We start from the raw sequence: 72089 nt of genomic DNA, 5'->3' as shown, positions 1-72089 counted from the left end.
TGTTAATTTCATTTATTGTAGAGAATCGTCAATGTTACATCTAGACGCCAATCCTTGTCGTTAGTGTTAGTTTTCAATGCTTGTTATCATTGCCGTCAATGTTAGTCGTCAATCCTTATCGTCATTATACATGAAGGAAATAAAAGCAGAAACAGAGACGTATTCTTGATTACTTGATTATTCCTACGGCGTCCTCTCAACACTCATACTAAAAAGCATGTTGATGCAGATTTTTTTTAAAGAGAAGTTTCTTTAAGGTAAACAATATTGTTTTACTTTAATCGCTAGCATGTTTAACGACATCGGATTTTTGGCAGATATACAACTCGGATACAATCTAATATTTGCGGGTATGTTTAAGTTTCTTTACCGTACCCGGGCTACATGTAAGTAAAGTTAAGAGTACCCGGGGTACATGTACCGGTAAGTAGTACCCGAGCCGAGAATGTCAATTGAAGGTGTTCGAGATGCATTGAACCATAAGATTAAAAAGGGTAATTAACCACGGGCTTATTAAAATTAAAACGATGACATTACATTGTACCAGCTGTTTATTGTTGTATACTGTAAGCTTGAAATATTTTAAATAATGTAAACAACTTACCTTGTATAAAGTTGGCACATTGTTGTCAGGTGTAGAAACTATTATACTTATTTCTGTTAAGTTGCACTGGCTGAACCAAAAGAATTATGTAGTCGTTTCTAAATAATCACGAAACAATCTACTAATGCATATATGCTTGCCAGTTGCTGAGTTTGTGCATTTCCATTCATTATACTATCGGCCTTGGCAAACAGCGTAGACTCAGATTAGACGCCGCATGATGTCTGCTATTTGGTACGCAGAAGATTTGCATATCCACGGGTGTTTTATGTCAAATGTTATGGTTTTCAATAGATCGTATACTTATCTACAAAACAGCGAATTAGCGTTCACTTTACATCATTTTTAATTATGTTATTTTGTTAATACTTTCTCGCGTTCTTTTCGCCATTGGTCGACGCCGTCTGCTATTTCCAACGATGAAGATTTCCATATCCACTGGCGTTTTTTTATGTCAAATGTTAGTGTTTTCCAATGGATCGTATACTTATCTACAAAACAGATAAGTAGCGTTCACTTTACATCGTTTGAGATGATGTTTTTTTGTAAATACTTTCTAAGCGTTCATTCTGACGAAGTCGACCATTTTGACGGGTGTGAAGAAATACCGAATTTCCCGTAATTACCAAAATCCTCAGAAATCCACGAGATCCCACGAAATCCCCATTAATATTGATTGTGTATTGAAAAACTGCGTATTTTAATATAGATCGTTGCGAAATACACTGAAATCACTAATGAAACATTGTTTTTATCAAAGTTTGATTTCGGGGATTTCGGTAGGGTTTCGGTATATCCACATAGCGCATTTTGTAATTCCGGTTATGTAAAACTTGCGAAACTTTTTCGTGATTTAATAAAAAAACTTGATTTTTCCCAGGTATAACGCCTACGCCAACAGGTAGATCGCATTCTGGTACATATACATGTCAAATTTCAGCAAACGTGCTGGGCCAGTTTTCAAGCGCCCCAAATCGCGACTATATGCGCCAGCTTAACGAAAGTTAGCCCCCTTTATCATTCGTTCGATTGAACGTCATCAATGATGACGTCCAATACATCACTCATTCCATATGAAATATACAGGTGTCAGCGATAAAAGTCGACTTTTTGTTCATTTATTGTACTAGAGTTGCGACACCTTAAGGGTTTCGCGGGATGGAATGAGTGGGGAGATGAAATAAAATTGAAAACCTATTTCTTTTGTGCATTTAATGATGGTAACCAAAGTTCTCGCAAAAACTTAATATACATATCACATAATAGTAACCATAATACTCGCAGACATGTTTATTTTTTCGAGGCCGTTCGATTAGCTACCTTAAAAAGTAGAACTTCAATTCACATGACTTTAATATTAAAAACGTGAAAAGAGCAAACAACTGCAGTGTGTCGGACATCCCCATCTTAAACACTATCGACTAGCATTAAGCCTTTTTCTGTGTCTACAAAATTCTGTGTATTTTATTGAAACATCATTATAGCTTTGCGTTCAAGATAGTGTTGAATTCATTTTGCAATGCAATCAGCGCTTTGATTTTATATTACGAAATGTTCTACGCAGTACATTGTGTGACGTCATTTCGGTGACGAAACACAATGGTTTTATTTACACTCTCTGGAATTTAAGGACATGTCGTTGTGTTTTTTTATCTGTAAACTATATGTTTAAAGCATCGAACGAATGCAAAACGTATTTCGGATTGAGTGTTCATCATGCATAAATGTAAACATAGATAGGAATACAATACAATTGTGTGGTTTGAACTAAGTTTCGATAAAGACATGGATTAATAAAGGTAAAAGTGCATATCGTTGCAAATTGTTTGTTATAAACTTTGGATTAAAGTAGTCAATTTATTGTTACAAACATTGGATTAACGATGTCATTTATGTAAGCGTGACGTTTATACTAAATTAAGTTTTTTTTATAACTCTTGTTAAAGCTGAAATTGAGTCATCAAATTTCGCTACAAAACGGTGTCAGTTGCAATAGATATTTTAATGTGCTACGTGAAATTATAATTATGTTTGATTATTTTGTTTATTTGTTACGCACTTTATGCTGCTAATGATGTGTTGCTCACGGCAAGCCTCGCCGTGTAAACCTTTCTTCAACTCGTCGGACAAATTCAAGTACACGTGATACTTACATTGTATTTTATTTTTTCTGTGTATTTGATGATGGTATCCAAAGATATCACAGATATTTTAATATACATGAAACTACTTCAATTAATGCTATTTTGAGAAGTCCGTCACCACTCTATCGTTCGTTATTGTTTACATCATACTTTTTTGCTCCTCTATATAAACATTTCTCAAAACCGGCTTTCCGTACTTTTATTTTGCATGCAACTGATTGCGCAATTATGACGTATGTTGTGTGACGTAATTTATTTGTCAAAACAAACAATTTTAAGTTAAATTCTCTGGATGTTTTTAACAGTTATTTATTTGTTTAAAGCATCGAACGAATGCAAAAACGTATTTCGGATTGTGTGTTTATCATACATAATTGTAATTGTTATATTATATTGGATTATTGTCGTCATTAAGGTAAGCTAGTTGTTTATACTCAATTGATTTACTGCTCACGTTTATTTATTGATTCAATAATTAAACCCTAAATTAATAATGTATTTGTCTCATGATTATCATGTATATTAAAGATATTATCGGATAAATAGAATACCTTGTTAATACCAGTGTGTACTTACATTTATCCGACACGTCTCGGAAAGCCTCGCCGTGTAAACCTTTCTTCAACTCGTCGCACACAATAACATAGATTTATGTCATGAATATCTAAACAACCACACTCGATCTTCACAAAAGACATGCATGTGTACTTCGTATTGATATTTAAACACAATTATTACGTCGTTGTTTATAGATTTAACGCATAACTGTATATTATATTGAATTAATAACGCGTAACTTAGTTTCTTAACAAGATGGAAGCTAGCCTAAGCGCTTTTCATGACGTTACGTCACAATGTTTATCTACGCGCGTTGTGTTTCGCAGAAAAAAAATTAAACACAAAATACTCGAAAACTTGATTTTTCCCAGGTATAACGCCTACGCCAACAGGTAGATCGCATTCTTGTCCATATACATGTCAAATTTCAGCAAACGTGTTCGGCCAGTTTTCAAGCGCCACAAATCGCGGCTATATGCACCAACTTAACGAAACTTAGCCCCCTTTATCATTCGTTCGAATGAACGTCATCAATGATGACGTCCAATACATCACTCATTCCATAAAGTGACAAACGTCAAGGAAAATTTTATGCTAACATTTTCCGTTGACAAATATGTCACCATAACTGCTGTAAGACCTCAGTAAACAAACACATGGTCAAATACATATACAAATTGTAATGCTACAATTAATTACAAAAAAGAGCATTGAAACAAAACTTGTTTACAAACAAATTTTGTCTTTCAGACTAGCATGAACAGTTTGTTGATATGTGCGTGCCTGATCGGCGTAGCAACTGCTGGTTCCATCTCCCGGTACGAAGAACGCGATGACAACTGGTACGGGAACCGATGGAATAGCGGATGGTATGGAGAGAACGGCAACTGGGGGAGAAACAACTGGAATAATTGGAATGGCAACAACGGGTACGGAAATAATTGGATGGGCAACTGGTATGGAAACAACTGGAATAACGAGGGAAACAGCTGGAATAACTGGTATGGAGAAAACAGGAATAACTGGTATGGAAAAAACAGGAATAACTGGTATGGAGAAAGCAGGAATAACTGGTATGGAGAAAAAAGAAATAACTGGTATGGAAATGATTGGAATAACGATGCTGGTTACTACAGGAATAACTGGAATGGAAACAACTGGAATAACTGGTACGGCAACTGGAACAATGACTGGAATGGCGGGAACGGAAACTATGGTAAGAAAGTACTTAACACAAGTTCATTCGTTTCAACATTTAATTGTTTTAAAATGGTGCGAGATAATTATCTTAACACGATACTTAATACCTGTATAATTAGCTAATTGACCAGTTTAGAGACTATGTCTTACATGTTATATGGTTTAAATGTTCTTGTTAAAAGACCATTCTCTATTTTAAACTTGTATACTCGTTTGTTCTTTATCAACTGTTAATCTATTTAGAACATTAAATGAGATCATGTAAAGACGTTTTTTAATCGAAAAACAAATGCTAAAGTAAGCCGGTTATGCAATTGATTTTTTCATAGAAAACAAGTTATTGGATCGGGAAATGCAAACAAACAAATATATTTATTATTAAGCACAGCTTTGCTGTATGTTCAATGTTTTCTTATACATGTTAGCATCTAAACACATTGCATCAACATCCAGAGGCTTTATACGTGAAACAACTCACCGATCGCATGAGTGTGCATAACTATGGCACGCCTGAACCACAAAAATGAGAAAAACTAAGTTTAAGTTACTTAAACTAGGTTTTTCTCTACTTAAATTCAATTTAAGTTACTTAATTCGAATTAACGCTGCTTAAAATGAATTTAAGTAGTTTTTGTGGTTCCCGCGGCGTTAACGCTAATTAAAACACCGAAAATGCATTAACGGTGCTTAATGGTAATTTTCTTACTTAAGTTGAATTAATTCAACTTAACAAGGATTTTCTCTATCAATTGTACTATTTTCAATTAAGTTGCGTTAAAATAGGTTTTTCTACTTAAAATATGTTTTTAGTTACACGAATTCAACTTTAGTAAGGAATTTTACTTAAGTTGTAAAGTCGAATTGTTTTGATTGGTCAGTTAATGATCCGGAAGACCTAAGCCAATCAGAAACGTCGTAACAAACGTAAACAGGAAAGGATTTTCTTCTACCGCCATTTACAATTTTGCAATGGATCGGTTACAACGCACGCATTTACCTACAGCTGACAGTGTTCTTGAAAGAGTTTCAATAACACTCAGAGATGTACAGAGAGGCAAACAGAACGGCAACCTTGACGTTTCTGCAGCTCGCACCCAGATCGCCAGTCTTCTTACAAACTTGCAGAGACTTGAGAATGACCACACCGTCCCAGATGATTTACTGAAGAGCACCATCCAGTCAGTAGTGTTAGTCAGAGATAGTCTCCCTGATTTGACTCAACATGCTCAACACAGCAGTCATTCAGTTGATCGTTATGGTGAGTAGAATGCTAAATATAACAAACTTTTTGGCCTGTCATGCATAAAGGGGGTAAGGAGGGAGTCCCATCCCGAAATCCTGTACCTATTATTTTGCTCCTTTGAGTCCTTTCCCGATTTCCTGGATTAAATTAAATTCATTCCCAAATTCCAGATAAAGGTATAAAAAAATGTTAGGCAAATTGTTTTAAATAGATCTAAACCGCAATGCATATCTTACAGGTAAATGCGATATGACCCGGAAATATATAGACGGGCGGATCGTTTTTGATGTTTATTGCATAGTTACTGACTGTCAGCAAAATTTGATGATGAAAGGGTGTTTTGAATGTTATTCCAGACTAAAACAAATTTTAGCTGACTTAAGATTCTAATCCAAATTTATAATATCTGTATTTTTTGCTCGTACCACATGGCAATCTTTTTCTTCCGACCTCGGGCATGAATTTATTAACAAACCTGACAACCAATCAAAACGCTTGTTTCATATGCTTATTTTCGGACGCGAGTTTTGACTTAACGATAATTAATAATTCAACTTAAGTAAAAATTTTATTACTTAAGTAATAATTAAATACAATTAACGATGCGAAAGCACTTAAATTAATTTTAAGCAGCGTTAAATGCAATTTAAGTAACTTAACGGTAATAAAAATCAATTTTTGTTGTTCGGGCGCACTTAACGAGTTAAACTAAGTTTTTCTCTGCTTAATTCATTTTTCTCACATAAATAGATATGGCACGCCTGAACCACAAAAATGAGAAAAACTAAGTTTAAGTTACTTAAACTAGGTTTTTCTCTACTTAAATTCAATTTAAGTTACTTAATTCGAATTAACGCTGCTTAAAATGAATTTAAGTAGTTTTTGTGGTTCCCGCGGCGTTAACGCTAATTAAAACACCGAAAATGCATTAACGGTGCTTAATGGTAATTTTCTTACTTAAGTTGAATTAATTCAACTTAACAAGGATTTTCTCTATCAATTGTACTATTTTCAATTAAGTTGCGTTAAAATAGGTTTTTCTACTTAAAATATGTTTTTAGTTACACGAATTCAACTTTAGTAAGGAATTTTACTTAAGTTGTAAAGTCGAATTGTTTTGATTGGTCAGTTAATGATCCGGAAGACCTAAGCCAATCAGAAACGTCGTAACAAACGTAAACAGGAAAGGATTTTCTTCTACCGCCATTTACAATTTTGCAATGGATCGGTTACAACGCACGCATTTACCTACAGCTGACAGTGTTCTTGAAAGAGTTTCAATAACACTCAGAGATGTACAGAGAGGCAAACAGAACGGCAACCTTGACGTTTCTGCAGCTCGCACCCAGATCGCCAGTCTTCTTACAAACTTGCAGAGACTTGAGAATGACCACACCGTCCCAGATGATTTACTGAAGAGCACCATCCAGTCAGTAGTGTTAGTCAGAGATAGTCTCCCTGATTTGACTCAACATGCTCAACACAGCAGTCATTCAGTTGATCGTTATGGTGAGTAGAATGCTAAATATAACAAACTTTTTGGCCTGTCATGCATAAAGGGGGTAAGGAGGGAGTCCCATCCCGAAATCCTGTACCTATTATTTTGCTCCTTTGAGTCCTTTCCCGATTTCCTGGATTAAATTAAATTCATTCCCAAATTCCAGATAAAGGTATAAAAAAATGTTAGGCAAATTGTTTTAAATAGATCTAAACCGCAATGCATATCTTACAGGTAAATGCGATATGACCCGGAAATATATAGACGGGCGGATCGTTTTTGATGTTTATTGCATAGTTACTGACTGTCAGCAAAATTTGATGATGAAAGGGTGTTTTGAATGTTATTCCAGACTAAAACAAATTTTAGCTGACTTAAGATTCTAATCCAAATTTATAATATCTGTATTTTTTGCTCGTACCACATGGCAATCTTTTTCTTCCGACCTCGGGCATGAATTTATTAACAAACCTGACAACCAATCAAAACGAAAAAAAAATTGGTTATAAAAAAAATTAGGGTACGAAAAACTATTTGGGTACGAAAAAAAAGGTTCAAATAAAAATTTGGGTACAAAAAAATTGGGAACAAAACGAATTTGGGTACGAAAAAAAAAATTGAGTACGAACAAATGGGTTCAAAGAAATTTGGGTTCTAACAAATTTGTGTAAAAAAAAATTGGGTACGAAAAAAAATTTGGTTATGAAAACCTATAGGGAACGAAAAAATTAGGGTACAAAAAACTATTTGGGTACGAAAAAAAAGGGTACATATATAAATTTGGGTACAAAAAAAATTGGGTACGAAACAAATTTTTGCACCGACGGACAGACGAAGCGGCGACTATATGCTCCCCCTAAAAAATTTGGGGGGGGGGGAGCATAATAAACAAGTTATGGCAATTTAAAGGTGGTACGCAAACTTAATAATACATTTATCAATTATATGCTTATTCTAAGTGAAAAAAAGGCCATAATTGTTACAAAATGCTTGATACAGTTATCTGCTCTTGTTTATACATTGGGGTCATGTTGGTTAATAAGCAAAATACATGGTGTATGAACGCAATATGTCAAGTGACATAAAAAATATTTGAGGTCATATGCAAACTTTAACATAGATTTATCAATAATATGCATATTATTCTTAGTGAAAAAGGGCCTAATTCTGTTAAAATGCTTGATACAGTAAATGAGTTGTCTGCTCTTGTTTATAGATTGGGGTTATGTCGGTAATGAAGTATGCAAAATATAAAAGCAATATGTCAATGGACATAGGAAATATATTTGAGGTGGTACGCAAACATTCCAATGCGCACGCCGACGCCGGGTTGAGTAGGATAGCTCGACTATATATATTTCATATATAACAGTCAAGCTAAAATGTAAATATACCATAAACAACAGGCTAACCTCAATCACAACTTTAATGCAATGCTTATAACAATAGAGATACAATGATATGCCAGGGATTGAAACTAACTGTTTACTATTGTGGGCAACCATCTTTAGTATTTTGGTTGCCCAGATAAAGAATAACGAGCCCAGAAATATGAACATGTGAATATTATACATTCTTTTAATAAAATAATAGATAATTAAATACATTTGCTGACAACACATGTTCAATGCATGATGTTTTATTATGAGCCTGAATTGAATCATGTCCTATTCCTAAATAATGAATGTTATTTAACTAGTATTGATCCATGGTGATCAATTGTTTTTCAATTTTTATTGCAGTGAATTGTTTTAAGCTTTAAAAAAAAAGAAGTTTACCAACTTTTGAAATTGAGTTGCCCAGGCAAAAATCTACTTGCCCCGGGTTCACGGTAAACCACTTATTTCCATCCCTGTATGCTCTTCATTTTCTGTTCTTCCATCCCATTCTCCAAATTAAATTTAAAGCCGATATTTTTTAATAACATTAGTATGAATTACTAACCATTATCACCCAAAAAACAATTTTACAAAGCTGTAATCCCGTCGTAGAGATTTAGTTTACTATTATCAGTGTTCTCTTTAAATACCGGCTGCTAGCGATCTTGCCGGTTACATTAACTCTTGATGCCGGCTACTTTTCCCAAATATATCAAGTAAATGTCACAAATGCTTTGGTTTTACTGCATAGTTGCCGGCCATATAACTGGCTACTCAAATTTTTCTGGAAAACACTGAACTATGCATGACAAACACACAAAAATTAAATACATCTTAGATTCATTGTAAAAAATAAATTGACACTTCCAGCTTGTCGTCACTAAAATCCAAAGATTCAAATAATTTTCCACGAGATACGTCAACAATTGCGTAATCAAATGAATGAAAAATAAAAGTAAAGAAAGCCGGATTTTACATAAATTTCAGGTTGAAACACAACAAGGTAAAGGTAGTCGGTGAGATATAATAATAATACAGTTAGTAAGGCTCGTACCCTGGGTACGGTAAATATACTAAAACATACCCGGGAATTTTAACACTAAATCGGTTGTTGTCGGCTATTTTGTAAAAATTAATTATGTTTACATTTATGTCAATTTTCTGTTAAATGGCATTTATACAATGTATTATCAAAACTCATTTTTACAATCATTAATGTGATTCAATTTAAAATCTTAAATTGTTTAAAGTCGCGTCATTGTATGACGTTGTCAAGTATATTTTCCGCGATGTCGCACGTTCACTTTTTACCGTCATAGATTTTTTTAAAGAAACATTTTTTGGTTTGCGAGGTCCGTTAAATGGGGAACACCATATTTGGTATTTATATTATGTTTTAACAAATAATTCATGCTGTGTAATAAATATTGTATAAGATATTTCGATATTTATTGAAAATGTTTCAAATTGTTATTTATGAAACCTTTTATTCTAATGAGTGTATGCTATCATATTATACTTCGAATAGCAGATCTGTTGTACTATAATCGTATTATTCATTCTTTATTGTTAATTTCATTTATTGTAGAGAATCGTCAATGTTACATCTAGACGCCAATCCTTGTCGTTAGTGTTAGTTTTCAATGCTTGTTATCATTGCCGTCAATGTTAGTCGTCAATCCTTATCGTCATTATACATGAAGGAAATAAAAGCAGAAACAGAGACGTATTCTTGATTACTTGATTATTCCTACGGCGTCCTCTCAACACTCATACTAAAAAGCATGTTGATGCAGATTTTTTTTAAAGAGAAGTTTCTTTAAGGTAAACAATATTGTTTTACTTTAATCGCTAGCATGTTTAACGACATCGGATTTTTGGCAGATATACAACTCGGATACAATCTAATATTTGCGGGTATGTTTAAGTTTCTTTACCGTACCCGGGCTACATGTAAGTAAAGTTAAGAGTACCAGGGGTACATGTACCGGTAAGTAGTACCCGAGCCGAGAATGTCAATTGAAGGTGTTAGAGATGCATTGAACCATAAGATTAAAAAGGGTAATTAACCACGGGCTTATTAAAATTAAAACGATGACATTACATTGTACCAGCTGTTTATTGTTGTATACTGTAAGCTTGAAATATTTTAAATAATGTAAACAACTTACCTTGTATAAAGTTGGCACATTGTTGTCAGGTGTAGAAACTATTATACTTATTTCTGTTAAGTTGCACTGGCTGAACCAAAAGAATTATGTAGTCGTTTCTAAATAATCACGAAACAATCTACTAATGCATATATGCTTGCCAGTTGCTGAGTTTGTGCATTTCCATTCATTATACTATCGGCCTTGGCAAACAGCGTAGACTCAGATTAGACGCCGCATGATGTCTGCTATTTGGTACGCAGAAGATTTGCATATCCACGGGTGTTTTATGTCAAATGTTATGGTTTTCAATAGATCGTATACTTATCTACAAAACAGCGAATTAGCGTTCACTTTACATCATTTTTAATTATGTTATTTTGTTAATACTTTCTCGCGTTCTTTTCGCCATTGGTCGACGCCGTCTGCTATTTCCAACGATGAAGATTTCCATATCCACTGGCGTTTTTTTATGTCAAATGTTAGTGTTTTCCAATGGATCGTATACTTATCTACAAAACAGATAAGTAGCGTTCACTTTACATCGTTTGAGATGATGTTTTTTTTGTAAATACTTTCTAAGCGTTCATTCTGACGAAGTCGACCATTTTGACGGGTGTGAAGAAATACCGAATTTCCCGTAATTACCAAAATCCTCAGAAATCCACGAGATCCCACGAAATCCCCATTAATATTGATTGTGTATTGAAAAACTGCGTATTTTAATATAGATCGTTGCGAAATACACTGAAATCACTAATGAAACATTGTTTTTATCAAAGTTTGATTTCGGGGATTTCGGTAGGGTTTCGGTATATCCACATAGCGCATTTTGTAATTCCGGTTATGTAAAACTTGCGAAACTTTTTCGTGATTTAATAAAAAAACTTGATTTTTCCCAGGTATAACGCCTACGCCAACAGGTAGATCGCATTCTGGTACATATACATGTCAAATTTCAGCAAACGTGCTGGGCCAGTTTTCAAGCGCCCTAAATCGCGACTATATGCGCCAGCTTAACGAAAGTTAGCCCCCTTTATCATTCGTTCGATTGAACGTCATCAATGATGACGTCCAATACATCACTCATTCCATAAAGCAAGCCAGAGCTTAGGTTTCTTAAAACGAAACATTCATTCCTCTAAAATGGAAACTAAGGCAGCGGCATATAACAGCATTGTTAGACCATCCTTGGAATATTGCTCTAGTGTGTGGGACCCTTACCATCAGAAAGATATTGATAAAATTGAAAATGTTCAGCGTCAAGCTGCCAGATTTGTAACAAATAATTACAGCAAGACACCGGGTACGGTCACAAATAGAATTAAGGATTTGAATTGGAATACCTTGCAATCAAGAAGACAACAAGCTAGACTCATTTTGTTCTATAAAATAGTATATAATCATGTTGATGTCAATCCCCTTAACTATCTCACTCCATACATTAGACACTCACGCCAAGAACAGTTGTACAATGGAACACACTTCCATCTTATGTAGTCAGCGCTGATACGATCCCTGGATTTAAATCAGTGCTGTCTACATCAGTTTTCCTTCCTTAGATCACATGATTCTGCTTTTATCCTGTTTTTAACTCTACTAATATTCTCACCACATGCACAGTTGTATATGTATATATTTAAGTCTTAAGGGCTTAAGGTGTTAGGTTTTGCACCTTTTTTTATCACTGCTGATAGGATTTTCCTAAGTGGATTGAGTAACTCGGGAAACCTATCAATCTTTTTCTTTTTAACCCCCCACGCATGGCCATAATGTATCAGTATTTAACATAGCCATTATTATAAAAGAAGAAGAAGAAGAAGATACCGTGTGTCAGAAGTCTTTATTTTTAAGCGATATCCAATAACGGCGAATGGAATAGCTTTTAAGCATGGTGACATAGTTGTATATTGTTAATTGGTACTGATGTTAAGCATATATACAAAATCAACAACATTTATTAGCACTTAAGAATGCTATTCCTTTTTTAGGAATACAAAATACACAAGTGTAATGACGTTGATGATAATAATTACATGTATAAACATTACGTAATGGTGGAAGTGAACAAAGAGTTAACAGATATGTTTCTTTAACATCCTCAGAAAATTAGACCGCGATACACGAGATTCGGATAATATGGGCGATATTTGAATAGTAACATATCGTGTATCGCTTCGTGTTTCGCGCAAAATATCGTGTGTCGCTTCGTGTTTCGTGAGTCGCCCTTTGAACGTGAGACACGAGATTTTGCGCAATACTCAAAGCGACAGACGACATTTTGCGCGATACACGAAGCGACACACGATATTTTGCGCGATACACGAAGCGACACGCGATATTTACAAGATACAAGAATCTTTATTTGACGTATGAATAACAGTAAACATTAGCCAATGAGCTATTTCCGTACAAAGAAATGTATATAGTATAACAAGTATAAATGAGCTAAAAGAAAGATCAAGCATATTATATCAGCATATAAAGTACAAAGACAAAGTTTAAGCACATAAAACACAAATTAAGTACAAGTGTACATTAAGAGCATAATATTTTACAGGTTAAAACACATGCATATAAGACAGATGCTAAGATACTGAAAGCTACATTAAAGTTATCTTGCATGGTTCAGTATTAAAACATATATTTAAACACTTAAAACAAGCATAGCAGACCTGTAAAAAAAATTAAGATTAAAGATGACAATTAAAGCAAGTATAGCACATATATACATATACACATACATCCATACATACACACACACTCATATATATACACTCATATAAATAAATAAATAAATAAATAAATATATATATATAAATAATATATGTGTGTGTGTGTGTGTATGTATGTATATATAAATAAATACATAAATAAATAAATAAATAAATATATCGTGTGTCGTTACGTGTGTCGCGCAAAATATCGTGTATCGCTTCGTGTGTCGTGTGTCGCCCTTGATGAAAGAAGGGCGAGAATATAGATGGCTCTATCCGGATTCCGTACGTGTGTGATGTAATTCATGCATTTGAATAAGCACGAAGCATTTAACTGTCTCATTTATCACTCAATATTCGTTGCAATTGCGTCACGCGGCAACGGGATGTAACTAATACGAGTGTGTTGATCATTTGTATTACTGAGTTAACTCGGCGTTAAGTGGGAAAATATAATCACTTGATAATTAACCAAGCGCTGAAGGCACTGAAGATGTTCGCTATTGCATAATTTAACACGCAATTCATTTTTCAAAATCAATCGCAAGTTTGAAATGAACACACGCCATTCAACTTTATAAAGTGTGTGTCATAGCGCATGGGTCGATTTTTGTGTGCACTTTTTATCATCCTTATTATTTTATAGAAATAACTTAGTCAAAATAAGAACAACATGCTTTTTGGACGTTCTGAAAGCATAGAAAGTATGATGAAAATGGTAATGAGAACTTAATATAAAGAAAATTTGCAGTCACCATCATATTAAAGGAATCTTTTTTCAAATATCAAATAACTATCTCACCAAGAATATAACTTCATAATGAAAGTTCCGTGTACAAAACTTTTGATTTTTGACACCATATACAAATTCAAAATATACAATAATCTTCGTATCTTGTATACGGAGGAATACAAATATATAAACATTATATAAATATTACATGGCTGACAGGGTGACAGTAAATTTGTCAACTTAAGGAAATACTGTCAACCGAGGCGAAGCCAAGGTTGACAGTTTTTTCCGAAAGTTTACAAATTTACTGTCACCCTGTCAGACATGTAATATTTATTTTATTATACCGAATAAACTATTCAAACATGAACAATTTATATGAACCATGAACAATTTTAAATATTTGTTTAAAATTCTTAACAATGAAAAAAAAAGGGTTAATGGTTTACAAACAAAATATAAACGATTGTAATAAAGGTTATACAAATTGGGTCACGAACATGAAGAACATATTAAATAATTATGGACTTGCTTATGTATTTGAAAATCTAAACGTCAGTCAGTCAGTCAGTCAGTCAGTCAGTCAGTCAGTCAGTCAGTCAGTCAGTCAGTCAGGTCAGTCAGTCAGTCAGTCAGTCAGTCAGTCAGTCAGTCAGTCAGTCAGTCAGTCAGTCAGTCAGTCAGTCAGTCAGTCAGTCAGTCAGTCAGTCAGTCAGTCAGTCAGTCAGTCAGTCAGTCAGTCAGTCAGTCAGTCAGGCAGGCAGGCAGTCAGGCAGTCAGACAGGCAGGCAGGCAGGCAGGCAGTCAGGCAGGCAGGCAGGCAGGCAGGCAGGCAGGCAGGCAGGCAGGCAGGCAGGCAGGCAGTCAGGCCCTTCTGTCTGTCTGTCTGTCTGTTTGTCTGCCTGTATGTCTGTCTATTTGTCTGTCTGTCTGTCTGTCTGTCTGTCTGTCTGTCTGTCTGTCTGTCTGTCTGTCTGTCTGTCTGTCTGTCTGTCTGTCTGTCTGTCTGTCTGTCTGTCTGTCTGTCTGTCTGTCTGTCTGTCTGTCTGTCTGTCTGTCTGTCTGTCTGTCTGTCTGTCTGTCTGTCTGTCTGTCTGTCTGTCTGTCTGTCTGTCCGTCCGTCCGTCCGTCCGTCCGTCCGTCCGTCCGTCCGTCCGTCCGTCCGTCCGTCCGTCCGTCCGCCCGCCCGCCCGTCCGCCCGTCTGCCCGTCACACTTTGCTTTTAAGTTTCGAAAAATGCTCATAACTTCTATGTCGCTTCAGATGTAACATTCATATTTGGTATGCATGTGTATATTGATCAAGCATTTCCATACGCACACACATTTTTACCCCTTTGCCATTGACCTTTAACTTAGGGTCCGCGTTTAGGTTTGGAATAATGCGTTTAGGTTTCGAAAAATGCTCATAACTTCTATCAAAGCGTTTATCGAGCGCATATGTCATCCTATGGAGACAGCTCTTGTTTTCAATTTATTATGATACTTTTATGTTGAAGCTAGCGCATAATTCGCGCATAAATAAATAGTAACGCAAGCATTGGTTTTGCTTCGATAATGAGAATGTTTAGTTATAAATGTATTAATTAAATAATTAATCGTGCGATAAAAGGGACCCAATATAGGACAAAAGAATCTGATCAAACTCCTTGCAATGTTACCTCCCCTTTTAGCTTATTTCGTATCGTATATTTCATATATGTGAATTTGGAGATACCCGAGTCAGTTCAAAAGTCTATTTATAAACGTTTTTATATCTCGCTGATCTTTGATCGAGCGTAACAGCACGTTTTTTTCCGGCATAGCTGTCTAAGCCAGCTTTTCACCTTACCTGACCTTTGTAAGTGTCCAATAAAATTCAATAAAATTTCCCGCCGCTAGATACGAATGAATACGCTTCATTTATTCCATTGGCTGATTCGAGCATAATCCCCCAGACCATTGGAAACATGACCACGTCTTTGTAGTATAGCGTGTAACAATGTTTTACTGAGTGTTCAGCATGAAACAATTTTATCTCTAATGAAAAGGCTTGATGGATAGAACAGTTTTACACGGAACCTTTGACATCAATAGAGTTCTGTGTGCCCCTTTATAATCATAGGATTGTCAGCGCCAGAGCGTTTGTACTTAAAGGCTATGTTCTCATATTTAGTAATTACTACCATATTGCTGCATATGTACTAGTATATTTTTGTTCATAAAAGTATCGTTTGTCCCTATCCTGATATTCGTTTTGGCCTAACCATTTTAATTATTTTCGAAATTGAAAATTATACATGTAAAAGTATAAAGTTTTAAACAAGCCGTCGTTCCAGCAGTGGAATCGTGACCTCACTTTAATAAATTGCATTCCAACCCGCAAGGTATCAGGGTCAGTTCTCGGCCAGTAAACGGATCGTTATATAATATAGGCACTAACGCGTTAACTAAGTGAACTGGAATTGTGAGGACCAGAAATGTGTTAAATAAAGATATTCGGCGATTTAACTATGGTAGGTCAATCATAGATTCGTAATGTGTTTTCAACAATACCATGATAAATATTATGTTTGATTAATTAAACAAGCATTATTCCACCATTTTGACCAATTTGTTAAGCATGAGCGCGATGATTCCCGATACTGTTTATAATCGAATCAAATAGCAATGCCCGACACACCACACCACTAAAACAGGTTTGTTCGAAGAACGCGCGTATAAATATTTAAAATATGTACGGATACTTCGCGTGTGGTCAGTTGACTTATGTGTTTAAAGTTCACTTCCAATTCTTCGTTTGTTTTTCTGTTTTGTATATATAGAGATATGATAAGCAATATGTTATAATGTAAAATAAGCCGCAAAAACTCCGCGTAACATCCCGTTCTCCGTGTGGTGCAGCTAAGAACTGCATGGAAAAATACATTCGCTATATTTGATCTCATTCATTAAACTCTTTTACCAACTCCAACCACAATCAACGCCGTATATCTCTTTTAAAGATATTTCTTGTTATTTCTGTGAACAAGAACGATGTGAGGTTGCACAAAAGCACTAGACGTAACACAAAAACTTAACACAATCTTGATCATCAATAAAATTATAATTTTCATTAAAGATTCAAAATTCAATTAAATAAGTAATAGAAGGGAATGTGTATATGTATTCCCTTGTATTACTAATATTTGAGAACGTCAACAAGTTGGGCTACTCAATGGTCTGATTGAAACAAGACACAAATAATTGCAATGTGCACGAAGATATGAAACAAAAACAAAGATCAAGTTAATAACTGTCTTGTAAAGAGCCTTAAGCTTCCTTGTTTACATGTAAAATCTATAAATATACGCATTCACATTACTGCTGCCGCCACATTACTGTGGTGGTTTTATGGGGTTTGCCCATCGTAATATCACTGCAGAATGACGTGTTGTGGAAAAATGAACATTTGCTCATAGGTTATGAACCTTTTCAAGTAAAATGAATTTATCGTGTTTATTGACTATATCTTTTCTGTCGTGTACGTCAGTAGCAATGGCGGACTGGATAAGCAATACCGAGAAGGAGAATGTGAAACGGCAGCTGAAGATTGACGAAGGTGACATTAACAAAATCTACAAGGACAGCTTGGGTTTCCCTACCTTTGGGATAGGGCACCGGATCAAGGACACGGACCCGGAACACGACAAGCCACTGGGAACTGTAATTAGTGACGAGCGAATTTATGCCGCATTTGACGCAGATCTTAAGGTTAGAAATGATAATATTCATAAACAGTTACACAGGAAACATATTTTAGAATGTTATGTTACTTACAAATATACGTCGTATAGTATTTTACGTTTACATACATGTATTTTTGTTTGCACACATCCAGGACGCCATTGCCTTGACAAAGGCCATCTACCCGTGCGTTGAAGGCTGGCCTAGCGAGGTGAAGGAGATCATGGTCAACATGGTCTTCAATTTGGGCGGGAAACTCCGGCAGTTTGTGAAGCTGGGTGAAGCGTTGAACGCTCGAGACTGGCAGAAGGCGGCAGACGAGATGGCCAACAGCAAGTGGTACGGGCAGGTGGGCAAGCGAGCGGAGAGGCTAGTGGCCAGAATGACGAACGTTAAGAACTAGGAATAATCGCGCTCGCGGCATTCGAATCTCCATTAAACAGTTTCATGTCTATCGCGTCTTTGCTTTTTATTGGACTTTACAAATGAACGATATGGGCGACATACGAGAGAAGCAACCTCATTGAAATCAAGTCCTTATGTTCGCTCATTGTAATTATTTGGAAGTGTTGCGAACAAACGGCTTTTAAATGAGATCAACGAGGCAAATTTACATTCTTTAGGCGTCGTTTTGATGGGGATATTGCCATAACAAGAGAGCGAGAAGTGTTTTTCAAGATGTTTGATGCTGTTTTGAGAAATAAATATCGCTATTACCATACTTGATTTAATATGACAAAGCGCATACTCTCACAAAGAACGGCAATATTCGCTCCAAATATATTTCTTGGCATGGATGGGAATAGTTTGGTTTTAAATTGCTGAATCCCTTTACGTTGAAGTCCCTATTACTTCGAATATCATGGTGAACTTGTATTGGAAATGCTCCCTTTGTATCAAAATGTAGCTTCTTTAGACTACTAAAACGAGAATTCACCTCATTCATCATTCAACTTTTCATACAACTGACATGGGTCACATTGTTGTCAACCATATGATAACCCCGAAACGAGACAGAGAATGGTGGGATTTCCCAACGATATCTGTCCGTCAGTCATTCTGTAGATACACGTTCCCATGTGAAACATTCAAATCTGTAGTAATTATTACTTGTGATATGAGGTTGTGTATACAATACTATACATGTATTGTCTAGGTGATAACAAATAGGTTATTGGCCGGTTAAAAAGCCTTAAATGTGAGGTTACCATACAATTTTGAGCAAACAACAACAACAACAACAACAGCACTTGTAAACATAGCAAAAACTCGTATAGTATACTGATTTAGCTTCGGACGTAAACCGTCAAAGAACCCAAGAGATGTATACAACTCCTATTGACATATAAACGTAAAGGTATCGGTAAAAATGGGAACGAATACCTGCTGCCTTTAACAGTGAGGTAAACATAAAATGTGCAGCAACACAACAAAAGTAACATAGACAAGCCATATCCTTAAACAATATTTTCGGCCTTTATCTTGATTAAAAAAGGTAGAAAATTTACGTTTCTATTATTTATTTAAATCAATGGTTGTAGTGTTGTGTTCTTATTTTCACATAAGGGTCGTATATCTACCGCATGAAATGTTTTTTTTATTAAAGGGATCTTTTCACGCTTTGGTAAATTGACAAAATTGAAAAAAGTTGTTTCAGATCCGTAAGTTTTCGTTTTAGTTATGATATTTGTGAGGAAACAGTAATACTGAACATTAACCATGCTCTAATATAGCCATTATATGCATCTTTTGACGATTTTAAAACCTAAAAATTATAAAGCGTTGCAACGCGAAACGATTGAATAATTTGGAGAGTTCTGTTTTTGTCGTTAAATTTTGTGAAACTACGAAGATTGCTTATATAAGGTATAAAATACGTCACGAATGTGTACTCGGCGGAATAGCTCAGTAGGCAAAGCGTTTTTACTTCAGGACTCTGGCAGGACTCCAGGGGTCACTGGTTCGAAACCTGCTCCGGGCAATGTTCTTTTCCCTTTTTTATTTTTTTTCTTGATTTTTTACTGGAGCTTTTATGATCCAATGTTTACATTTATCAATATATAGCATTTAATGAATAAGTTAAAAGAAATGCCAACATCTGTGAAAAGGCCCCTTTAAAGGGGCCTTTTCACGTTTTGGTAAATTGACAAAATTAAAAAAAGTTGTTTCGGATTCGCAAATTTTCGCTTAAGTTATGATATTTTAGAGGAAATAGTAATACTTAACATTAACCATTCTCTAAAATATCCATTACATTAATCTTTTGACGATGTGAATCCCTGACAATTATAAAGGCAACGCGAAACGATTGAATAATTTGGAAAGTTACTTTATCAAGCATTTAATGACAAGCTTCAATAATTGCCATAATTTGTGGAAAAGGCTCTATAAGTGCACGTATATTACACCACATAATAGTGTCACCCGAAACGACTCGAGTTATACTGTTCAAGAGGCCTTAGGTTAACGGAGTTACGCTGTATGGACAGGCAATTGTATAATTTCTATCATACCATTTGGTAATTAGTTTAGCAACTAGATCACCTGGCTCAAAGATTTAACAGTTGATTTAAAGATGAAGAAGAACAGCGGATTAGGCTACGGTATCTCGATATTCTCGATTATTTATTAAAAATGATGAAAAAAACTCCCTTTTAGGTCTTGAACTCAATAAAGAAGTGAAATATTAAATATATTATATTTATTATATTATATATTCACACATATCGCCAGTTACGGGGTCTCTGATTTAGAAATAGGTCATGGGTTTCGCACTTTAAATACATGTATCTCCATACCCTTTTTTATCCGATATTAACACGAATTAAGGTATATAGGTACCTAATATAGTATTGTATTTAAATACGCCATTTATTTAACGTCTCATACAATGAAATATATAGCAACATTAGTTGCGAGGTATACAAAATTTCAATTTCAGACGTGATTGTGGTTTTCGATATAATACCCTATTGTGACATTTGACTGCATAATCTCCCCTTCACCCCCCCTCATAGTAATTAAAGGTGCCTAGAACGCGGGGTTGTATACAGACCCCGTTTTTAATATTGACCCCTTAAGTATGGTCTGAAAACTACCGAGACCGTGTAACTGGAACTATGTATTAGTATATATATATTAATTTTTTTCCAGGACGTTGGAACATTTTAAGATTGAATATAATACATAAAGTGAATCTTGGCATCGCGTGGTTTATTTGTCATTCCTGTACCATACAATAGTTTGAAATAACTAGGGATTTGCAATAAAGTATACAATACCAAAAATAATAACAAACAAAAAGTGTGAACGGAACAGGGTTTCATTCATTAATTTATTCATTTATCTATCTTTCTATTTATTAATTTATTAATTCGTTCATCCGTCCATCCGTCCATCCGTCCGTGAGTCCGTTTGTTCGTTGGTTTTTGCGTTAGTGCGTTTTGCCGTTCGTGCGTTTGTTCATTGGTTTGTTGGTTCTTTGGTTTGTTGTTTTGTTCGTTCGTTTGTTTGTTCGTTCGTCTTTTTGTTTGGTTTTTGGTTGGCTCGTTCGTTCATTCGTTCGTTCATTCGTTCGTTCACTCCTTCCTTCCTTCCCCTTCCTTCCTTCCTTCCTTCCGGGCCTTCCTTGGAAGGAAGGAAGAAGGAAGGAAGGAAGAAGGAAGGAAGGAAGGAAGGAGGAGGAAGGAAGGAAGGAAGGAGGAAGGAAGGAAGGAAGGAAGAGGAAGGAAGGAAGGAAGGAAGGAAGGAGGAAGGAAGGAAGGAGGACGGGAAGGAAGGAAGGAAGGAAGGAAGGAAGGAGGAAGGAAGGAAGGAAGGAAGGAAGGAGGAAGGGAAGGAGGAAGGAAGGAAGGAAGGAAGGAAGAGGAAGGGCCGGAAGTCCAAGGAAGTCAGGTCCTTCCTTCCTTCCGGAAGGTAGGAAGGAGGAAGGAAGGAACTTCCTCCCATTCATTCATTCATCTCCTTCCTTCCTGTCATTTACCTTCCTTCCTTCCTTCCTTCTTCCTTCCTTCCTTCCTTCCTTCCTTCCTTCCTTCAATTATTCATTCATGTATGTATCTATTTATGTTCTTTTTTAATGCTTTTTATTTGTTCATTCATTTATCTGTTCATCCGTCCGTTTGATCGTTTGTTCGTTTGTTTGCGTGCTTGCGTTTGTCCATCGGTTCGTTCGTTTGTTCATGGGTTCGCTCGTTCGCTCCTCCGCCCAATTGCCCACCCACCCAGCCCACCCAAAACCCACCAACCCAATCCACCCACCCAAACAACCACCCACCCACCCATCCATCAATCCATCCATCCATCCATCCATCCATCCATCCAGCCAGCCATCCAGCCATCCGTCTATCCGTCCGTCCGTCCGTCAGTCCGTAGGTCTGTCTGTCTTGTTTTATTTCATTTTATTCTTTCACGTCAAATATTCGTCGACCATTTCCAATATTCCCAAAAACGTTTCACAATAGATTATAGGATTATAGGATATTGTCACAACAATGTATTATGCATACATAATTATGATCTAATAAGACAGTGACATAATCTAGTCGCAATTATGTGATTCAGTGAATGAACTATGGGTCACTTTTCTATCGCTATTCTTTGACTTTATGTATTGTAGGGTTACAATAGTTCTGTGTATACAAGTTAGAACAGTGTACGTGCAGTAGTCGTACATGTTCTCGTATTAGAAATGTTAAATGCGAAACGGTTAAACAGAAGGCCTCTCACTGTTTTATTTAGGATTATTAAATGGGGTTTTCCAATATAGTCATTTTGATTGAACTTATACCAACCTGTTATTTTATTCCGCAATTAATGGAAACAAATCCGTGATATTACAAAACGAATTAGAAAAAAACCATACATTTTGCTAAGCGTGTATTTTATATGCATGCCCTTGCGAGACATTTTCTCAGATCAAAATGAAACACGTGATACGATACAGCTCATATGAACCCTTCAGCAACTATAATCATAGTCAAGTATAAATATGAACGGAAAGGAATGTGTTCAATTCATTCAAATTAATACATAAATCTACATTATTGTATTTAGAAATTAACTAAAAAAAGTATTCCGACGAAAAAACACACAAAATACCATTGAGGTACACCAGAGCTCATCGCTTGCATTGGTCGATTTTTAAAAATACTGCGAAATGTGTTGAAAAACATATTAAACATAATCACCCTGTAAAATTATCCGTTAAATTAGAAAACATCCGGGCCGGAGCTTCACCTCGGAAGTAGCATTGGCTCATTTATTAATGCATCTCAAAAAAGTGGTGGCGCGCGTGATTAACGGCCGTGCAAAAGTAACAAGGTTATTGTATCCTCACTACTGTCATTAATATGCAACGATTAGAAATTGAAACGCAAAATAACAATGGTAATTGGTCTTCCAAAATTCGCCAAATTTTACACCAAACAAGATTTAAAGATTTATGGTTATTTCATAAATCAGTTATAATTGAAGGCTTTATTCCTTTGTAAAGGACTAGACTTAGAGGTCAGTTAGTATCTGAGTGGATACTACATGTTGAGTCATCAGCATCATTACTACTTTATCAAGAACTTTAACCTGTATTTGGTAGGTCTGTGTATTTAGATGCCATTGGTATTTCATAACATATATTTGTATATATATGGTTTATATGCTAAATTCATTGTTTATATAAACATACAACACTCTCACCCATAATGAATTATTATCATAATTACTTTTTCACGCATATATGAATGGTTTATAATATTGATTACGATGAGCTGTTATTTGCGTAAGTGAATACAATATTTGTTCTGTTCTATTCTGTTCTGTAATGATCGAACGACGATATTTACTATGATTTTATTGTAATTGCAAATGTCACATATTTTATTAAGTCTATTCAACAACCCCAGACAAGATCGTCATGACTCGTAAGTAAGTCTTATTGCGTGAACACAAAATTAAAATTGTTATAACGGTAGCAGGCTGATTCGACTGATTTTCTTAGGTCTTAAACATGGGTCGGTTTAAAAATAATATCACTGTTTTCACACTAATTAGCACGGTTTAAGTACCAGTTGTTAATGTGGACGCATTTTGGTTGACAAAAAAAAAATGGATAACTAGATTGCTCATGGCGTTATTTTGACGATTGATACTGAGCACGCACATGGCTGTTGTACACGGACAACTTCTTGAACAACCTGATATTGAGCACGCACATGTCAAGGAATACCGTTTTCTCCGACCAATAAGTCTAAAACAACCTCGCATTGGCATGTTCTGGTAGTGTGAAAACAGTGATATTATTTTTAGGCCGTGTTCAATTTCAATTGACGGTTCAGGAAATCGCGAAATATCCCATGAGTTATCTCCACACTCAGACCAACCAGAGGAAAACGGCTGATACTTGCAGAAACCGCTTCCGGCTGGCCCTATGATAAGCGTCGTCCGATAAAAACAAGTAAGTAATAAGGGAGATGTACCTGTTTGAAAACTCGATTTCTCGATCTAATCGAGACATCGGCGGCTTTTTTTCTCAATTCTGACCACGCGATTCCCCGCATTGACAGAGCAGAAAAAAAATTTAATCAGTTTTTGTGCAAAAATAAGTATAAGTGTCAGTCCTTTTTAAGTAATAACTATAATGCATTTTTTAAAAACTTATTCATACGAGAAATACATGTTCTTGCTCATTAAGGAAACATTCGTACAATGATTGTGTATTGTTGTTATATTTATTATAAAATAAATATTTACGTCATATCGGGACACAAGAAGTATAGGTTTAACTCGTTTTAAAACAATACACTCAGGAAAAACAGCACATTAAAAAAGAAACGAGTTGATTTTATGTATTTTTACCTATTGTCTGATTTGTAAATAAAAGATTTTCACTCTGGATAGCGTTACGGATTTTCAACAATCGACTCTTTATTTATTCTTTAAAGCATGGTACAACAATCTTTAGGCAGAATTGGTGGTATAGTTCATGTTTTCTAAGTGGACTTTAGAGTTCTTTAAAAGTGTGACTCTCGGTAAGCAACGTATAACCATGTTCTGAAATGGTGTAAGGGGAAAACTTTTTCAAGTTTTAAAAGCTATGTATTTAACTATACGCGGATGCTTATAAGTAAATGATACTTAACCCATTTATGCCTAGTGGACTCTCCCATCCTTCTAAATTGGATCAATTAATTTCCAAAATTAGGGGTGTCTAGTATATTTATTTCTATATTTAGAATATTTCTTACATAAATTCCTTTAAGCAAACAGCGCAGACCCTGATGAAACACCCCATCATGCGGCGTCTCATCTGGGTCTACGCTGTTAGCCAAGGCCTTTTTTCTAGACGCTAGGCATAAATTAATGGGTTAACGTTACACAAAGCTGTAATTCAAATCGGTACGAAGCAAGGGGATTTAAGCATCATAATTATCTGTAAACTGTACATGGGCGAGTTCTCTTCCTTCCTCAGAAATATATTACTGAAGTTTTTTTTATATCTCTAACGATAGAGTATATTTTATTGTTGTATGCTGTATTTCGTGTTTGTAACCTTAATTTAAGAATAACCTCTTGGCTCGCCGTTATATAAAACATGTGATCCACGGGGCGGCCAAGTCATGAGTGTTACAAAAGCTGATGGTCGCATTACATACCAATTTCTTAACCTTTGTGCCTTGCGGTTTCAGGAGAACATTGTACAACTTAGTGTGCCTTATACGTTTATATCAAGTATAGTGACCTATGTGGCGTGGTAAGATTTTCGTCAAGATCATTTTAATAAAAAAAAAGGTATAGGAGTATTAAACAATATTACACGCCAACACTATTACCTGCTGCCATTGTAGTTTCAAATAAGTTATTTTGATAACTGTGTAATTAACAATATAGTATGACAGCATATACTAATTAAGTTAAAAATGGGGCAACACTTGTAAACGATTCTTATGAACTGCTTAAAATTACAGGTATTGTAAACGATGCTTTTGCTTAAGTATTCCTTTACAAAATGTCCGTTAACGCACGACTGTGAATGATTGTTCCTTAGAGATTCTATTTTTTATTTTTCTCTTTGAATAGTCTGGTTATCTTGAGAGCAATCTGAATACAACGAAGGATAAAAGTTTATCACATTGAGTCGTGTTTTGAGAATACTGGACATAAAAAATGCATGTGCGTAAAGTGTCTGCCCAGATTAGCCTGTGCAGTCCACACAGGCTAATCAGGGACGACACTTTCCGCTTTTATGTTATTATTAGTTTCAAGGAAGTCCATCCTGACCGAAAATCAAGTTTAGGCGAAAAGTGTCGTCCCTGATTAGCCTGTGTGGACTGCACAGGCTAATCTGGGACGACACTTTACGCACATGCATTAAGCCCAGTTTTCTCAGAACACGACTCCATTGATCTTGAATGTAATCAATGTGCAACTACGCGGCCCGATATTGAAATGTTTGTCTTGCTCTATGTCTAAAATTGTTAAAACACAAACTTTAAAAGTCGTAAAACCTACTGTTCTTGTAGACTGTTTAATTCTTCAACATTTTAATTGTAATTCTTTTACATTTGAAAATTCACTGACCAAGTATTTTGTTTTAATTTCGCAGTTGTAGGATTTAAATGGTAGATTTTATTTTCTTGTATGTGTTTTCATACACTTATATTTTTCTGGAGTTGATATAAATTTACATGTCTGGTGGTTTTATTGTGCGATGAAATAATTACTATTTAAAATTATGTATTTGGAATGCTACCCCAAGAAAAAATATTACCAGATAATTTGTATAGTGGTAGTAGAAATGGAATATCCATCAAAGTCATGCATTACTAAAACAATAAATTACATCATCGATTTTATAATATCTTAGATAATCGAAACCGAAACCGGTTAAATGGTAAATATGAAAGAGATAGAGATTCATGTTACCACTCAAGTGTCATTATGTTATGGTCGTATTTACATTCCTAACTTCGTTCTTTGGTATGCATTTTTCAATCGGTGCTCAATGTGTGTATTTCAACTGGTATTTAAAGCGTAGACCCGTGTATTTAATGGGGATTGGTACGAATTGCATTATTGTTCATTGGGTTTGGGTTTCAGTGAAGGCGCATACGTCCCAACATTTTAACAAGAAAACAAGAAAATCATTATCATACTTTTATTTGTCATAGCTCTCGACCAAGCCAATGTTAACTTTAACCATTAAACACGCATCTTATTGGGTATGTAGGAGTACACATGGCGGCGGGTTCCCGTTCCGATTTCCCTTTTTGCGTGTTTTTACCACCCATTATGCCATTCAGAAAAGAATATGTCCTATCGTTATCTGCTGTATTGCAGTTAATAACAGACCCGCTTTCTGAGAAAACTGGGCTTAATGCATGTGCGTAAAGTGTTGTCCCAGATTAGCCTGTAAAGTCAGCACAGGCTAATCAGGGACGACACTTTCCGCTTTTATGACATTTTTCGTTTAAATGAAGTCTCTTCTTAGCAAAAATCTAATTTACAAGCCTTTTTATAACTGGGTTTACAAGCATGAAAAGTCAAAAACTCATAATCAAGATACTATAGGAATGCTTTTGTTCAAGTTATTGCGAAATTTAGGATTATTATTTTGCAAAGTCAGCTTAAAGTCCTATGCTATTTGTGTAAAACATTGATGTTGCATGTATTCATCGCTATTTGACATCCATCATGATTATCATTTAAAATGTAAACATTAATTAAGAATAAATACAAATTGATTGAGTGAGTATTCCAGTAATGCATGAAGATATTTGTAGTCATTTATAGGGACCGTCAACCGCGATTGATGAAAAAAGTTCTAAAATACCGCATTTTTTAACAATTATTTGTTGATATTGATTAAAATATCACGACTGGTATATAACATAACTTGAAATAAAAGTTCATATTTTCAGTTTATTCGGTAATAACATTTCGCGATGTGAAATAAAAAATACATCGCGAAAATAGGTGATATAACGATATACATACTATAAATAACGCAAGTAGATTGATCACTACGCATGTACAATTTGAATTCCTGGGTTAACCACGTGACGATGAAGATCAATCTACTTCCGTTATTTATTGTTAATTGGTAGTTACCTGGTACCTGTACCCAGTAAAATTTATTACCGAATATACTGAAAATATGAAATCTTAGCAACTGTTTTCAAGTAATGTAATATACCAGCCGTGATATTTTAATCAATATGAACTTATAATTGTACAAAAATACGGTATTTTAGAACCTTCTTTTTGGTCAATCGCGGTTGACAGTCCTTCAACTCTTTAAATAATTATAAAGTATGTATTATGTGATTTTTATTTAAGGTATCAAATTTGGATATTACACATTTTGTTGAATATTTCAAACGGTTCATTTCGTTTACTAGATGTATCTTGTACGATATTCTGTCTATACGATTAGTAGAATCAGCACTCTTCAATGACATTTTCATTAACAGTTATGGTATGTTTATCATTGCAACAGTATTTTAAAACAGTGTTGATTTTGGAATCGACACGTTCTCGTTTATTGATGATTTAAAACATCCAATGAAACATCCAATTTTTATGTAAATCTTTTTGTATATGCAAGATTCTATTTTAATTTTAATTTTTTCACATTAATGAAAACAATCGATAAAACAACACATTTTGCATTGTTGACAAGATTTTTTCACAATTGATGACTTTCAAACGCCATATAGTGCGTTTGATTTCTCATTAAATTGAACTTTATGGGTAGCTATATTTGGATGTAATAGCAAACCAAAATGCTTTGATTAAATTCAGGTAAACCTTGATAGACACAATGCTCATACAAATAGCCAATGGTATGCATACAACATTGTTTTTAATGCACATAAAATGTATTTATGTATTTTTTGTTCTTTTGCTTAAAACAAAAAATGCGTATAAATGCATTTGAAAATATATTTAATCAGACTCAAAATGCAATTGAGCGTATTTAAGTTTCATAAAAATGTTTTTACCCAACAGAAATAAAATCGAGTGTGTCAATAAGCCTCGGGCTTCTTGTCGACTCTTAAATAAATAATTATATTATATATTTGTATAAACATGTCATTAAAATACATTATGCGCAATTATTCATTTTACGTGTATACAAGTAGAGTTCCAAAAGTGGTGTGTGAAATAATTGAAAAACACCATAACTGTAAAACACTAGCATTGTTCATGTCGCAGTGTTCAAGAGAAATGATGTTGACGATATTTCAGCATTATGATGAATTATTAGAAATTTTAAAATTCCATTTACTCTATCTTCACGTACAAGTACACTTTCAGTTAAATTACTTCGAACAATGTAAAACACAACCCAAGTCCACTGTCCGACGGTACCAAATATAATTTTAAGTTCTCTTCTTTGCGTATTTTACATCTTATTCCACTGTATTTAGCGAGCTTCCTAATAATGTCAATAATAGCAATTCAGCAATAAATCGTCTGCTGATCCAGAATGCTGGCTGGCGCCGGGAGTAGTAAATCTATCAATGTTTCGTTGATTTCAGCTCCCCTTCGGAACTCTTCAAATGTTATATCTCCGTCTCCGTTCGCGTCCACATGATTGAATAAGCGATCTGCAAAGTCGTCAGCCGAGCCGTTCCCTAGAAACGAATCGTCCGGAGCGAGTTCTGACACGGCCTTTAAAAATGGTAAATGTCGACTTAGCATAACGGTATACGGTGCGCCATAAAAACGTATATAAACAAAACATACTCATGTTCCGCTGTCCAGAAACGCAAACAGGCGAAAAATATAGTTTTGACGCTTTTGAATCTGTTTGACCAAACAGTATTCTTCAAAAAGTCAAATTGGATAAAGTTATACTGTTTAGTATAAACAATTTGCTTTGGGGGAAAATGCTTTGAAATATCAAATAACGTCCACTCCAAAATCATGTGTGCGCCAATGAAGTTTCATTTTTAGAATATAACCAAAATTAAGATACATGTACTTTTTTCACAATTAAAATAAAAAATGCTTATGTCTATATTTCGCGTTGGAATCTTGGTTTTCCACCCTTATACTCGACATTCAGTAAGGTTTTAAACTTATGCGTCTACATAATCTTTAAACACAATTATTCGTACAAACTTTATACAGACAAACGAGCCATATTCATAATTCACATGATCAAAATGACTCTTGATTTCTTTGTACAAGATTGACTGTGCATCGCACTTTATAGCTTGGTATGTATAGCGGTATAAACTTACCCGCACTATTGATCGCATTTCTTGTTTGTCGATCGTCCCACTTCGGTCTTTGTCGTAAACATTAAATGCCCACTTTAGTTTCTTAAACTGTGTTTCTCTGTCCGATCCACCAAGACTTGCTTCTGTGAGACTAAGACCGACTAGAAATTCCACAAAATCGACATAACCACTGTTGTCCGTGTCAAACGACTGAAAGATATTCTCTGCAAGAGTTGTTGCACCTCTGTTTCCCCTGAAAGCTCTTCGGTAAACTTTTATGAAATCTGACTTGCTTAAGCGACCCCTGCCTCGGGATTGCGCCTGAAAATCTTCGTAAACATTAAACAATTCATCGAAGTTCATGTTAGGGAATTGTCTTAATAATTCACTTAGGTATCTACCCTTTGGTTTTGCAGGCTTGTTTCCCATGTTTGAAAAAGTCTCTGAATCAATCCAAAGCTTACAACATCACGAGCATTTAGTTGTTTTTCATCATCTAATTGAAGGTATTTTATTCAAATTCAATTTAACTTATGCTTAAATGTAGTAAACCAGTTCAAGAATTACAATTACGCATACAGCCGTAACTTCTCATTAGTATAAGCATAAACACACATTTTGTTTAGATATCACTTGTATTTGATAATGATTTTATTAATCACACAGTTTCGAAAATAATAATATATTAACGTTATCAATATTGTTACTCCCCCGTTAAACTGTTTATGCTTTAAAGTTTGATACTCAAACAAACTGTGAAGCAATTAATCACTTTTTTGAGTATTTTTCTGACAGTAAGTCTAATCGTCTAATCGCATTCATGAATGCACTGATTAAACACAATGAAAATATTGTAACGCATACTTTATTAGGAATTCAATCTTCTCAAAGCATTTATGATATCTTTTGTAAACAATTCTTGTCCATGAAATTAATATAGAAAACTTCCGGGTTTGCAAAACTGTAAACAAGTGTTAAGTAAGGTTCCTTTTTGTTCGTTGTCCCACGTTAAATAGTGCTTCTAGTATTATCTCGGATGCGATCTGTAATGCGACGCACCATTTAAGTTTATCACATTGATTTTTAATGTTATCAATATACAAATACGCGGTATTGCTGTTAAATGCTTCTTTTCATCTTTTTCTATGTCTCCAGTCTAGCATTGGTAATATAAACAAAGGTTTCAATGTGTCGCTGTTGAATGCCGATTGCTCAACATTTTAAATGAAATTCTTTTAAATATTTAATGTTTAAGATCACGTTCTTAAACAGTAACGTCAAAATTATCAGTATGCGCAACGAATGTCTAATTTAACAAACAATTTAAAACTAAATTAAAAGCTTTGATAATCGCTTTCAATTACACAATTTAACGCACTGTTAAACAAGTTCACAATGAAATAGAGAATGATTCATGTTACCACTTACAATTGATTATTTTATTTGGAGTGTTTACATTCCGAACGTAGTATTTTGGAGTTAATGTTTCAAAAGGTGCATAATGTCTGAATTTCACTTTATATTGGAAGCGCACACCCGCATATTGAATGGTAATTGGCACGACTTGCAATTGTAACACGTTAGGCTTTGGGTCAGTACAAGCGCATACGACCAAATGATTTAACAATAAAGCAAGAAAAGCATTAAACGTAGGCGAATTTTTCATAGCTAATGTAACATGTTATCTAACAAGGTATGTAGAAGTACTCCTGTAATATAATCTATACGAATATATGAATAGACGATGTTGATCGGTCTCTTGGAAAATAACCTTTTAATAAAAAAATGTATATAGGTTCTACTGCATCAATCCTATTATCATTGACATAATCAATAAGCACACGAACAATTGGTACAACCATTTACTATAATATCATTTAAAACAAGTGACCAGTCGCAAGAACAAAACCTGGCAATCGTTGAAAACATAATAAAGCCAAATCACTTTATAATTTAATGAAAAGTCACAACCTGAACGAAATATAAATGCAATCTCTAACATAGAAACACTCATAACCAGACTTTTTCTTAAATACAAGTCTACGCCGAATTGATTTAAGAAATTCAGATGTATTTCATGTGGTATGCAAGAAAGAACTTGATAAAAAAATCGACTGTTTTTGCACCTTATGTTTTCGCTCGTTTCGTCCGTTTTGTATTAGAGCGTTAGCCGCCACAGCGCAATGTTTTTATAGCCTCATATAAATCACTTTTAGTTATTAAGTAGTGAAAACCAAATCTTACCCTATCGAAACTCCCGAAAGATAAAACAATACCAAGTGGGTGTACTGCATAACATGCACTAAAGTTATATTTGCACGTATATTTTGGTAAAAGATGCTTACTGGCTTACTGGCTTTAAGGTCGCTGTGGTGAAATGGATATGGTGTCCGCCTAGCGACCGCGAGGTCACGGGTTCGATCCCCGCTGTGGGAGCGTTCTTTCGATCTCCCATATAGACACCAAGTACTGGTACTAGGCCCAGGAAACGGACTCGAGAGCATTTCAAATAAGTAGGAATTACTTTCTATGCAATCGAGCTAAAAAATAAATAGGTTTAAACTAAAGGCTTACTGAAATATATGCAAAAATAACGCAATAGCACTAAATATGGCGGAGAAAAGGTAAAGTTACACTTTAAATCAAACGGCTGGCGCTGGGAGTAGTAAATCTATCAAGGTTTCGTTGATTTCAGCTGCCCTTCGGAACTCTTCAAATGTAATATCTCCATCTCCGTTCGCGTCCACTTGATTGAATAAGCGATCTGCAAAGTCTTCTGCTGAGCCGTTTCTTAGAAACGAATCTTCCGGAGCGAGCTCTGCCACAACCTTAAACGATGAAAATCCTGACTTAGAATTGTGGTATGCGATTGCTCAACCAAAACAGGAATTCCGTCAATAATGCTCAGAAAAAACATCGATGATTATGACCGGTATATGGTAAACATATAAAGCAATAAATATCGCCACTCAAAAAGATGTTGGGATAAACAAATAAACATACTCATGTTTCACTCTACATTCCAGAAACGAAAACACGTTTCGTTTATAAAATGTAACAGTTTATAATATCATTTTGACGTATTTTAATTTGTCTTATCAAAAATGAGAATAATATGATTCTGTAAAAAGTCAAAATGCTATACCATAAAGTAACTATAGAGTATAGACATTTTTTCTTCGGCAGACACTGATTTGAAATACCAACTAACATTCTCTCTATAAAACAGTTATGCGCTAATAAGTTTCGTTATTAGAGTATATGTATGCGCCAAACATCATCAAACACAATAAAGATTATATTCGTAATAACGAAAATCGATTTTTTATTGATTTTGTTTTTATTTTGCTGAGTGATCTTGAGATTGCACGTTTCCACTCTTACATGTAAGCGCGACATTCATTAAGGTTTTAATCGAATGTGTGCACGTTACCTTGAAACACTCAATGATTCTCCCAAAATGTGAACAATAAACTATACAGACCAACGAGTCATAATTAACAAAAATTATCAACATTAGTGTACTTTTTTGTTTAAGATACCGTTTACTAAGCCCCGCATCGAATTGCTGTGTTTGTATAGCTGTACCAACTTACCCGCACTATTGAACGCATTTCGTGTTTGTCGATCGTCCCACTTCGGTCTTTGTCGTAGACATTAAATGCCCATTTCAGTTTCTTTAACTTTGTTTCTCTGTCCGATCCACCAAGACTTGCTTCTGTGAGGCTCAGACCGACTAGAAATTCTTCAAAATCGATATAACCACTGTTGTCCGTGTCAAACGACTGAAAGATACTCTCGGCCAGAGCTGTGGCCCCTTTGTTCCCCTGGAAGGCTCTTTTGTATACTTCGATAAAATCCTTCTGCTTGAGGCGACCACTGCCTCGCGACTGCGCTTGGAATTCCTCGTAAGTATTTAGCACTTCCTCGAAATTCATGTTGGGAACTTTTTTTATTAATTCATTTAGGTATCTGCCCTTTGGTTTTGCAGGCCTATTTCCCATGCTTGGAAGAATTTGTTACACCAATCTTTTGCTTAAAATATCCATCAAAATCCTACATAACTAAAACTACCAATTACATCATCGATTTTATAATATCTCAAATAATCGAAACCGAAACCGGTTAAATGGTAAATATGAAAGAGATAGAGATTCATGTTACCACTCAAGTGTCATTATGTTATGGTCGTATTCACATTCCTAACTTCGTTCTTTGGTATGCATTTTTCAATCGGTGCACAATGTGTGTATTTCAACTGGTATTTAAAGCGTAGACCCGTGTATTTAATGGGGATTGGTACGAATTGCATGATTGTTCATTGGGTTTGGGTTTCAGTGAAGGCGCATACGTCCCAACATTTTAACAAGAAAACAAGAAAATCATTATCATACTTTTATTTGTCATAGCTCTCGACCAAGCCATTGTTAACTTTAACCATTAAACACACATCTTATTGGGTATATAGGAGTACACATGGCGGCGGGTTCCCGTTCCGATTTCCCTTTTTGCGTGTTTTTACCAGCTATTATGCCATTCGGGAAAGAATATGTCCTATCGTTATCTGCTGTATTGCACTTAATAATAGACCCGCTTTCTGAGAAAACTGGGCTTAATGCATGTGCGTAAAGTGTCCTCCCACATTAGCCTGAAAAGTCCGCACAGGCTAATCAGGGACGACACTTTCCGCTTTTATGACATTTTTCGTTTAAATGAAGTCTCTTCTTAGCAAAAAATTTTAGGCGGAAAGTGTCGTCTCTGATTAGCCTGTGCAGACTGCACAGGCACATCTGGGGCGACACTTTACGCACATGTCTTAAGCCCAGTTTTCTCAGAACGCGACTCAATAAGTGCCATGTGTCAATAAACAATATTGTGTTTGTATTTTCCTTCACAACATACTAGTCCGTCTGGTCTATGGCATTTTATTACTACCTAGAACAATACGTTACTAATATTTTATGCACACATAAACTATTTTATGTATTGTCCTATCATCATTGTACGCTTTGAAAATAATTAATATTCTGTCATGATAATTTTTGTTTTAAACGCTAAATCTTATTATACATGTGTTAAACCCTAATATTATTTTGTTATGGTTCAATCATAGTACAAAATATAGTCACTTGAGTTATTTGTTGTAAAGGATTGCATGAGCCTGAGTAGGGCAATTGCTATAAAAGGCCATAAAGTAGATAAAGATAGAACAGATTCTTTCATGAAAGGCTTAATGGTTTGTAAAAAACATTAAATAAATGCATGAATGCATCAAATATTATTAATACGAACACATGAATAACCGGTGTTTGTTTGCCTTTTGTCATTTCTATTGAACTCAAAGGCATACGCATGACATTTATTTGCTTAACCCATTTATGCTTAGCGTCTAGAAACAGGCCTTGGCAAACAGCGTAGACCCAGATGAGACGTCGCATGATGCGGCGTCTCATCAGGGTCTGCGCTATTTGCTTAAAATAATATATAAAAGAAATATTCTAAGTATGGAAATAAATATACAAGACATCCCTAAATTTGGAAATAAATTGATCCAATTAAGAAGGTTGGGAGAGTCTACTAGGCACAAATGGGTTAATCTATTTGAACAGATTGATTCCATCAAGGTCACGGAAGGCTAGCAAACTACCAGCGCAGTATGCCAGTCGTGTGGTTTTTGTTTTGTCCATTAAGCAATTTATGCCTAGTGGACTCTCCCATCCTTCAAAATTGGATCAATTTATTTCCAAAATTAGGGATGTCTTGTATATTTATTTCAATATTTTGAATATTGGTTACAGAAATTCCTTTAATTAAACAGCGAAGACCCTGATGAGACGCCGCATTATCTCATCTGGGTCTACGCTGTTTACCAAGGCCTTTTTCTACACGCTAGGCATCAATGGGTTTAGAAAACGGGTATAGTAAGACATAGTTGTGATTTTTAAAATTTGTTATCGGTTAGTAATTACTTTAAATACATGCTTAATGAACGATTGAGGACGTAAAGAAACGTAGTTTTAAAGTCAATTCAAATATGTCCTTTGTGCATACTCTGTTGCGTGATTGTTTAAGAAACCTGATCACGTATAAATAATGGTGGATTTATGTGATCTTAGGCCCGTATTGATGTAATTGTCAAAGAGAGGAATAGCAAATTGACAAGGGCCGTGTGCACAAATCAATTATTAGATTTAACTCTTACAATACAGAATATTGTTAAAACTTGAACGTTCGTACAATTGTTTACTGTTTAGTCTAATTTGACAATTAACACTTTAAATTTTACCATACTTCATATAGAACAGCTTGCTTATGACATAAGCGTGATTGATAGCGAGCATCTATTCAAACTCTGAATAACGATGTCTCCAGTCTAAATCTATTCTTTATTCTTAAGTCTTACAATGGGTTGGTTAATACGGGCCCGGATCAATTTGAATCATTTTCAGCTTCTTCTGATTCTATATTTTAACATTGCGTTGCCATATTGTGTATGTTTTATTTTCAATATTGGAATGCAATTACTTATTGTTACTTATTATTACTTATTGAGTCTTTGCTCAAGGAAACTTACAAAACAACACTGGCGTTCTTTCTAGCGATATTTAACATCTTTTGATAATACATGGACAGTGCTCTGGGAAAAGGGGTTTAATGCATGTGCGTAAAGTGCCGTCCCAGATAAGCCTGTGCAGTCCGCACAGGCTAATCAGGGCCGGCATTTTTCGCCTAAACTAGATTTTTGCCAAGAAAAGACTTTTTTTTAAACGAAAAATATCATACAAGCATAAACTCCGCATAAACTGGATTTTTGTAAAGTGGAGAATTTCTGTAAACAAAACACAAAATAAAAGAGGAAAGTTTCGCCCATGATGAGCATGTGATGACAGGGTAACTTGGGACGACAATTTTAGCTCGTGTATGGAGCACAGTTTTCCAAGAACGATTGATTCGCGTTCTGAGAAAACTGGGCATAATGCATGTGCGTAAAATGTCGTCCCAGATTAGCCTTTGCAGTTCGCACAGGCTAATCAAGGACGACACTTTCCGCTTTTATGGTATTTTTCGTTTAAAGGAAGTCTGTTCTACACGAAAATACAGTTGAGGCGGAAAGTCTCGTCCCTGATTAGCCTGTGCGGGCTGTACAGGATAATCTGTGACGACACTTTTCGCACATGCATAAAACCCAGTTTTCTCAGAACGCGACTCATTTAAGAACACTTGGTACATCTCAATCGTACATAAAAGGAGATTGTTTGCTCAAATATCACTACATAGAGCGAAAATACAGTTAGATTCATACTTCAATCAAACGGTTGACACGATGGTGAGAAATCGACTACTAGTATCTCCTGAATCCTCCGCCATCTTCATGATAGGTCTTGTGTCTTATAGCTGCCATCTTGGCTTGTAGTACTATAAAACTAACAGAAACGTGATCCGTTTATTGATATAAGACTGCATACGACGTGCTTTGAAATAGCGCCAAACGTTCTTTTAAAGTTAATGTGTTGTGCACTTTTACCCAGCATATAAATAGTTTAGTTTTCTAAAATTATTTCATCATAGCATTGAACACTTTTCAAAATGATTTCAGGGGACTGACAAAATTTTCCAAAACGAAAGTGAAAGCTGATTCATCACATTTCGCGATTCGAACAAAGTCAATGGAGTATTTATGCAATACAGCTTATTATAGCCGATGTTAGTTCTGGCTAAAAGACCTGAGATGACAGGTTATATAAGCAAATTGTTATAGTCAAATTAATGAATGGTTCGATGATTAACAAAATTATGAATTGTTTGTGTGTGATAACTACTTGTTCTTGATTATTTGTTGAATTGTATCTTATAACAAGCACACTTGGTTATGAAAGACTGATGAGCATCAAATTATCTCCCCTTTAATACGTCATGTGGCTCATACTCGGGCGGTTAAATATAGATGTTATATACCTTATTACATTAAAAAAAAAACCGTTAATAATATAAAGTATATTTTCACAATATGAACTGTGATGCTATCATACTGTGTGTAGCCTATCGGTGGTCTGTGTCTTAAAATAAAAATTCTTAAATGACGTAATTTTACAAGCATTTTTATAACTGGGTTTACAAGCATGAAAAGTCAAAAACTCATAATCAACATACTATAGGAATGATTTTGTTCAAGTTATTGCGAAATTTAGGATTATTATTTTGCAAAGTCAGCTTAAAGCCCTATGCTGTTTGTGTAAAACATTGATGTTGCATGTATTCATCGCTTTTTGACATCCATCATGATTATCATTTAAAATGTAAACACTTATAAAGAATAAATTAAAATTTATTGAGTGAGTATTCCAGTAATGCATGAAGATATTTGTACTCATTTATAGGGACCGTCAACCGCGATTGACGAAAAAAGTTCTAAAATACCGTATTTTTTAACAATTATTTGTTGATATTGATTAAAATATCACGACTGGTATATAACAACTTAAAATAAAAGTTCATATTTTCAGTTTATTCGGTAATAAAATTTCGCGATGTGAAATCGAAAGTACATCGCGTAAATAGGTGACATAACGATAGACATACTATAAATAACGCATGTAGATTGATCACTACGCATGTACAATTTGCATTCCTGGGTTAATCACGTGACGATGACGATCAATCTACTTCCGTTATTTATAGTTAATTGGTAGTTACCTGGTACCTGTACCCAGTAAAATTTATTACCGAATATACTGAAAATATGAAACCTTAACAACTATTTTCAAGTAATGTAATATACCAGCCGTGATATTTTAATCAATATAAACTTATAATTGTACAAAAATACGGTATTTTAGAGCCTTCTTTTTGGTCAATCGCGGTTGACAGTCCCTTTTATGTCCTTCAGCTCTTTAAATAATTATAAAGTATGTATTATGTGATTTTTATTTATGATATCAAATTTGGAAATGATATCATTTTGTTGAATATTTCAAACGGTTCATTTCGTTTACTAGATGTATCTTGTACGATATTCTGTCTATACGATTAGTGGAATCAGCACTCTTCAATGACATTTTCATTAACAGTGATGGTGTGTTTATCATTTTAATTGTATTTTAAAACAGTGTTGATTCTGGAATCGACACGTTCTCGTTTATTGATGATTTAAAACATCCAATGAAACATCCAATTTTTATGTAAATCTATTTGTATATGCAAGAGTCTATTTTACTTATAATTTTTTCACATTAATGAAAACAATCGATTAAACAAAACATTTTGGATTGTTGACAGGATTTTTCCACAATTGATGACTTTCAAACGCCATATGGTGCGTTTAATTTCTCATTAAATTGAACTTTATGGGCAGCTATATTTGGATGTAATAGCAAACCAAAATGCTTTGATTAAATTCAGGTAAACCTTGTTGGACACAATGCTCATACAAATAGCCATTGGTATGCATATAACATTGTTTTTAATGCAAATAAAATGTATTTGTGTATTTTTTGTTCTTTTTCTGTATTTCTTAAAACAAAAAAATGCGTATAAATGCTTTTGAAAATATTCTTAATCACACTCAAAATGCAATTGAGCGTATTTAAGTGTCATAAAAATGGTTCTACCCAACAGAAATAAAATCGAGTGTGTCAATAAGCCTCGGGCTTCTTGTGCACTCTAGAATAAATAATTATATTATATATTTTTATGCTTCCACAAAATTTATTTTGGGGGTGGGGGAGCATATAGTCGCCGCTTCGTCTGTCCGTGTGTGCGTCTGTCTGTCTGTCCGTCTGTGCACAATTTTTGTCCGGGATATTTCTCAGCAATGACCGGAATTCAATGAAACTTTATGGGAATCTTCACTACCAGAGGAGATGTGCATATTATCAGCGGGTTCTGGTCGGATGATTTTTCACAGAGTTATGTCCCTTTGAAATTGTCCATTAACTGTACATATAGTGCAATTCTTGTCCGGGCTATTTCTCTGCAACTAATGACCGGAATTCAATGACACTTTATGGGAAGCTTCACTACCAAGAGGAGATGTGCATATTATCAGCGGGTTCTGGTCGGATGGTTTTTCACAGAGTTATGACCCTTTGAAATTTTCTAGAAAAAAATTCTTGTCCCCCCCAACTACTGTGCCCTCAAGACGTTTCCTTTTATATGAATATATAGTGAAATATTGTGACAAAAAAACCTTTGGGGAGCATCACCCGTCTCCGACGGTTTCTTGTTTTAAACATGTCATTAAAATACATTATGCGCAATTATTCATTTAACGAGTATACAAGTACAGTTCCAAAAGTGGTGTGTGAAATAATTGAAAAACACCATAACTGTAAAATACTAGCATTGTTCATGTCGCAGTGTTCAAGAGAAATGATGTTGACGATATTTCAGCATGTTGATGAATTAGTAAAAATTTTCAAATTCTATTTACTCTATTTTCACGTACAATTCCACTTTCAGTTAAATTACTTCGAACAATGTAAAACACAACCCAAAGTCCACTGTCCGACGGTACCAAATATAATTTTAAGTTCTCTTCTTTGCGTATTTTACATCTTATTCCACTGTATTTAGCGAGCTTCCTAATAATTTAAACATTTTCTCTGGAAGTAGCCATAGGACTTTCAAGGCCCAATGATCGGGGCAATACAGAACGTAATTCAAAATGGCGATAAATGTACCAGAGTTAATAATAGCAATTCAGCAATAAATCGTCTGCTGATCCAGAATGCTGGCTGGCGCCGGGAGAAGTAAATCTATCAATGTTTCATTGATTTCAGCTGCCCTTCGGAACTCTTCAAATGTAATATCTCCGTCTCCGTTCGCGTCCACTTGATTGAATAAGCGATCTGCAAAGTCGTCAGCCGAGCCGTTCCCTGGAAACGAATCGTCCGGAGCGAGGTCTGACACAGCCTTTAAAAGTGGAAAGTGTCGACTTAGCATTACGGTATGCGAATGCTCAACCAAAACATGAAATCCGCCAATAATGATCAGAACAATATCGATGAAGAGTATACGATAAACATACATGGACATATGTATCGCCATTAAAAACGTATATAAACAAAACATACTCGTGTTCCGCTGTCTAAAAACGCAAACAGGCGAAAAATATAGTTTTGACGCATTTGAATTCGTCTGAACAAAAAGGACCCAAACATTATTCTTCAAAAAGTCAAAATGGATCAAGTTATACTGTTTAGTATAAACATTATGCTTTCGGGGAAAATGCTTTGAAATATCAAATAACGTTCACTCCAAAATCATGTGTGCGCCAATTAAGTTTCCTTTTTAAATATAACCAAAATTAAGATACATGTACTATTTTTCACAATAGAAATGCCTATGTCTATAATTCGCGGAGGAATCTTGGTTTTCTAACTTTAACTCGACATCCAGTAAGGTTTTAACCTTAATCTATGTAATCTTTAAACACAATTATTCGTACAAACTTCATACAGATCAAAGAGTCATATTCAAAGTTCACCTGATCAAAATGACTCGACTTCTTTGTGCAAGATCGCGTTGAGTATGCATCGCACGCAATTACATTGTATGTATAGCGGTATCAACTTACCCGCACTATTGATCGCATTTCTTGTTTGTCGATCGTCCCACTTCGGTCTTTGTCGTAAACATTAAATGCCCATTTCAGTTTCTGTAACTTTGTTTCTCTGTCCGATCCACCAAGACTTGCTTCTGTGAGACTCAAACCGACTAGAAATTCCTCAAAATCGACATAACCACTGTTGTCCGTGTCAAACGACTGAAATATATTCTCTGCAAGAGTTGTAGCACCTCTAGTTCCTCTGAAAGCTCTGCGGTAAACTTTTATGAAATCTGACTTGCTTAAGCGACCCCTGCCTCGGGAATGCGCCTGGAAATCTTCGTAAACATTAAACAATTCATCGAAGTTCATGTTAGGGAATCGTCTTAATAATTCACTTAGGTATATACACTTTGGTTTTGCAGGCTTGTTTCCCATGTTTGAAAAAGTCTCTGAACCAATCCAAAGCTTACGAAATCACGAGTATTTAGTTGTATTTTATCATCTAATTGAAGGCATTTTATTCAAATTCAATTAAACTTATATTAATATGTAGTAAACCAGTTCAAGATTGACAATTACGCATACAATCGTAACCTCTCATCAGTATTAGCATAAACACGCATTTTGTTTAGATACTTGTATTTGATAATGATTTGATTAATCACACACTTCGGAATAATAATATAGAGGATATTTGTTGGATTCGGTGGATTATCGATTTTAATTCACGAGTGATCATAGAAAATAATATTTTCACGAGTGGCGCAGCCACGAGTGAAAATATATATTTTCTATGATCACGAGTGAATTAAAATCGATAATCCATCGAATCCAACAAATTTTCTTTTTATTTTATGCTTTATTTCACAGTTTATATACATTGTTAAAGAGTTTAACTAAAGAATTTCGTTGGGAACATGACGTCATTTCGTCAAAAAAATGACGTCATTTAACATAAACAGTGAAAATTATCGATAATTTTCACTGATAATTTTCATTGTTTGAAACAGTGAAATTATCAGTTTTAATTCACTGATATTTCTTTATAAACCACCGGAAAGCATAAAATAAAATATATTAACGTTAGCAATATCATTATTTTCCGGTTAAACGCTTATGCTTTAAAGTTCGATAGTCAAACAAACTGTGAAGGAATTTAATCACTTTCATATAATTCAATATGTCTGTTTGTCGTAATTTGAGTATTTTTCTTACAGTAAGTCTAAACGCATTTAATATGATTATAGGTGCTACCTAATTTACGGGCAAAAGCTTTTTAAGTTTTTTTGATAACCATGTATTATTAATAAATATATGGACATGATTGTGTTCAAAATATGATAATTGTTGCAATAATTTAGTAATGCATCCAAAAAAATCAATCTTAAAACGAGTTATATGTTCCAAGCTTGAAGATCTAGCATCTTATATATATTTTTGTTTTCTAGCCACAGGAATTTATAGCTGGTTCGGTGTTTGTGGTATAGTGGATGGGGTGTCTGCTAACTGGCTTAGTCACTGGGAGGTCTCTGTATTGATCCTTTAAGTGGGAGCATTCTTTAGATAACCCTAAAGACATACTATGGCGTACCATTTGGGTTGAAAGTCAAGAAGACCTACACGTTAAAAAGAGAAATGTACGTCAAAGTACAATAAGTACGTCGACATGAATATAAAATACACTTCAAAGTATATATTTGTACGACAAAGTACAATTTGTACTTCGACATACATGTTTGTACTTCTACGTACACATTTTCTGAACAGCCAATCAAAACACTAGTCTCTTGAGCCGCTTTTCCTTCAGATTTATTCATAATAAATGTTTAAAACTTTAGTTGAGGACAAAATGAATAAAAATATCAGAATGGCAAAATAACGTCACATAGAAGTTTCAAGTATTTAATGCGTTGAAATAGATTATATACAAATTTGAAGAAGATTCAATTGTTACCTTTTTAAAATTAAAATTGTTCAGCATATTGTGTGTCTGAAATGATCATGCGGGGCGGAGTATCACGACCGTCCAGCGCATTACTGTGTTGGAAATTCCCAACGGTAACCAGTTACCAAGCATTAATGGGATAAATAATGTATTATAAACTCCCCGTTGGTGGTATTTTGTGATAACCATAACTTGCATAAGTCAGAGGTTAATTCCGCCACGCCAGGTCAATAAATACGCACAATATCTATGAGTTAGCGGTCGATAGTCGCATAATTTGGTATAAATTATAATAATAATAATTTTTCATAAATACGCACAATATCTATGAGTAAGCGGTCGATTGTGGCATAATTCGGTGTAAATAATAATAATAATGTTCAATGTCAAAAATCTCTAAAAGCAACAGAGGTAAGGTGTCTTCTGATTGGCTAACACTCAAGGGTCGGTGAAAATTGTACGTAGAAGTACATTTCTCGATCTACTTAGTAGGTCTTGCAGACTTTCGACGTCATGGTACGTCATATAGACACTAAGTACTGGTCCTACTCAGGAAACAGTTTGTTTCATCAAATGTCTCAATTCAACTTGACAGCTTGCTAAAGCAGTTGCATTTAGCATACAGTACACTGATTTAACATAATCAAAATCATGTGATGTGTCAAATCAATTTTGATTGACAAATTTGACAGGATTTTTGTTTAATCCAATAAGTTTTAGACTGTCAAATAACACACACTACGTATTGAAAGCCATACCTGGAGCTTTCGTCTGTATATCACTGACTTCATCAGAAGAATGATTTCTACTGTTGGGAAACGTTAACACCACTAATTGTCTTCTTATTTATTATCAATGTATAATTATGTGTAACAGCATAACAACATACTTGTTTCGCAATTAAAATATTTAATAAATACAGGTATCTTGCAGGTTTCTAATTTTCTTTCGCAAACTATTGTTGAATAGTTTAAATTTTGTCGCCACTAAAAAACTAGCCATTTTGTAGCAATTCTAAAATCACAGTCTAAACTGCATACACTTAGCTCTATAGTTACAATATGAATGCAAATATTAGAATGCATCATGTTATATCATCCATTTTTTTTATTTAAACATTCAAATAACACATAACACAGTACATATATAAAAAGGTATGTGGTATTGTGTGGAGATACAAAACACTTCACATCATTTATTTGCACATAAAATAATAGTTACAAAATAAGTAAAACTAAAACACAATCATCAACCTACATTTCAAGAATATTTACGTATATGAAATTACTAAGTGGTGTTATTGTATTACCTTTTACAAAATTAACATTGCTGGTTTTGTACTAGCCATAAAACATTTATCATGGATTAACAAGTAACAACCAATTTATTAATTACACAATAGAACGGAAATCATATTAATTACATTATGCATTTACTAAACAAGCTATTTGCTACTGTTTAGAATTACACTATCTTACTAAAAATGATCACAGGTACTCAGTGCTTTTACATACTTGTGGTAAGTTTTGTATTACTAGTTTGACAATTATCGGCAGACACTTGTCGATATACAGACAAAATTTGCATGGGAACTTCCTTTTTTTTTCAGCATAATTGCCTTCAAATTGTTAATTTAACAACCCTTTGACATTGTTTGCACATCTGATCTTATTATACAATAGCTGATTTTTGTTTATAGATAGACATATATAGACTTTTCAAAGTTCTATAAAAGTTCACACATGTTCCATCCAAGTAAACAAGCAGAACCAATAAAGATCACCACAGATAATAACTGTGTGTATAGCTTGGAAATTTGATAGATCAGGAATCCCTCCTTTGTTGATTTCTGTAAACCAAAACTGTCAGTTTTGCTGGATAGAATGGCTTGTATGATGCTCAGCTCTTGCCTTCGGCTTCGCAGAACAGCTTCTAAAAACGGAAAACCAACAAATATCTTAAAATTTGATCAATAATGCAGACAATTTATAAATGTCTTGTTTTTTGTTGATTTCGAATCTGGAAGATTTTTTACGAAAGATTGTAGTACGAAAATCCAACGGTATCGGATTTTGTGGTTTTAGGCCTAAACTAATTATAGTGATATGTAACCTTTCGGGATATCGGTAAAGTGCGAGCAGACGAGGTGTAAATACGTTAAAAATTAAAGCTAAAAGACTAAAAAGTTAGATCGGAATATCTTTAAATTTTGTGAATAAATGTGTTTCTGGTGGATAACAACGACAACTTACCAGAATATTGCTCATAATCACACGTAAAACGTCTTTCTGAGACATTGTGTACACACCGGTCTTACTCGCAATAACGAAGTGACGTCACCATCTATGTATAGAATGCTTTTTGAGAGCGAATGAAAATGCGTCACATATTCTGACAAATAAACAGTAGGGTGTCGTTATTGAAATACCGCGAGAATACTGGAAGAATAGAGATGCCAACTATAATGTTTAAAACAAATATTTTTTTAACAAGCGTTTGTGCTTTGTCAGGATAATAATAACAATAAGATATCGAAAAGATCAAAGCAAATAAATTCGACAGAAATCTAAGATTCGGCAATATATTTAAGACGGGTTATGTTCACTTAAATTGTGTTTGGTAAAGACTGTAACTATATGTAGTGAACCAGTCTTCGGCTTATACTCACTGAAGAAGAGCATTCAGGGGAGATAATTGAGTAATTACTTAATTCTGGAACGGTTGCGAAGAAAAACAAATAATGCGAGAATATTCAGTGCGATTCGCTACACAATTATGATGTCATTGATATAACTTTTCCTGAGGTATGTATTTACATGTGATTTAGCATATGTCAAAGTGTTTTTGATTTGTTCAAGGCCATAAATAGCATCGCGAAAATATATGTCGCGTGGCAAATTTTTTTGAGACGTATCCATATGTGGTATTCTTATGTAATTTTATGTCTAAATTCCCATATGTATGAACGGTCAACGCCCGCTTCGCGGGCTTTTGCCCGTATGAATGCACTGATTAAACACAATGGAAATATTTTAATACATACTTGGTAAGGAATTCAATCTTCTCAAAGCATTTATAATATCTTTTGTAAACAATTCTTGTCCGTAAACTTAATATAGAAAACTTCCGGGTTTGCAAGACTGTAAACAAATGTTCCGTAATGTGCCTCTTTTTTCATTGTCCCACATTGAATAGTACTACTAGTATTATCTTGGACGCGATATGTTATACGACGCACCATTTAAGTTTGTCACATTGATTTTTAATGTTATCAATATACGAAAACGCAGTATTGTTGTTAAATGCTACTATTCGTCTTTTACTATCGGTATGTCTCAAGTCTAGCATTGGTAATAGATAAACACAACTTCGAATAGGTCGTTGTTGAATGCCGATTGTTCAACATTTTAAATGAAATTCTTTTAAATATTTAATGTTTAAGATCACGTTCTTAAACAGTAACGTCAAAATTATCAGTATGCGCAACGAATGTCTAATTAAACAAACAATTTAAAACTACATGTAAATTAAAAGCTTTGATAATCGCTATCAATTACAAAATTTAACGCACTGTTGAACAAGTTCAAAATGAAATAGAGAAAGATTACTGTTACCACTTACAATTGATTATTTTATTTGAAGTGTTCACATTCCGAACGAAGTATTTTGGAGTTAATGTTTGGAAAGGTGCATAATGTCTGTATTTTACTTTTTATTGGAAGCGCAAACCCGCATATTGAATGGTAAATAGCACTACTTGCAAAGTAACACGTTAGGTTTCGGGTCATTACAAGCGCAAACGACCAAATGATTTAACAATAAGGCAAGACAAGAATAAAACATACGCGAATTCGTCATAGCTCATGTTACATGTTATCTAACAAGGTATGTAGAAGTACTCCTGTAATATAATCAATACGAATATATGAATAAACGATGTTAATCGGTCTCTTGGAAAATTACCTTTTTATAAAAAATGTATATAGGTCCCACTGCATCAATCCTATTATCATTGACAGAATCAATAATCACACGAACAATTGTTATAACCATTTACCATAATATTATTTAAAACATGTGACCAGTTGCATGTACAAAACCTGGCAATCGTTGAAAATATAATAAAGCCAAATCTCTATATAATTTAATGAAAAGTCACAACTTGAACGAAATATAAATGCAATCTTGAACATAGAAACACACATAACCAGACTTTTTCTAAAATACAAGTCTACGCCGAATTGATTTAATCACTTTGGATGTTTGTCATGTGGTATGCAAGAAAGAACTCGATAAAAACCAAAATCGACTGTTATTGCACCTTATGTTTTCGCTCTTTTCGTCCTTTTTGTATTAGAGCGTAAGCCGCCACAGCGCAATGATTTTATAGCCCCCTCATATTTAATCATTTTAGTTATTAAGTAGTGAAAACTAAATCTTACCCTATCAAAACTCCAGAAAGATAAAACAAGACCAAGTGGGTTTACTGCATAACTAGCACTAAAGTTATATTTGCTAGTAGATTTTGGTAAATAAGGCTTACTGACCAAATTTATTTAGTAAAATGTATGCAAAACAGACGCAATAGCACTAAATATAGCGGAGAAAAGTTAGTCACACTTCAAATCAAACGGTTGGCGCTGGGAGTAGTAAATCTATCAAGGTTTCGTTGATTTCAGCTGCCCTTCGGAACTCTTCAAATGTAATATCTCCATCTCCGTTCGCGTCCACTTGATTGAATAGGCGATCTGCAAAGTCTTCTGCCGAGCCGTTTCTTAGAAACGAATCTTCCGGAGTAAGCTCTGCCACAACCTTAACAGGTGAACAATGCTGACTTTTCATTGTGGTATGCGATTGCTCAACCAAAATGGGAATTCTGACAATAATGCTCCGAAACAACGTCGATTATGATTACCGGTATACGGGTAACATATAAAGCAATAAATATTGCCACTCAAAAAGATGTTGGAATAAAAAAATAAACATACTCATGTTTCACTTTACATTTCGGAAACGAAAACATGATTCGTTTATAAAATGTAAGAGTTTTTAATATGATTTTGACGTATTTTAATTTGTCTTATCAAAAATGAGTAGTCAAAAAGTCAAAATGCTATACCATACAGTTACTATAGAGAATAGACATTTTTGCTCGGCAGAAACTGATTTGAAAGATCAACTAACATTATCTCTATAAAACAGTTATGCGCTAATAAGTTTCCTTTTTAGAGTATATGTATGCGCCAAACATCATCAAACACAATAAAGATAATATTTGTAATAACGAAAATCGATTTTTTTTAATGATTTTGTTTTTATTTCGCTGAGTGATCATGGGATTCCACGTTTCCACTCTTAAGCGCGACATTCATTAAGGTTTTAATCAATGTGTGCACGTTACCTTGAAACACTCAATGATTCTCCCAAAACTAGAACAATACCTATACAGACCAACGAGTCACAATTAACAAAAATTATCAACATTACTATACTTTTTTGTTCAAGATACCGTTTACTAAGCCCCGCATCGCTTGTATAGCGGTACCAACTTACCCGCACTATTGATCGCATTTCGTGTTTGTCGATCGTCCCACTTCGGTCTTTGTCATAAACATTAAATGCCCATTTCAGTTTCTTTAACTTTGTTTCTCTGTCCGATCCACCAAGACTTGCTTCTGTAAGGCTAAGACCAACTAGAAATTCCTCAAAATCGATATAACCACTGTTGTCCGTGTCAAACGACTGAAAGATACTCTCGGCCAGAGCTGTGGCCCCTTTGTTCCCCTGGAAGGCTCTTTTGTATACTTCAATAAAATCCTTCTGCTTGAGGCGACCACTGCCTCGCGACTGCGCTTGGAATTCTTCGTAAGTATTTAGCACTTCCTCGAAATTCATGTTGGGAACTTTTTTAATTAATTCATTTAGGTATCTGCCCTTTGGTTTTGCAGTCCTATTTCCCATGCTTGGAAGAAGTTGTTTAACCAATCTTTTGCTTAAAATACCCACAGTATTTAGTTAGATTTCACAATCTATTCAAATGTTGTTTTTAGGCATATATGTATAATATATTTAGGTGTGAACTAAACCACTTCGTGTAGCAATGTTTATGCTCACCGTTCTTTTTGCCTGACACCAAGAACGTCCATGACGCATAAAATCGTAACATCCAATAAGTATGAGAATGAACACTTGTTTTTGCACACATTGCAATTTTGATAAATCGATAATAAACCGATTACTTTATCGGTTACCGATTCTTTTGATAAGCGGCCTTGAACGCACAATACTGCATGAAAGGTACGCTATATAAATGTATTATTATTATTTTTATCAATAGTTATTTTCCCAATATGCCTTTAATTTAAATCTTGAGCCAATGCAATCACTTAAAAGATAATTCAATAATTATACTTAAGTGATTGCAAATTGCGATAGTTTGTCGCAATTTTCGTGTTTAAAAAAAAACAAGTTTAAACGTATTCACAAACGCATTGATTAAACACAATTCAACTGTATTTTCTCATAATTTGCAAGGAATTCAATACTCTTTCAGCATTTGCGAGATCGAGTCTAACACAGCTAGTCCATAACTATTATTTCGTAAACTTCCAAGGGTTTGCTTGACTGCAAACGAGTGTATCGCAAGGTATTTCATTGTCCCACTTTAGATACTACTATTCTCATGATCTGTAAAACAACACACCTTTTACGTGTGTCACATTGATCTTCAATGTAATCAATATATAAATACTCGGCTAAATATTTAATACTAATATTATAGGTCTACAATTTGTAATACATAAACACAATTTTGAATTGGTATTTGCGGAATGTTTAATTGTTTAACATTTTTCATGAAATTCTTTAAATTAAAAACGTTAATTAATACGTTACGAGAGTGTAACTTCATAATTATCAATATACGCGATTAGTTGTCTCTAATTTAACAATCACAAAGCTCCGATCGGTGCTATAAATTAAGCAATTTAACGAATCAATATGGAACAGAAATGGATTAGTGTTACCACTTACGTTTGATATTTTATTTAAAGTGTCTACATTCCTTACATCGTTCTTTGGGTATATTTTTAAAAAGGTGCAAAATGTATGTATTGAAAGCCCAAGCCAGAAAATTGTATGGGAGGTGACACGAATTGCAACATACCACGCACTAGGTTTTTTATTTAGCCCAAGCGCATAAAAACCAACGATGTAACAAGAACAAGAAAAATATCTAACATACGTGTATTTTAATCATAACGCATGAACCATGTCCTATAAATGGGCATGTAGCAGTAATTTTGTAACATACGTAATAAGAATGTATGAATACCGGGTGTTGAGTTTCCTCTTTAAATTTTACATTTGTCATAAAAAATCAATGTTTATGCGACTGAATGAATAATATCAGTTATAAAAGCAATCATCATACTTTTTTGTTACCATATTCTCTGGTATGATTTTAATCAATTGACCCCTTTCCTGAACAAACCTGACAATCGTTGATTATATACTAATCCCAACCCATATCTAATTAAATGTAAAAGTCACAACTTAAACAACATATAAATGCAACATCTTGCACATAGAGACCCTCATATCACAACTTCTTTCAAATAGAATTCTAAGCTTAATTGATTTCAGCAATAAAAATTTATGCCATGCGGTATGCAAGAAAGAACTCGACTAAAAACAAAAACGCTTGTTTATGCACCTTCTTCTTTCCGTCTGTTTTCTAGAAAAACGTAACCCACCTAACAGAAATGTTTCACCATATTCTCTCATTTAATCTTATTTTAGTTATTTAGAAGTTAACACCAATTTGTACCTAATCAATACTTCCAAAGATAAAACAAGACCACGTGTCTAAACTGTTAAACATGCCCACAAGTGATAGTTGTTGATTTATTTGGATAAAAAAGATCTACGTGACTCAATTATTTCGTGAAATGTAACCAATACATACACATTAGCACTAAATTAAGCGAACGTATGGAATATTCCATACTACAAATTAAACGGCTGGCGCTGAGAGTAATAAATCTATCTTTCCGTCTGTTTTCTAGTAAAACGTAACCCACCTAAGAGAAATGTTTCACTATATTCTCTCATTTAATTTTATTTCAGTTATCTAGTAGTTAACACCAATTTGTACCTTATCAATACTTCCAAAAGATAAAACAAGACCACGTGTCTAAATTGTTAAACACGCCCACAAGTAATAGTTGTTGATTTATTTGGATAAAATAGATCTACGTGACTCAATTATTTCGTGAAATGTAACTAATACATACACATTAGCACTAAATTTAGCGAACGTATGGAATATTCCATACTACAAATTAAACGGCTGGCGCTGGGAGTAATAAATCTATCAAGGTTTCGTTGATTTCAGCTGCCCTTCGGAACTCTTCAAATGTAATATTTCCGTCTCCGTTCGCATCCACTTGCTCGAATAATCGATCTGCAAAGCCATCTGCTGAGTCGCTGCCTAGAAACGAGTCGTTGGGAGCGAGTTCTGCCACAGCCTCAAATAATAAAAGAAATGTCGACTTAGCATTATTAGGATGAAGGATCAACGGGGTTTTCACGTGTTTACACACGAGCTGGACAGAACGTAAACACACCGTTAAGAACCTTATTTTTGCAAATATCTCAAGTTAATAAAATACATTCGTAAAAATCTTTAGTGTATAAAAGACAGATTGTCTTGCAGTGTGTGCCGATATGTTAAGGTGTTAGAGTAAATCCTAGAATACGTCTGAAATCGGTGACAAAATTTCAAGTTGAGTGAAGTGTAGTACAAATCGAATTTTTAAACAAGAACACAGCCTTATTAAATTAGTAATTCTTTTGTATTTCGCATTGCCATAAGCAGCATAAAAATCTGTCTTGTATGCACTAGCTAAAATTTATAAGAAACATTTTTGAAAAAGTTATTTGAAAAATAACGCCCCACTTACCGGTGTGTTTCCATCCATTAACGTTAAACCCACAAAGTCACGTGATCCTGCACCCTGATTATTGTAAGCGGGTGCTCAACCCTATTCCGGCAATAATGTTCAGAAAAAATCGATGATGAACATGGACATGAGTATTTCCTTTCAAAACCGTGTTTAAACAAAAAATCATGGTACACGTTTAAAACACAAGAAAAAACAATAACATTCCGTTTCTGAAATGCAATTGTTGATAATTGTCATGTTAATGATTTTGTGATTTCATTCAGTCCAACCAAAAGCAGACGAACGTGATCCTTCAAAAATTCGAAGTGATGTCAAGTAAAAATGTGAATTAGAAATATTTTTTTCCCGGAAAAAACGATTTGAAAGACCAACTTACGTTCTCTTTATAAAACAAATGAGCGCTAATTAGGTTTTGTATTTATAACATGTTTGCGGAAATACCATCGAACAAAATGAAGATAATATTTTTAATAACTTAAACAATTTAAAGACGTATATTTTTTATGTATATCTATATTTCGCGGAGTTATCTTATTTTTCCACCCTTCAAAGCGACATTCAGTAAGATTTAAACCAAATGTGTGTCCGTATTTTTTAAACACATAAGTATTCTAACACAATGTAAACATACCAACGAATCATATTAATGATACAGATTATCAAAACTACTTTACTTCTTTGTTCACGATATATTTGACTGTACCTCGCAACCAATAGATTTGTATGCAAACGAGTATCAACTTACCCGCACTATTGATCGCATTTCTTGTTTGTCAATCGTCCCACTTCGGTCTTTGTCGTAAACATTAAATGCCCATTTTAGTTTCTTAAACTTTGTTTCTCTGTCCGATCCACCAAGACTTGCTTCCGTGAGGCTCAGACCGACAAGAAATTCCTCAAAATCGACATAGCCACTGTTGTCAGTGTCAAAGGACTGGAAGATATTCTCTGCAAGAGTTTTTGCCCCACTGTTTCCTTTGAAAGCTCTTCGGTAAACTTTTATGAAATCTGACTTGCTTAGGCGACCCGTGCCTCGGGATTGCGTCTGGAAATCTTCGTAAATATTAAACAATTCCTCGAAGTTCATGTTAGGGAATTTTTTTAATAATTTACCTAAGTATTTGCCCTTTGGTTTTGCAGGCTTGTTTCCCATGTTAAAAAAAAATGTATCTGAAACAAGCTATACATATAAGCTTTTATACAATGTAAATCACTTCATCAATATTTAGCTTTTTATTAATATATAGATATATGTATATGGATCAAATTAGCAAACATAGCTTGCTTTCACTTCCATCTTCTTGTTTCCATATATCAGCAATCAAACAATTATTTTCTCAATTAAATATGAGCTTCATTAACACAGTTTTTTGTTCTTCATAACAGTCGTCTTTCAATATATCAGGAGCTCTCATAAGCCAGTCTGTATATGTGCATCTCAGAACTTTTTCAACATAGTTTCCCACTTTTTAATGTGTTTCATTCACTGTCGGAAGGAAAGCAAACACATGTCGCAAAAGTAATCATTGAAAGATAATTCCAATTTACGATAGCCGACAATTAAGCAATTCTCATACAAAATACAAGGCTAGCCGCATTCACAGAACCACTGACGCATTCAAAGTAAATACTTGTTTAATTATGTTCTTTGCAACCGTCTAAATACTCTTTAAGAATTTACGATATATGTTGTTAACAATTCTTGGCGACACAAACTCCTTATGAAAGCTTCCGGGTTTGCGAGACGGCAAATATATTCCATGAAGCGTCTCTTTGCTCCTTGTCGCACTGTTAATTCTTTTTTAAACTCGACATCGAGCTGAAAACACACACCACGTTTAACTTTGTTAATTGGATATTTAGAGCGATCAATACGAGTATACAAATCAATATATTATTCAATAGTATCTTCAATCTAGATCTATACATTTGATAATCCGTGTAACAAATCTGAAGCTTCTGCTAGGTCGAGAATTTCAATGTTGGGATTGGATAAAAACTTTGTTAACAACTTAAATATTCTTTTAACTTTATAAACTTGATATTCAACTGAAAGTTCATCTTGATCTGTATAAAGATATGATTCTTATTTTCTAATTCAACCAAACGATTGTAAACCTTTAATCAGCGTTAAAAATACGCTCGAGCCAATCAATTAAACGTTTATATTTAAACATATTTAGCTTGATTGCATCGAAAGCCCCAGGCTTATTGAAACGCTCTCGAGTCCGTTTCCTTGGCATATAACCAGTACTCGATTTCTTTGGGCAGATCTAAAGAACGCTCCCACATTGGGCATTGAACCCTTGAACTCGCGGTCGCTAGGCGGAAATCATATACATTGCCTCAAGGCGACCTCCACATGTATACGTTGATACAATTAAAAAGCAGCGCATATTTCTGGTTTTCTTAAGTATGTTATATGACGTAGGGATAACAAGATATAACCTAACTGTTGGTTGTTGCTCTTTAATCAAGCACTAAAATGAGCACAGCTAATGTAAGTATTGTTGAGGTACATGATTTGCGAAAAGTATATCCATTTTAATTAAGGAAAAGGACAGAGTAATAAAGGCCTTTCGCACTAAAATGACCAAGCAATCAGCCCAAACACGTTAAACGAACCGATGCCAAAGGCACTTACCCATTTCATTAATTGTTAATTGTAAACAGCAAACGAGAATATTATTAATAAGCAGCAACCATGTTATGATTTCTCCTGTTTTTCCTACATCATGTAAAATACATAAGTTTTTTTATCGGTATATAGATATGATTGCATATGTTAAATTCGACCAAACCATTCGAAATATTTGATCAGCGTAAAAAATACACTCGAGGCAATCAATCTAAACGTAGACACCAGTATAAATGTATTTATTATCGTTGTGAATAAACTGGTTATACAGGTTTTTGAAGGTGATATATGTCCAATGGTGCGGAAATCAAGATTTCCTCGTGCACAGATTTGTAGGTTTAGTCATTCGACAGGCAAGCAGGGTAGAGCGAAGACTTGATTTAAATCGTTTTATTTATTTTCTCAATCACATTTCATTGTGAAATTTGTTTTATTTTTGTGTCGTATTGGCGTTGGTAATTTATTAATATGGACAGTCAGGATGAGAGGAGAGATCGCTTCGCCGGCGGGGACAGGGCTGGCACAGTAAATGGACACACGTAGCAACCACGTGGTAGCGGTCAAGAAGGTAGGCCCTCGGGGATAGAGGAGAATTGTTTGACGTGTTTGGTTTACATATAATACGCACATTGTGAAGAAAAGTATCATTTCTCACGTTTTTCTCTTGTAAAATGTAGTTTAAAGAGGCATGTCCTTTTTTCGGAAAATCATTGGTGCCAATCCTGATATAATTGACTGTATTGTCGGCGCTTACGCATTACCATTCTTATAATTACCTGAAAAATGTGTATCTGTAAATAACCAATCAGCTTTAAAGCAGATAGATTAGCAGATATTAACGAGTCGGTGCAGGATATGTAAAATATTGGCTGTATTGAAGAATTAAGACATCCCTCATGTTGTTAGTCAATCAAGTGTAGCCGTGAATGAAGCCGGAAGCTGGATTTGTGATCAATGAGGACAAGTCAATATAAGTACCAGTTCAGAGGCTAGAATGGGTAGGATTAATCTGGGATAGCCAAATGTTTTCTTTTGAAATTCTCGATAGAAGAATAACTGATTTTAAAAATACTCTTTTAAAGGTATTTTCTTCCATGCCAATGGTTTCGGCAAGGGATTTAGCTAGATGTACGGGGAAAATTGTTTCAATGATGTCTGTTATTGGTAGTCTGGCTAGGTAAAGATTAGATATCTTTATTCTGAAATCGTTTCTAGACCGTCAATGCATAGAGTTATAGCCCTTGAACCAGATAGCTCATTTATTTCCGAATTTAGATTTTGGTTAGGTCGCATAGATGGCATACAATCAAGACATTTTAGTAAAACTACATGTGTCGAAGTTTTAAAAGTTTAAAGTGATGCAAGTGGGTTTGCCGGTGGGGCTTATATTGTTGATATGTCGGGTTTTATTTTTCACGATATATGGTCAAATGACGATTGCAATACAAGTTCTACTTATAGAAAACTTAATGGAGTAGTTCTAGTTGTACGTGCCTATGGGATTTTTTTAAGGGTGGGGGGCTGTTAAGAGGTTTTCTAACTCTGAATCACGTCTAAAGTTGGTAAAGGTAGGAAGTTCTAAAATTGAGTAACATGATCTAGCACTAAGCATTTTAGTATATGTTTGAAGATGAATATAGGACTAGAAATACAATGGATTCCAAGAGAATTAAACTCCATTGCCAGTATAAGTAAAATGAGCAATACAGATGAATGGTAAATCTCACGAGATTTCTTTGATTATTTAAATGGTAGCTCCGGTCCGATTTTGATTGATCGCTTGGCTACTGTTAAAAATTGAAATACTTAAAGATATAATTCAAAATTCTTTGATTTTGAAACAGAAGCAGATTGCTTTACACAGTTTTGGGGTGCCGATTTGAGTTGGTTAATGCCCCTATTTATCTCGTAGGAAAAACAATTTTGCACTTTCTAGAATGCAACGCATATGGCGTTTTGGTGGTACACAGATGGCCTAGTGCAGCATTTTGGCCATTCTTATTTGAGGCTGGTAATGTACAAATGCACTTTGAGAATGATATTATTGTGTTTGACAAAGGGCAAACTATTTGTAAGAGTAATAACCACTCTGTTTCAGTTCAAGACCTTTTTCAAGAAATGTTCTTGCTATTCGAATTTTACTATACTATATGTCGTTTATATGTGAATCAGTGATATGAATGGTTTGACTGTTTTGCTATACTTATGGTATAGTTGGGATTTTTCACGTGTTTATATGTGTAGAAATGATTCAATGGATGTTGTTTTTGTATAGCCATTAAGTATGTATAGAAACCATGTTGGTGTATGTCCGTTTGCACCTGGTGCTTACGAAGTCGTGTACAGTACACGAGGAATGGAATATTTGCAAAAAAGCAAGCAAAAACAGTACTTGCAAAAAAGAAAGCAAGGGTTAAAAATAATAGTTTTAAAAGTATAATACTTGCAAAAAAAGATAGCAAGGGTAATATTTATTTCAAATTGGAAAATACTTGCAAAAAAGAAAGCAAGGGAAGCGGTTTTGTTACAGAAAGTCAATTTAAAATGTTGGTGTGTGTGTTTCGTGTCTGTCTGCCTCTGGGGTAGACGCGATTGTGTGTGGCATTTCGTGGGCTCATGAGGTTGTGGGATCGTGTGGTCGTTGTAATTCTGGTCTGGTTGTGTTTTCTGATGATGGATTGAAAAGGGCCAATTCTGGGCCGCTGGTTCGGAGGTGCTTAGTGACTAAAGCGGATGTGTAGAGGCTTTGATTCTTTGATGTGATATGTGTAACGGTGTGTTTGGTGCGTTTTTTGGGGGGTTTGGCGGTTTGGGGACTTTGAATTGAAAGGATGCGATACAAGATTTTTGAAGGGTGTGCTATAATTATTATTTTCAATAGTAAAATGGTTCAATTGTGCAAGGGCGAACAGGTTTTGACATTTTGTAAAACAAATGCAGTTTTATGCCCTGTCTTCTACTTGAAAAAATGTATCTTGGTTGAAACTATTCTACATATTGCAATATATGTTTCGTTTAGAAACATAACAAATGGTAAGAAAATGAATAAATACATTTTAGTTGGCTCAAAGCAGATGAGTTACAGTAGACAATTAGATATTTTGCACCACATCTTTCGTGAAATTTGACTTAAACCTAATGCTTACGGGTTGCATTAATTTCGGTCAGGGGAAGCAACTGCTGTTGCAAATAGCGGTGTATCTGATAAGTGTTAAAAAAGCATGGGCAGTGGAAGACTGTTGGCGCTTAGGATCACTGCGTGAGAGATTCGGATGAAACACAAACAATTGTTTCTTCTCGTTTGGATTTGTAAATATATATGGTACTTGGTGTTGTATGTTGTTAGATGTGCGTTGTTTTTTTTGCCCCGTTCTTTTTCTGTCGATAAAATACCCTGCTTGTCATGACACCTAAACAAATGTGTTTGTTTTTATTCTAAATGGTTAGATGATAAATCATTTATGTTTGTCATAAAATGTAATGGAATATAAAACATAAATGTATTTATTATCGTTGTGTGAATGAATAAACTGGTTATACAGGTTTTTGAAGGTGATATATGTCCAATGGTGCGGAAATCAAGATTTCCTCGTGCACAGATTTGTAGGTTTAGTCATTCGACAGGCAAGCAGGGTAGAGCGAAGACTTGATTTAAATCGTTTTATTTATTTATGCTCTGTTTGTGTGTTGATGTTAATATTATGTTTTATGTGTTTCAGTGAGTTTTATGAGAGCAGACGGATGACTGACGTGAGATAGAAAGGGGCATTGGTTCCGGACATTTTACCATGGGATTTACATAGTTTTCTAAAAAGAATACTTAACGTTTACGATATAGTAACAGCTGATTATTTGTAGATTTCTCTAAAATTAGAGGTTTCAGGAGGTGATGAAGGCACCTAGACACCGGTCTTGAGCCATGGGTCCTCATGCGTCCCCCTGCCATTAAAAGAAAAATGAAAAATGAGCAGTAGGGTTGCGTATCCCGCTCGCGGTTACACCTGAATCGTTCGTTACCACCGATTATTGTTTGGGGTGTACGTGAAGTCATGTGCACTTCTCTTAATTTTAATTGATGGTAATGAATAAATCTTGTAATTATCGCAGCTGTTTTATCAAAACTAATGCTTCACTTTATGTACTTTTCGCAAATAGGCGTTGTGGATGGGCATAGGGGGCGTCCTCGGTGCGCTTTGGGCATCGGCGGCGGACGGGCGGTTGTTAGGGCCGTGGCGTCCTTGTTTGGGCTTGTGATTTTGAATTGTGTAGTTAAATTGTGCAATTGTATGATTTTGAGATTAGGCTTGACGTCTGATGGGTATTAAAAATATTCAATTATTCACATGTAACGCATGAGCATGTTTAATGATACGTATAACGACGTGTTCTACAGAATGGATTTAGTATCGTTTCAGTTCTTAAATATATGAGAAGGATGTCGCAACGTTTACTGACGTCTCGAGACTTTTCAACTGAGCGGTGCCATTGGGGTCGATATCTGTTGCTCATTGAACACATACGATCGTCAGAAGATTTGTTTCTTGCATTTATGTGTAGAAAGCCCTGTCAGATACAAACACCCACTCCGTGGGTGTCGCCGTGGTGTAATGGATATGGTGTCCGCCTAACGACCGGGAGATCACAGGTTCGATCCCCACCGAGGGAGCGTTCTTTAGATCTCCCCCATAGACACCAAGTACTGGTTCTAGGCCCAGGAAACGGACTCGAGAGCGTTTATATAAGCCTTAGGCTTTCGATGCAATCGAGCTTAAATAAATATGTTTAAACTAAACACCCACTCCGTGCGTGTGTTTCAAGAAATAAAATACCCTGCTTGTCATGACACCTAAACAAATGTGTTTGTTTTTATTCTAAATGGTTAGATGATAAATAATTTATGTTTGTCATAAAATGTAATGGAATATAAAACATAATGACACGCATCTTTTCAATCTCCACGCAGAGTTGTCGTTCCTTTCTCTCGCAAACAATCTCTGCCAATCCCAAGAAAATCCTACCAGATTTGGTAGGATTTTATTTTATTGGTTTTATTATTATATTATAAAAAAGTGTCATTTTTTTAACATTTTGTAAATAGTGTATATGTTTGGGTTAATTATAAAAAAATACCTAAATTAAAAAAAGTAAAAATAATGTAAAAAATGTTTTTAACTTTCAGTATCCCCATAAAGACTATCCAAGTCATTGCATGATATGCAATCGAGATAATCTCTTACTCTGCAATAGAAGTAACCGGACAGAACAAAGTGATGCATTTTGATGATCTTATCTGGGTTTTTTCTTAATCATCAGTAATGTTTGCTTTACCGTTTCGTTAATCACTATTAATGTTGTCAGCCAATCCTTCGACAGATACATTTGGTAAAATACATAACATCATTCATGTTATACAGTCTAGAAAACTAAAGTATGACACAATCATTTAATCTGTTTAACTATGTACGACGATTCTAATGCACCACGACAACAATTCTTATTTCAAATGGTGTTCCGCTTTTTGACATAATCAAAACAGCAAAATAAATTGAATGACATCAAGTTTCGCAAAAACAAATAATGTAAAAAGCTGGTAAACAGAATCTCAACTTACCGGAGTGACACTCAGTTTTAGTAACGACAGTACACTTTGGGTGTGGTATTCCACTTAAAGTTTTGTAAAAGCAGCAACTCGCGTATTAACTGGAACGACATTTGCTCGTGACGCATGCAAAAAAAAACATATACCGGGTATTTGACTTAATACAACTTTCTTTGCTAAAACTTATAACGGTACTGACGTTTCTAACGGGTTATGTTTGAAGGTTCCGAATATGTGTAGATGAATTAATCTTCGCTGAATCGCACTGAATTGTGCGATTTTACAACTTATGCAAAATATGTTGAATAACATATAAAGCCTAGTCAGACTGTAGAATTATCCGTGTTTTTCAAACACTTCAGGTTCCAACCTTGTATTTAGTATTTGCTCGTGTTTACTGCATTCCAAATAGAGGTGACGCTTTTGATTAATGTATCGTACGTGCTTTTACTTTCTATTTCAATATCCTTGAAGTTTTCATTATTTCCGTCTAGTGTAATCGGTAACGGGATCTTTATTCACGTACGATACATTATTTAGTTCTTAACAGTTAATTATTCTGTCCATTACGGTCTTAGTGAATGTTGTATTTGTAGTGTTTCATTTTCAATTAGCATTAAATGTTACCATTCTTCATTTTATGTAAATTAGCGTTAAGCGCTAATATTCTATAATCCATAATAGATGTAAATAATCAAGGAAGTCGACAGTGTAAACAGCCCATTTTATTCTCTGTAATATCCGAGAAAACACTGTGTTAATTTATTAAACAAGATAAACATTTGCATGCATAAATATCATTTATGATATATACGTACATATGCAACGATATTGATTTCTAATATATATTAATAAATCACACAGAATATTGTTCAATTTCACTAACAGTTTTCAGGCATTAACATTATTTTGTTAAATCATAAAATAAAGAAATTATTTATTTATGAGAAGACAGTACTATTTGTTTTACTAATATGATACTTATAAAATAGCAATTATCATTAATACACAATATATATTTATTTGGATATTGCGCAGTCAAACAACTTTCCTAAATACTCTACACTGAATGTAGGTGAAACAAATTAAAGTAGTAAACAATAATTTAAGTATGAATATATTTATTTGCAGCAAACAATAATTTAGGTTTGAAAATAAATAAGTATCAACAGCTCACCTGTAATATCCGAGAAAACACTGTGGTGAGTCCCCCGCAGTGTTTTCTTAAATATTCTTCCAGATGCAACTTTCTGAAACCTGATCAGGCTTTTCCTAATACGTTTCTCACGTGATCCTATGTGGTCTCACGTGGTACGCTGATTCACCTACTTTTTTATATTTGTTCAGGTCAAAGTTGTTAACCCTTGGTCATGGAACTTTCCAGAAGTTTCTATTGCTTACGTTTGCGTTCTTGATTTGGTAAACAATTTAGATTGGAATGTGCTATTCTTTGTTAGCTTAGTAAGCTGTTTTCTTATAGTACATCAATATGATAGAGTTTGTAGCTCACCTGGCACAAAAAGTATTCCGGTGTGGTTTTGTGAAAACTGGGCTTATGAACTGCGCAATTCCTTAAGTATTTCTAACAATGTACAATAGTTATTCTAAACAATATGCAATAGTTATTTTAAACAATATGCATTAGTTATTTTAAACAATATGCAATAATTATTTTAAAATTTTGTTAATTGAAATTAATTAAAACTTTATTAATTATGATTAATTAAAATTATTAAATAAGTTAAAGTGAAAATTTAAATATTACAAATATTTCATAAGATTGTGATTTTAATTGGATTACATCTTCCCCTCCTTCTTTTTAATTAGAATTCCTATTCTAATATATGGGCTGTTTAAATTTAACTGCTGTTTAAAACAATCCCAGAACATTTAACTGTAAAATATTAAAGCATGCATACATGAATCTACCATATTTAACAACAATCGAAATAGATGTAATATATAGATAATAGGAAAAGAATTCGTAAACACACTAGGCATTACTCGTAAATGAAAATACAACAACTTTAAATATACACTCCGCCTGAAGTGTCTATAACAAAACAACAAATATAAACAGGGTTTCAAATAAACTATATTAGAGAATTAATACTTAGATCATTATTTGAAACATCAATAAGACAAAGATCAAGTACAACGTAATTGAAATGCACAATAATGACAAAGCAGTCTATATACATGTTAGTATTTGTTGGAAAACAAAAGAATTATCAAGTATTATTTATACAATTGAAAAGTTTGTAAGTTAATGTTTAGCATAGGTGACTTTAATAGTCACATTTAGTTATACATTTTTATGTTTAGTATGTTCATTTGGGTTCCAACATATACTGTTTTATTAGTTTCCAGTTGAAACATTTTACAGTATGAAGACATAATTTACAAATTTTGAATCCGTTTTGTATAGTGTCATAGGAGCAGAAGATATGATGGGGTGTATGGCAACAAGGGGTTCGACTTAAGAATAAATGAACAAGAGGATCAAGTTTTTTGAATTTTGGACGACAGTGTTTCAGCGAAGCATGACAAACTCGACAATATGTGTTGTCAAAATCGATAGGGATCGATTGGCATTTAAGGGATTGTTTGTAAAGGCGAAAATGTTGAGTCATTAAGTTATTGATTTGTTTAAGATCTGCATTTAAGATGTCTGTAATGGAAAAATTGGATAAGGAGGGAGGTAGAAATTTTGATTGAAGAAATCTTTTGTGGGCTATTATGGATATTTGGGATTTTGAACCGAACCTTAAAATAATTGTTTGGCAGATTTGAAAATTTAGGGGGTGGATTTCATAAAGTAGATGGTCGAGCATTTGAAGATAGAGTATATTAATGTCGAAGTAGTCTATAGCAAAAATTAAGCTTGAAAATGAAATGTTAGGATTATTTAACATGTGGGTAAATAGTAATTTTTAGTGCGTCTATGGATTTTTCTTAATTTGGGAAAAGTATTTAAAAAGTATTTTATGTGATGCAGTTGATGGTGATCTAAAGGGAGGGAAATGTATAAATTACTAGAAGAGTTGCCATTGTATTTAAATAATAACTTGAAATAATTAGAGAACAATATAAAAAATGAAATGTTAATAACAATATCCATTTTATGAAATTAATGAAATGTAAAATTGACAATAGGGAACCAAAAATGTAACGATAAAATGATATTATATATACAATAGAGTATCAATGAAAATACAAATTTAAGAACACAATTATGAAATACACACTATATTTATATGAATGATGTATTGTCGTGTGCGCCTGAAATGAGAACAGCGAAAGTATAAAAAAAAATTTGAAGTATGTATGTAATGAATAAAATTAAAGTATGTAACGATTGACATCTAATATGAGAAAACATGTAAAATGTAGTATTTAATAATGAAGATTAAATTAAATCATTTCAATAATCTTCAAAGTATTTATAATGGTTAAATGGAAAAAAAAAATGAAATATAACATTGAATAATTGACGTCAGAGTTGAAATCCATGCAAAATTTGACATCAAAGTTGTAACATATTCAAATATGATGATGACAAAGTGATAACTAATGCTATTCCACTAATGCTTTTCCATTTTTTTTTTTTTTTTTTTTTTTTTTTTTTGCAGTTGAAGTTCGTTTATGTACGTTCCTTAATTCCGTTATGGACCAAGAATAGTTCAGTGTGATAGTTTGTGTTGAGCATTTGTCGGAGTTTGATGTACTGATAAATGCCAATTGACAGAGCAGATGGTATTTCCATTATTATATCCCCTGTAGCGTTCCGAAACGAAATTTCCGTAGTGTTAATGAGCAGTTTTGGAAACAATCCAAAGCGTATGCTGTTTATGTTCAGGGTGACAGGTAAGTCAATGATCCATTCTGATCGACAAGAAACCGAACTGACGATGTTGATATCAATACAATTTAAACCATTTGATACATGTAAAATCAAAAGAGTGCCACGTTGTCGTTTGAATATTTGCAATTTGCGAAGGATTGTTATTAGCAAGAGAACGTGAATCATGGCCAGAAAGACAAGAAAATGTTCATATTTCAGAGACTCATTAAGACTGTTGGTAAATTCCTGAAGTGGTGATAGCGTGGTGGGATTGTCGTATTTAAGATGTTGTGCCGCTGTTGGTTTTATTAGTGTAATTGCAGTTAATAGGATGCGAATTTTTCGTGAAAGAAATATCAACATGAGCGTGTTTCCGATTGTGAGTAATATACCTATGATTGAAATTATATCAAAAGTGGATAAACCTGATTCAATTGAGATTTCACCGTTAAGCATTGCTTCTGTTAGGCTATGGTACACAATTTGGTTTTTCTTTGCTCTTTTCACAAAGGTTTGCATGTCAATTTCTAATTTGTGCGATCGAGTTAATATATCCTGTGTGTTTTGATCGAAGGTTTTAAATACCGGTAATAATACATTTATTGGATCATTGTACGAAATGTTTTTCATCAATTTATCCAAAACCGTATTATTAAAAAATTGTTGGAGTAACGGTAAGTTAATTGGATATATTTGGTCGACAGTAGTATCGTTTGTCAAACATTTTGTGAATTGCTCATAAATACGTTGACTTTTTGAGACTAGTTTACATGCACATGGTACATCGATAATGCAGTACTTACAATCATCTATTGTTTTAGAACGATTTACACATTCCAATTTTAAATTTGATTGCATGTATGCAAGTACCTTAGAACTATTTAAAATTCTCAGCTCTGGTTTCAAGACGTTTCTTACTATCTTATATTCACATATATCTTTCGTTTTTGCATTGTCCCCGTGTTTCAAGAGTTCTACGAAACAATTCGTATTGAAATCGATTTCAAATATAACATTATGTTTACATAAAATTGTTGAACCTGCTGTCAAACAGTCTCTCAAGAGTGATTCATCAAGAAAAGTGAATAATAGGTTTTTCCCATTATAAATTAAATACCTAGGTTTTGATGTGAATTCATTAGCATCTTTGTTTTTTATATCATTGTCAAGAGGAATTGGAAAGAAATTTAATTCATAAATTTCGTTATCCAAACTGTTTGTCAGTGGAAACAATACCATTATGTATATTGAGTTATTGTTGCGTCCATAAATAAATTCAGCATGATTGTAGTAGAATGCCAATTCAGTGCTGACCAATTTATGAGTCGGATAGTTGATTTTTAACGACGAAGCTATTTCTGTTAACGTTTGGGACATTAGTTCGGGGTTTATTATATGAATCGACAATTTACGATTGCCCAGTGATTCAATTCCTATGGCTAGCCTATCAAACTGTGACCTTATTTTGATCATTTTATCATTTACATCTAGTATTAATTTTTCAGCAGTTGTATGTTTATTTGACATAGATTCCATTTCGTCCACAATTTTATGCCTGACTGCTGAAGCATTCGCAACGAATTCATCGAATAATTTCATATGCTCGTGAACATTAGTTGCAAATGATGCCATTTCGCCGAATTCGTGCGTAAATGTGTTTGTTAAGAGATTAACTCTTTGTGCCAATTTATTTGCATGATCGCGTAATCGATTAAGTTGTGACGTTGTTGCAATGCCAAAAAGAGTTGAACCTAATTGTCCTATAAAGGGAAGTAAGGGTTGTGACTCACGTGTCTTCCGTTTATCTGAGATTGTAGGAATCATGCTACGAAATTTGTGTAACAAAGATTGTATATCATGTTCCATTAAAATCCTTAGAGTGTTGAATTCGACGCTAATGGTACATCCTTTTTCGTAGAAATAAGTGTCTCTACACAATGAATAATTTCTACCGATGTCACTATTGAATTGATAGTCCGGCATATCAAATCGAAAAGTATGCGTCCATTCATTATTCACGAAGTTTATTGTTTTTTGGATCTGAGAACTTAACGCCATGGTTCATCAGCAATTGTTCGCTGTGTGCTCCCACAAGTGACAGGAAAAGTATAATGAATCGTGTGACCAACATCTTGCCTAAAAGAAAAAAAATAACAGTTAATTTGTTTATCATTTTACCGTTTTCTTTTGTGATTTTTCTTTAGAGATTTGTTTATATAAAATTGTTTAATAAGTGCTTCTGATGTGTCTTCGTCATTTGCCCAACTGTTCTTATACTTTTTGTTTGTCCATTTTATCAAATATTGTCTTTGATTATCTTTAATTCTGGTTTTTAAAATTTTGTCAGCTTTGTACCATTTCTTGTTTGAATTTTTTGGTGGAGTATCATTTTGATTTATTGTATTTTGTTTGTCAGTTGCCGTTATATTTGGCTGTGTATTGTCGGTAACGGTTTGCGGATTGTTTTGATTTTCTGTGTTATCATTAGTTTCTTTTTCATGGAATTTGAATGTTTGAGATAAATCACGTAAATCCTTTTCATCATGGTATCTTCTTAATCTGTTGATATTAACCGGAACTTTTAATTCTTTGTTTGAATATCGTTCTCTCAAAATATATGTGCCATTTTGTAATATTTTGGTTATGTAATAGGGTTGCTCTGAAAATTTTCGAAACAATTTTCTGGATTTATTTAAAGGTACTTTTTCTTGTTTAATAAAAACAAGATCTCCTAATTTAAATGGACGTATTGCAGTTTTGCGATTGTAAAACTTACGCATAACGTCACGAGAATTATTTATGTTTTCTTGTGTGATATTCCATATAAGTTTAAATCTTTGTTTCAATTCCTCAACATAAGTGTTTATTGAAGGGTTGGTATTAATTGGTGGAAATAATTCGGAAGTGATGGGTTTATTCATATGTCGGCCGAAAAGAATGTAGTACGGAGAGTATTGTGTCGTTTTTGGACATACTGTTGAATTATAGGCTAATTGGACACTGGAAAGCTTATCAGGCCAATCGCTTTCGTCTTTTAACGATGTACGTAGTATTGAGAGTAATGTAGAGTGTACCCGTTCTACCATTCCGTTACTCATTGGGTGATAAGATGAAGTTCGATGCCTCTTTATTTGAAAGAATTTATAAAGAACATCCATTATACCACTTAAGAAGTTTTGTCCTCGGTCAGATGTGATACGTTTGGGCGGTCCAAATATTGCAAATACTTTATGATAAAGTTGTTCTGCGATTTCAATAGTGTTTTGCGTTTTTAATGGTATAAATAGTGCGAATTTTGAAAATGCGCATATAACGCTTAAAACATATTTATATTCTTTGCTCTGTTTTGCTACCGTAACAATGTCGATGTGTAACATGTCAAATGGTGCGCTTGCAATAAAAGGTTCTTGTAATGGATATGGTTTATAATTGTGATCTCTTTTAAATATTTGACAGTTTTTACAAGATTGAACATAATCTTTAACTGCTTGATACATTTTTGGAAAGTAATAGAAAGTTTTGAGGGTTGCAAACATTCTATCAACACCACAGTGACCATTTAAATCATGAAAACTGTAAAGTATTTCACTTCTTAATGACTCAGGTAAAGCTAATTGTTTAATTAAAGTTTTTTCAGTTTGATGTTTCTTAGATCTTGGTTCGTAAAAATGAAACAGAACATTGTCAACTATTTCGTATTGGGTGCTTATATATGGAATTCGTTTTGCTGAGTCTTTATCATCAGGTAAATGACCGTTCTTTAAAAATGCATAAATGTCGCCGAAGTCTTTTGATGTAGCTTGTAAGTTTATAATGTCTAGTTGATTAGTTGTTAAGTGCGCGTGTTGTTTGCGGTCATTGACTGTCTGGAGTTGTGAACCAGGTATGTGATCATTATCTGAGATAACACTGTTGTCAGGTGGAATGGTGCTAAGTTGATTGTCAGCAGAGATAATTGGTTGATGATTGGTGGGTGTTGTGTTGATTGTTTGTTTTCGCATTTTTCTTGTGAGAATGTTAACCTGGAAGCAATGATTATTTTGCGTTACTTGTATTGGTGCCAAGGTTTGTGGAGGTGTTAAAGGTGCGTTATTGTTGGAAAGTGTATGTATGTTTTCCTTGGATTTAACGTGGGTGTCTGATTTAGAATAGTTAATTCTACTAAGGTAATCGCTCGGATTTGTCTTGCCAGTTTTATAAATGATTTCATGATCATAATTTTCTAGTTCTAAAGCCCATCTATATAGTCTGTCATTTGAGTGTTTTGCTGTATGCAAAAATGTTAAAGCTTTATTGTCTGTTATAATTTTGACATGTATATTTGATATATAGACTCTACATTCTTTCAAAGCGTAAATGATTGCTAATAATTCCAGTTCACAACTACTGTAACGTTTTTCGTTATCTTTTAAAGCACGACCCCCATATAAAATAACATGATGACGGTTTGGAGAATCTTCCTGACATAAAATGAATCCTACTGCGGAGGTACTAGCATCTGTATAAATAGTGAATTCTTGATTAAAATCTGGTAATCGTAAAATTGGTTTTGCCATTAATGCCCGTTTTAAATAATTAAAACTTTTGTCATGTTCCTCGGTCCATTTGAATATGGTATCTTTCTTAAGTAATCTATTTAACGGGGCGACAATGTGTGAGTAGTCTTTTATAAACCGTTTTAAGAAATTTGTCATGCCTAAAAAACTCTTTAATCCTTTTTGATTATTAGGAATTTGGAATTCGTTAATTATTTTCAATTTGTCAGGGTCCATTTGAATAGTGTTTCCTTCAAATACTGTGCCTAGAAATGTTATTCGTTTTTGTGCGAAATGACTCTTTTTAAGATTTATTACTAAACCAGCTTCTTTTAGTTTATGTAAAAATTGAGAAAGTTCTTTGATGTGGGTTTCAATATTGTCACTCATAAGTATACAGTCATCCAGAAAAAATAGAAGGTTTTTGAAATTGAATTCTCCTAATATTTTTGAAAGATACAATGACCAATAAAAGGGGCTATTACATAACCCATAAGGAAGGACGTTAAATTGAAAACATCGTCCTGTTGGTGAATTAAATGCAGTATACTTTTTAGAATTTTCGGACATGGGTAGAATAAGAAATGCTTGTTTTATGTCTATTTTAGTAAAGATAGTTGACTTTTTCTCTGCGATCATATTTTGAACATCTACAATTGTAGGCATTTGATAATACATTTTCTTTGAAATTTTATTTAACAGTCGGTAATCAATGCATAACCTATATAATTGTTTATTTTCTTGTTGGTCTTCTGGTGAAATATCATCTGAATGTGTATGTTTTTTAACTAATACAATAGGACTACTCCAAATTGAAGTTGATGGTGAAATTATATTTTTATCTAGCATTTTCTCTAATTCATCTTCAATGATTTGTCTCGTTTTGGGGTTTACCGGATATGGTCTTGAACGTATAGGTATAGCATTCGGTATCAATTCGATGGAACATTCAAAATTTTTAACAGCGCCGACATCTGTTTCTGAATCACTAAAAATATCTTGATATTGCTTTAAGAGATCGAACAGTTGCTGATTATTCGCAAATTCTTTTCCTATTTTATTATGTAATATTTGTTCTTTTTCGGTTGTCGTCTTAACGTTTCCACTTTCGTTACATTTATCTAAATTATTAATGTCATATATTTCGTTTTCATTTAAAATATGTATGGAAGCTAAAATATCATATTTATTTATCATTTTTTCTGTATCCGAGTTATTGTAAATTGGAAATTGTATAGTTTTATTTTTGTTGTCTGTAATATATAAATCAAGTTCCATGATATTTGTTTCATCCATAATATGTAAATCTTTATTCAAAAAACATTCTTTTAATTGAACAGGTATTTTCTGAAATGAATGAGGTTTAAGTCTTATCTTTTTATTAGCTTGGATACAGTGAATTTCATTTGTTATAAAATTGGTTTTGCATGTAATATTATCTTTATTTATTTCAAGAGTATTAGTCTCAAAATTTAATTTTGCCTCGTATTGCGAAAAGAAGTCTACTCCTAGTATTGCATTATTCGTTAAGCCTTGTACTATGTAAAACGGGTGCTCAAAGCGCGTGTTGCCAATTAGCATTGGGAGGTTAATGACCCCTTCTACATTGTACGAATTATCAGAAATGGCGGTCTTGACATGGAGATTAGATGGTAGGCATTCGTTTCGCGAAATGTTTGTGGAGGCGAAGAATGATTTGCTGATTACAGACATACTACTGCCCGAATCCAAAAGAATGTTTGTTGGGACATCTGCAATTGTTCCTGGTAAAGAATTATGAAAAAATGTGGATACTACCTTTAAAGCTAATATTTTACGTTTAGATTTAATACTTTGTTTTTGTTTATTTTGAGTTGTATGCGTACTTTTGTTAATTAAACCCTTTTTATTTATTTGCTCGTGTTTTACTTGGAATTTTGAATAATTTGCGTTGTTAAAATGGTACCTACTGCTCTGTCTTTTCCATCATTTTTTAGTTCGAAAACACATTGATTGGAAGTGATTGAATTGTTGGCAATTGTTGCATCGTTTATTGAATGCAAAACAGTTTCTACCCCCCCTACAAGAATCGTATCCGCATTTGGGGCAAATTTGGTTTTGTGCATTTTGTCTGTGTACTTGTAAACGTGGGTTAGATACGGATCTATCGACTATTCGCGGTCTTTGATAGTCTAACGGTACTGACATCCTATAATTTTGGTTTTGTCGTGGTTGAAATTGTTGATAACGGCTGTAAGGAACAGATGGCATTTGATTTGGAAACATATGCTGTTGAGCGTAAGAATTTTCTACCGGTATATTTGGTATTGGGGTTGACTGTAAAGCATTAATTTCCTTAATTTTGATGTCCGCTTTTAAGGTTTTAATCTCTTCCAATAACGTTTGAAATTTTGTGTCAATAGCATTGACTGAAAATGACGTGGTCATGTCACAGAGTTTACAGTATTTGGCCAGTTCTGACAGAGATTCTGGCTGTCTTAAAATAACATCTTTCTTAATACTGTCTCTTAATCCATTGACAAGCAAGCTTACGAGAACTTTTTCTTCTAAGCCTTGTACATCAGTAGAAATTTTTAATGCTCTCGAGATATAATCATCACATGATTCATTTTCTCTTTGTTTAATAGCAATTAGATGATAATCTAATTCTTTAGTCTGAAATCGTTTAGCAAGTGCTTTGGTGAGTTCTTGATAATTAGATTTAATATCTTCGGTTAGATTATTGTAAAAATTCTCTGCATTGTCGGACAGGTAAAATGGAAGAACATTAGCGTACTCACCCCTATCAATGTTATTCATGCTACAAAGTTTCTGAAATTTTGCCAGAAACGCTGGTAAACTATCATAGTCTCTGCCTGTA

At 34.2% G+C, this 72089-nt stretch overlaps 5 protein-coding genes across 5 annotated transcripts; 1 reads left to right on the top strand and 4 right to left on the bottom strand.

Annotated features, from left to right (window-relative positions):
- The first annotated feature begins 17603 nt into the window (after positions 1 to 17603).
- LOC127863039 (probable T4-type lysozyme 1) lies at positions 17604 to 18649 on the top strand. Its single transcript, XM_052402460.1, has 2 exons — positions 17604 to 17957; positions 18085 to 18649. The coding sequence occupies exons 1-2, from the start codon at positions 17688 to 17690 to the stop codon at positions 18331 to 18333; spliced, it is 519 nt and encodes a 172-aa protein (XP_052258420.1). The 5' UTR covers positions 17604 to 17687; the 3' UTR covers positions 18334 to 18649.
- An 8418-nt stretch (positions 18650 to 27067) lies between these two features.
- On the bottom strand, positions 27068 to 31957 carry LOC127863033 (neuronal calcium sensor 2-like). Its single transcript, XM_052402447.1, has 2 exons — positions 30176 to 31957; positions 27068 to 29600 (listed from the first exon to the last, which is right to left on the bottom strand). The coding sequence occupies exons 1-2, from the start codon at positions 30581 to 30583 to the stop codon at positions 29388 to 29390; spliced, it is 621 nt and encodes a 206-aa protein (XP_052258407.1). The 5' UTR covers positions 30584 to 31957; the 3' UTR covers positions 27068 to 29387.
- A 138-nt stretch (positions 31958 to 32095) lies between these two features.
- On the bottom strand, positions 32096 to 34322 carry LOC127863034 (neuronal calcium sensor 2-like). The gene is made up of 2 exons (XM_052402449.1): positions 33751 to 34322; positions 32096 to 32982 (listed from the first exon to the last, which is right to left on the bottom strand). Exons 1-2 carry the CDS (start codon positions 34156 to 34158, stop codon positions 32797 to 32799), a joined length of 594 nt encoding a protein of 197 aa, XP_052258409.1. The 5' UTR covers positions 34159 to 34322; the 3' UTR covers positions 32096 to 32796.
- Positions 34323 to 47970: 13648 nt separating this feature from the next.
- On the bottom strand, positions 47971 to 49799 carry LOC127863036 (neuronal calcium sensor 2-like). The gene is made up of 2 exons (XM_052402451.1): positions 49201 to 49799; positions 47971 to 48459 (listed from the first exon to the last, which is right to left on the bottom strand). Exons 1-2 carry the CDS (start codon positions 49606 to 49608, stop codon positions 48274 to 48276), a joined length of 594 nt encoding a protein of 197 aa, XP_052258411.1. The 5' UTR covers positions 49609 to 49799; the 3' UTR covers positions 47971 to 48273.
- A 1386-nt stretch (positions 49800 to 51185) lies between these two features.
- On the bottom strand, positions 51186 to 53823 carry LOC127863035 (neuronal calcium sensor 2-like). The gene is made up of 2 exons (XM_052402450.1): positions 53359 to 53823; positions 51186 to 52175 (listed from the first exon to the last, which is right to left on the bottom strand). The coding sequence occupies exons 1-2, from the start codon at positions 53764 to 53766 to the stop codon at positions 51990 to 51992; spliced, it is 594 nt and encodes a 197-aa protein (XP_052258410.1). The 5' UTR covers positions 53767 to 53823; the 3' UTR covers positions 51186 to 51989.
- Between the last annotated feature and the right edge of the window lie 18266 nt (positions 53824 to 72089).

Source organism: Dreissena polymorpha, chromosome 16 (assembly GCF_020536995.1).
Source record: "Dreissena polymorpha isolate Duluth1 chromosome 16, UMN_Dpol_1.0, whole genome shotgun sequence".
NCBI lineage: Eukaryota > Metazoa > Mollusca > Bivalvia > Myida > Dreissenidae > Dreissena > Dreissena polymorpha.
This window is presented reverse-complemented; position numbering and strand designations above follow the sequence as displayed.

Bases quoted from the DNA above. Each gene is read 5' to 3' on its own strand.
- LOC127863039 (XM_052402460.1), top strand. From the start codon at position 17,688: ATGAATTTATCGTGTTTATTGACTATATCTTTTCTGTCGTGTACGTCA. The intron at 17,958-18,084 runs GTTAGAAATGAT...GCACACATCCAG, and splicing joins CATTTGACGCAGATCTTAAG to GACGCCATTGCCTTGACAAA.
- LOC127863033 (XM_052402447.1), bottom strand. From the start codon at position 30,583: ATGGGAAACAAGCCTGCAAAACCAAAGGGTAGATACCTAAGTGAATTA. The intron at 29,601-30,175 runs GTAAGTTTATAC...CCATTTTTAAAG, and splicing joins AAATGCGATCAATAGTGCGG to GCCGTGTCAGAACTCGCTCC.
- LOC127863036 (XM_052402451.1), bottom strand. From the start codon at position 49,608: ATGGGAAATAGGACTGCAAAACCAAAGGGCAGATACCTAAATGAATTA. The intron at 48,460-49,200 runs GTAAGTTGGTAC...TCACCTGTTAAG, and splicing joins AAATGCGATCAATAGTGCGG to GTTGTGGCAGAGCTTACTCC.
- LOC127863034 (XM_052402449.1), bottom strand. From the start codon at position 34,158: ATGGGAAATAGGCCTGCAAAACCAAAGGGCAGATACCTAAATGAATTA. The intron at 32,983-33,750 runs GTAAGTTGGTAC...TCATCGTTTAAG, and splicing joins AAATGCGTTCAATAGTGCGG to GTTGTGGCAGAGCTCGCTCC.
- LOC127863035 (XM_052402450.1), bottom strand. From the start codon at position 53,766: ATGGGAAACAAGCCTGCAAAACCAAAGGGCAAATACTTAGGTAAATTA. The intron at 52,176-53,358 runs GTAAGTTGATAC...TTATTATTTGAG, and splicing joins AAATGCGATCAATAGTGCGG to GCTGTGGCAGAACTCGCTCC.